The following is a 71,201-nucleotide window of genomic DNA, read 5'->3' as shown; positions in this document are numbered from 1 at the left end:
TAGGAGCAGAAAAATATAACTGCTCTCTTTTTCCCCTCAAAGTTTTTGGGGGTTTTTACTATTATTATTATTTTGCTTGTTCAAAGGGAAAATCTGAAACGGGGAAGTGTGTGAAATGACTTTCTTCAAGTGCTGGCAGGATGGCAGTAGCTGGCCAGAATCAATTTGGTATTGACAGAACCGGCATATCCAAACCCCCAGGAGAGCGGGAGGATGAATAAAACCCTGCGAACACCCGCGGGCAGCTGGAGTGAGCTCTGCTGCTGTGTAATGTGCTGCTTGGTAAAGGGCTTGCAAAAAAATTGGGAAAAAGCTCTTAGCATAAAACTTTTTTCCCTCCCTTCCTTGTAACATGTATACCATCATGAGACATACAATGTGAGAATTGGGTTTTTTTCTGCTAAAAGTCAGGCTGAGGTGGAGGAAGCCCCGTTGCCCCTCTATTAATGGTCTGTGCTGTGAATACGGCTTTACCGTGTGAAAGCCCCAGGAACGCCTTGGGGACGGCAGAAGGAGTTGACGCTGTACCTGGTGCACCGGGCAACGCAGGCGCGAGCAGCTGTTGCTGGGCTCGTGTCCGCTTTGGGTAGAGCCTATGGCAGTGACAGCCTGGGAGAGCTGAGACCCCAGAACCTCAATGGAAAGTCCGGATTTTGCTTGAGAGAAGGAAACAATAGGTGTTATACTTTTTTTCTGTTTTCACTCCATTGTCGCCATCTGTATCTGGCCCTAGGAGAGGCCTGTATGGCAAGGGGATGAAGGAGGCCTTGGGGACAGGGGCTGGCCTTACAGTATGGCTTGCATTTGCTCTCCGATGCCTCTAGCAACCTCTCGTGAGGAACATCAGGAGTGGAGAGCAAATGAGCTTCATGGGCATTTTCTGGGTGTACAGCGCTGATGTGGAAGAAAACGATGTAAGAAATTTCTTCCGTCACCTGAAGGAAGAGGCTGGAGAGCCGGGATGCTCAACAGGAGCAGACTTACACCAGCGCTGCGTGCTTTTGAAAATCCGAAATGGCTTCCGACAAGCAAGATGCTTATTCATTGGCCTATTTATTGGTACTGGCAAGGGGCTGGGCATCAGTAACAGGTCCGGTTTCGTTGTCCATCTCAACATAGCAACTGCTTTCCATTCCCCTGACGCTGTCAGAACTGTTTGGATATATTTTGCTGTAAGAGCAGTAACAGTTATGTGGGGGGGGAAAAGTTGCTGATTAACTCAGCGTAATGAATAAACATGCAAAACTAAAGAAAAATAGGTGCTTCTGCTAAAAATATCATTACTGTCATTTAAAAATAAGTCACTCAACAACTGCATTTGACACTGAAGAATATTATACAGGCATAAATATTTTTCTTCTGCTTATATTTCTATGTCAATCAACAAACAGTGGTATCAAGTAGTGTTAGTCAGCTCAAGAGCAGATGTACCTCCTGGGAAGGAACGTCTACACCGAAATAGATGTACACGTAAATCTCCAAATCATGAGTGAAAGATAGGGAGCAAAAGATGTAAGCATTTGTTAAAACAGCAAATGCATCTTTGCAACAGAGTTTGAAGGTATTACTGTATACCAGCGCTAAATGAAACCAGGTAATTCAGTTACTAATAAAAACTGTCCTGGAAATTGTGAAATACATTGCTCCTGCCTCTAGCCAGCCCTAGGGCTTAACGCCTCATCTTTTCATTTGCCTTAGCATCCATTCTCTCTTTATCGCTTCTTTAAATACCCCTGTTTCTAGGAACATATAGTAACTCTGTGTGTGATTTAAGAGCGTTGGAAGTATCTTCTGTCTGTTTATCATCATTTTAACCCCTGTGTTGCAGTCCCTGTGTCTGTACTCTCAGCTCCAGGCACATCATGTCACGTATGGACCTAACAGTTTAGAGGTGGGGCAGGGGTTTTCAGTAGCGCTTTCCTGAATAACTCGGGATGTGTAAGCATATGCCGAAATGGCCACCCCAAACAGGTCACTCCAGCCGCCCCCGGTGCTGGGCTTTGCCCGCTTCAGTGGTGGCACGAACTTGCTGACCAGGTGCGCTGAAGCTGCTGCCGGCCTCTCGGCTCGGTTACGGCCTCTTGCTGTTGGTGACTCGCAGCACGAAGCCTGCTGCCGCGCCGCTGAGCACGCGCCCGCATGGCACGTTTAACGCAGCCACCGGCGGGATGAGCCACCGACGGGTAACTGGGTCGTGTGAGTTTTACTGCCTGAGGCTCGCCTTGGTGCTGCGGCCATCCAGCGCTGCGTGGGCTGAGCACGTAACTAATTAATTAAAGAGTTAATTTTGAACAAAGCAACTGGATATTTAAAATTGTGGATCAGAACCCGCTTCTAGGCACCTAAACAAATGTAGAAGTATCCTCAAGGCATAATTCCCTGGGGTGTCTGGGAAGATTTTGCCCTTTGAGCTTCCTGTAAAAATAATCTTTAGTGCGTGGATAGTATGCTAAGGTGTTTAGTACTGGGGATGACCTGTATGTTTCAGATTGCTGGGATCGATTTATTAAGTAATGCCATACCAAACCCCAATTACTTTAATATATATTTTTATATATACGTATACACACACATATAGATATAGCTGAGTTTATATCTCTATAAGCTCTCTATAAAAAGTATAAACCCTTTAGGAAAAGGGAAGTCAAACTGCACAAAAGAGAAACGGATTTTTTTGCACAAAGATTTTTTTTTTTTTTTCCCCTCACTATGATCAACACTAAGGACCCAAATAACTACTGTTTTGCCCAAAGGGCCCAGACATACACATCAGTTACGTTCACTGACGTAAATGGAGGCATTTCCTCACATGGAAAGCAGGCAACAGACTCCTTTCCCCAGGTGAGCACTGCAGGTGCAATAGCTCATAGCGTGCAGAACCTTGGATGCTATCTTAAAAAAAGGCAACTTTTGTTTATCGGTGACTTTTCATAAAACTTAGCTTTGGTTCGCTAGCTCAAGGTTGTGATTATGAATATCATTTCATGCATGCTTATTTCCTATTAACATGACCGTCTATTTAAAGTAACCTAAGTGCAAGCTTAGGTCCCTCGGGTTTCCCTGGAGTTTTGGATTCCAAGCGCTAGCTTGACTCACTTTGAGTCAAAATTTTGAGACATTATTTCATGTTATTTACAGCCAAAATCAGTTTTATTACATCTAAATTTAGGCAATCAGTCATGCAGGTGCGATTAGTAGCAGTTATTTGTTACAAAAATATAGTTATCTCATTACTGTTGTGGTTTCATACGGGAGTTCAAACCGGTTTCTGGATTTGGATTGTGTCCTGCCTACCGCCTGTCTCTGAAGTCTGTATGAAACATCAGACATATGAAGGAGTGGAAACCTGCCTGGCCCCAACTTGCCCCGGGAGCCTGGAACATTGCTTCATTTCCTCTACAACTCGTAAGGGCTTTAGGTCATTGTTTTCCAAAAATGCCTTTGTGCAGTAAATCCTAAGCACTTGATGTTAGACTGCTTTTCAGAAACGTGTGACTATCTTAATTGCTGTCTCATTCATGAGAAGAGGACTAGAAAGGAGCTTATAGGGCCAAAGCTGTATGTAAAATATCACATTTGGCAGGCTTACAGTACCTCTTCATAAAGTTAAATTTGGATTGTGAAATATTTGTAATATTCTCTCTGGTATATAGGTTTTGGTTTTGTTTTGCTTTTAAGCATTGTACCACATCTAACTTGAAGTTGAAGCATGAAAATTTATTTTTAGCATTTGCTGCTAAGTCATCAGAGATGATAAAGGACAAAGAAGAACAAAATGTATAGGTCCCTTCTCTTTGGCAATAGCAGGGGAAAAACCCATCCTGCTTCCCGGGTGAGTTAGGAGCTTTCCTCTCCAACCCCTCTTGAACCGGTTTGCTGGAGCTGGCTGGGTTAGGGCAGGAAGAGATCCATTCCTCCTCCTGCCCGGGTTTTAGGCAACTGTTGGGTTTTTTGTGTTTCTTTCAGAAAGAAATAAAGCGCAAATTGCATGTAGGCTGTTCTGTGCTTTGTGGCTTTGCTCCTAACCTTGAGCTCCTCGTATGCGAGCTACTGCCGTGCAGGAGGAGATGGCATCGTTCGCGTGGCGGCGTGCCCGTGCCTCCGCTGCTCTGTGTCCGCTGCAGCACCGGGATCCAGCCGGTCTTGCAGACTTGCTGAGATGAGGTTGGATTTTTGCCTGGGTTCCTCTGAGATTTTGGTTTTCCACAGAGGGATAGCCTACACTAAGACAGGACAGTGAAAACTGTTGGCTTAGTTCATGCATTAGCCCAACTGAAACATCTCAGAAATGTTTTTCCTTATCGGGAAACTTTCTCCCTTTAAGCCCCTCCCAGACAGAATAAAAAACAATGACACAAATGCATTCTTCTTGGAAGAAAATGTTTTAAAATAGGGCTTTTAAACTCTTGTTTTTAATGAAATGTAAGCAATTCTAAAAATTCAAATGTCATTCTAAAACATTTTAGTTTCATTTTTGACATCATCATCACAATTTTTTTATCTTAACATTTTGACTAAAATGATTGAGAAATAAATCCATTATAAAAATTCTTCAGTCAGCAAAGTTCATCACAGCAGCGGTGTGCTTCAGATATTGCCTTTTGCCTACGGTCCTTTGAGACCTTACTGTAAATATAATTTACTGATCTGCAGCAGAGTTGCTGCCCTTCTGTTTAAAAAAAAAAATAAGAAGAGAGAATAGGAGAAGGGAGAGCCCAGGGCAGGGATGCAGCCGCAGTCAGCTCCCAGGCAGGCAGGAGGCAGACTGAAATAAAGCCAAGCACAGGGAGGGCAGGGCTGCCCGGGCAGCCCAGGCTCCATAGCAACTGCCGCTGCTCCCGCTGGGAGGGATGCCAGCGCTCTGCTGGGCTTCGGGCTTTTTAAAGCTGCTGCGTGGGTAAGTTGTTCCGGAGTATACGTTTTCAAAATCTTGTTGGCTACAAGCCCGTTTGCCAGCGAAGAAAGTAATCTTTTCTTTAAATCCGGTTAGCCAGAGCAGTGATATCGCTGCGATGGCTGAGCGAGCCTTGCCGGCCGGCCTGTGTCTTCCAAGCCGTTCCTCTGGGGAGCCACATGGCGCGCGGCAGCTCCTCGCCCAGCGGCGAAGGATGGGGCTGTTCGCATCTTGGGATCTGGAGCATGAGGTGGGGAAAGAAGGAACAGAAATTCCCAACTGGCAGTAAGGCACAAATACTTGTGCTTTCAAAGGCCTGTGATAAAACTTGATTTCTTTTTCCTTTCATATGGCTGTATGCTGAAAAGTTGTCCAAGTGTGGGTCAAACCAATTTTTTTTTTTGCCTTAACCTGTGCTATAAAGAGAAGCAGGAAGGGAAGAAGGGTGAGACAAGACAAACTTTGATCACAGAAAATGTCTATTTAGCTCAAAACCAGATATTTTATTTCCATTTTAAGGATATTGTAACAAAAACAAAGCAGCGGAAATCAGGAGCCAGACTGCATATGAAATCAATGAGGAAGAAACAGAGATGTTGAAGCCTTTCCTCCCGTCTTTCTCCTCCCCTTTCAGAGACATTACCGTAGTTAGTGCATAATCAGGGTGAATGTGGTGGGATTCTCTGCTGGTGGGAGGATTCGGACTGGTGCCTCCCACCGCTCTGAAGGAAGGCCAGTGTATCGACCGGGTGTGAGCAGAAACTTTTGCAGCGGGAGGACAGCCAAGCAGGGCAGAACAGGCTGCCCAGAGAGTGTGTGCGGTGTCCTCGGGGGCTTCAAGTCTTGCTATTTTAAATTGTGATTCTGTAGTGCTTCAGGCTAATATTGATCTTTTTAACTTTTTTTTTTTTTTAATTATTATTCAAGTATTCACCTTTATGGTCTTCTGCATGCCATGAAAATCTTATTCTTTTGTCTTCTTACTCATTCACCCATTTAATCCGTTCTAAAGCTCTCAACTATACCTTTTATTTCTCATTTTACAGTGGTGACTGCATCAGCTCTGGGCCAGTGTTCCTATCTGCACAGGTGTTTAGATTTTTTCCCAGGTAGAAGCAACAGGACAAGAGGGAACGGCCTCAAGCTGCGCCAGGGCAGGTTCGGGTTGGGTATTAGGAAAAATTTCTTCCCCCAAAGGGCTGTCAGGGCCTGGCCCAGGCTGCCCAGGGCAGGGGCTGAGTCCCCATCCCTGGAGTTATTTAAAAGCCGGGGAGATGTGGTGCTTGGGGACATGGTTTAGTGATGGACTTGGCAGTGCTGGGTTAACGGTTGGACTCCATGATCTTAAGGGTCTTTTCCAACCTTAACGATTCTATGGTTCTATGGTTTAGAGGTGGACCAGGCAGTTAGGTTAACAGTGGGACTCGGTGATCTCAGACGTCCTTTCCAACCTTAATGATTCTATGATCTATAGCTGTTGGTGACGGAAGCAGTAGGAGATTTGCTATGGCCATAGGCAGGTGTTCTATCCACTGAAGACAGCGGGTGACAGCGCCGGCGCTGCAGCCCGCCCCGTGCAGCACGGGGTGCGTGGCCCAGGCTCTGCCGCACGGCGCTCCCAGCCGGCGCTTCCCCTCCCGGTAAGGTCCTCTCGTCACCAACAGGCTCCTCTTGTTTTTCTCGTTGCAAAATGGCACTCATAAGGAGGAGACCTGTGGCGGTGCAGCTGCAGGTGGTTTTTGGCGTTCTCCATGGTAGTGCACTGGCGTGGACAGATGCCCCTCAAAGGCTTCCTGCTCCCCGCCTTGTCCGTCTTCGTGCCTGGTGGCACCGGTGTGCCATCTCCAACAGAGTGGTGGATGCGGGTCATGGGGGGAAAGTGCCAGCTTTGGAAATACTTGCTCCCGGTGGCGGGCAGGGCCCAGCCCAGGGCAGCAGCAGCAGGCTTTTGGAAATCCGTGGGTCTGGCGGGGGCTGTGAAGTTTTCCTTGTTGCTGCTTTTTACCCCACATCCCTCAAGCACGGGCTGTCCCATGGTGCGTACGCAGTCAAGGCCCTTTATTAGAAGAAATGTTTGAAGTTCTCACTGGTAAACACTTGCCAAACTATAGCTGATCTTTAATATTTTAATGATTTCAACAGATTTATGGCTGCAGATAGATGCAAAAATTGTATACTTATCTTTTCTGCACCAATTTTTGACTGCTGCTGGAGTACCCCGTATCTGAAAAGCCTGATGGTCAGAAGTTTGGTAACCCTGAGGACTTTATTTAATCCATGGAGATTTGCAGGGTATGATTGGGATTCGGTGGTAGTAACAGTGGAAGAAAACCAAGAAAATCCTTTTATGTAAATGACATCCACATTCTTGCTCCTAATTAAAAAATTGAAGGGAAAGACTTCATGTAATTAAGTACGTTTGCTAATTTGTCACAGGCTGAACTCTCAAGCACTTCTTGGTAAGATGCTTCTGGAAGTAAACTTTCAGCTTTCATTCTCCATAGTAACGGGCTAATCATTCATTACAATTACACTTAGTCATGGTTTTAAATTCCACGGCCCAGGTCTCGGGGAGCGGCCAGGGCCAGGGCTCCCCCGGTCGTGGTGGAAGCAGGGCTCGGGCTGCAGGCCCCAGTGCCCCTGTGCTGAGCATCGTCCGCGAAACCTGGCAGTGATCCCCTGCCTGCAGCACCCAGAGCTGCACGGGGCTGGACCCGAAGCCTTTGCTTTCTCTCTTGCGCTTGCTTTTGCGAGTTATTGGCAAATAGAGTTTATAGTGGCAGTGACAACATCTTTCTTATCTTTGTTTTAAAGTGAGATAATTAAAAAAAACATTGGAAAATAACCTTGGGGAAGAAAAAACGTCAGTCAGTTCTCTGTTATCTGGTGTAATGGGGAACTGGGACATCCTGGATAAGGAAAATAATCTTGTAGGATCAATACGGTGGTGCTGGGAGCACCCCAGATCCTGCCCAGGAGCTGCCGTGGGTTCATGGGGCTCAGGGGAGCCCTGTGCATCCCATACAGCAGCATCCTCTTGGCAGGGACCGTAGAGGGAGAGGAAAACAAACATGAGATGGGTGGTTTGTCTCTCAGGCCTGATGAACAGCTGGCACTGGAGCTGGTCGTGTTCAGCATTTCTGGAGAGTTCATCATACCTGAATACGTGTTGCCATGTGTTGCCTAGGCTGCTTAGGTTAGTGTAAGAGATGGGGTTTTACAGTGGAATAAGCTTGGGATTTTAAAATGTTGATTAGCTTTTTTGTTCCTGAGCTGTTGGAGTTCAGAGGTTCTTGGCCGTGAGAGCCGCAGGTTGCACAGCTGGGGCGGCGCAGCCTGTACCTGCAGCGCCGCCGAGGTACTGCCGCCTTACGTAGGCTCAGCCCAACCGAGAGCGGGCTCAGCCCAACCGAGAGCGATCTCAGCCTGCGTGCCTCACCTGAAACCCTACACAGAGATTTCCACGCACAGTTTCTCCGTGGTTTCGGCAGTGCGGAGCAGAGGGAGGCAGCGAGGTCTGGCCTGTGAGCAGGGACTGTGGTTAGCGTGAAGAGCTCTTTCCCCACGACCCCGCTGCCCTGCCGTGTGCCAGGGCTTGTGACCACCGACCCTCCAGCTGATCTGCGCCTGTGGAAGGGCCAGAGGGATGCTTTCAGTGGGCAGAGACGACAGGGCAGGAGCGGAGGCAGCTGCCTCGCTCCCGGGGCGCTTCCCTCCTCCGCCAGCCTGCCTGGGGGCTTCTCGGGCGGGAGGCTGCTCTTCTGCCGAGCTTCAGCGGCATCGCAGATGCTCGCAGATCTAAGGATGCCTGACTGGGAGCAGCATAACTCCTAGGCTAATAACAAGACGCCACCTTTTCTTTTAAATACAGTGTAGATAGAGGTTGGGAATTTTTTCTTTCTCACTCAGCCTGATTCCCATGCAGGCTTGCATTTGATTTTTCCCCAAAGAAACTGTTTCCTGTTACCATAACAAAACCAGATGGGGAGGGTTCAGTAGAAATATCTCAGGAGAGACCGGCAGAGACGTGGATCCAGGCAGCAGATCCTCCCCGTAATACTGGCACGGTTTGGTAAGTTCCATCTGAAAAATAAAAAGCTGCTCCCTTTGCTGAGTCACAGCCCCCTCGGAGCTGGAGCTGTGACAAGCCGGGAGACGCCGCGCTGCTGGAGTTGAAGCAAAGGTGAGGAAAGGCTGTCCAGAATCCTTCTCGAGTGCATTTCTTGTCTGAAATTATTTTTAAATCTCATATAAAGTATATTGTAAGTTTAATGCAGTCCGTAGAAGTGTACAGTTACATTCCTGTCTTGCAGGGCTTGGGGTTGCATGGCTCTTCTAAGGCAAATGCTGGGCAAATCACAGTGGTGGCCCCTTCCCTCTCTGAAGGCAGAGTGCAGCCCTGCGTCGGGAAGGGGGCTGTGGCTGTCCCTGCTCTCGCAGGGACTTGTTCTGGATGCAGCGCTGCACCTTCCCGTATCCCCTGGCGTGGGTGTCAGCACCGCAGGTCAGGGAAGCCCGGACCTGCCGGGGTGGGGGACAGGAGGGGCGGTGGCACGTGGAGTGGATCTGCTGGGAAGGCGGTGGCCGGCGTGACTAGAGAGCTTTCTTCGTGATGGAAGGGGAAATTGTTTGTTTTCCTCTCCCAGATTGAATGGCGAGGTGGTGGGAAGCCAGGCGCATTGCTTCCTCCACCGCTTATACATACCTTGCAGTAAAGCAGCCCATGATTTTCTGTTTGAGCGGCCTCTCTTAGTGTCCCGAGTCTGTTCTGCTTTCCTCACATTTATAAATCTCTCCGTAGCGAAGGCCTGGTACTTTTCCAGGCTTTGCACTGTTGCTTATTTGCTGGAGTTGTAACAGCTTTATTTATACTTGCTTCTATACCGTGTTTCAGTGGTTCAGATGCACAATCAAAGATTGCTTGCTTTCTGAAGCTTTTTTCATCTTCTTAAGCCTACAGAACTGGGTGTCAAATCCAGAGAACAAGTTTATATGGGGAGGAGGGAGTTACGGTTGTTCCTTACGACAGAGAAGCTGCAGGTAGTACAGGGACACGGGAGCATTCACTGATCACCATTAAAATGTAGCATTTGACATTTGAAAGTAATTCTGGTTTTGTCGAAGTGCTGCTAAGCTATATATTATCTGGACAGAAAAATAATCTTTGGCTATTATTTCAAATATATACACGGACATTTAACTTGTGGTCACTTTACTTGTAAATTGCAGATTTGTGTTTTAAGAATAAGAACATTTCAAAAGCAAATATTAAACTCAAGATGTTATGACTGAATATATGTTTTCCATGTACTTTTTAGTAGGTTTATAGAAAGTAAACAAAAAGCTCAGTGATGTCTTTAGGGGCTGTGACTTTGCTGCCAGACAGGTAATCGGCCCAGCTCCAGCTCCCTATCCGCTGCGCAGGACGCTGGAGCGTGAGCCGACGTCCCCCAGGGCAGGGGCAGAAGTCGCCGTCCTGCCCGTGTGTCAGCACAGGAGGAGGCAGAGATGCGCTGGGCTCCTGCGTTTTGCAGGCAGCAGAGCAGGGAGGCAGGGGGGCTGTAACCCGTCCAGGCCCAGAGTGAATGTTTGGAAAAGCAAACAAACTTCGCTGCGGCTGCTACACCCGGGAAACCCGCAGCTCTACTCGTTCTTCCATATAATCTGCAGTTTTGTCCCGCCAGCTCCACTTGTATTCCCCAGCCAGGTCTGCCTGGCCTCTGAAAGTGGTCTCGGTGGGATGCGGTGCATCTCCTGCGCTGGCCCATCAGCATCGCCCGGCTCCTCCGCCTGGCCTGTGCCTGCTCCCTTCTGCCGAGCTGGTGCTGCCCCGCTGCTGGTGCCGCTCCTCCCGGCCCCCTTCCCTCACCCCTCCGCCCCGGGCTGCTTTTCCGCTCCTCCTTGCCCAGGCGGGCCCGCTCCCAGGCTGTCTTACCAGGACGTCTGTCCCGTCCCGCTGGCTTTTACACAAAGCAAGATGAAAGAAGAAACTGTGATTTCAATACAGAAATTAAAAAAAAAAAAAGTAAACCAGAAGGGCAAATATTCTCATCAAATGGAAGGACCAAGACACCTTGCTGTTTCAGCCTTAACGCCTGGCCTCGCCCTGCCTGATGCACTTTGTGCAGGGACAGTCCGACCCTGCGCGGGGAACAGGGTGCTGCTGCGTGGGCCGAGGTCACGCGCTGCTTTGTGCTGGGAACCACGACCTTCTCTGAAAGGTCATTGAAGACACTTTTTTTTTTTTTATATATACTTCACTGCTAAAATTAATTTTTTAGCTTTTTTTTTTTTTTTTTTAAACAGCCAATCAACTTTAGCAAAAGCGAAGGCGGAGCGGTGCGTAGGGACTGTCCTGAAGCTGCCCACCGCCCGAGCGGCTGGGAGCGGTGTCTTGGGAAGGGCGCGTGGAGCTCGGGGCGGACGGGTCTGCACGCCTGGCAGCATCTGTGTGACGGGGCTGCGCTCTCCTTCCCCTTCTGTGGGGCTGGTACGCCCGTAATACGGCGTTATCTTATTGTGCCCACTGTCGCCGAGTGCTGTAGGAACAGGTTCATAATTTTAATTATACTGCAGTAGCGAACAGTTGTCAAGGAAAAAATACTGTCTTGAATGTAGTGTACATATTCTTTACGGCCATGTAAATATTTTAATTCTTTCCTAATTATAGTCTGATTCAGGGCAATGTTGAGGTAAACTTCTGAGCCTGATTCTGTGCACACGGTGCTCCTTTCTCTCAGCCTGTTGAAACAAAATGGGCTTAAAATACGTGTAAACTGTGTTCATATTCACATTGTCCCCTCCATCATGGACCTCCCATGTTCCCAAAGTGAAATGTGCATCCAGCCTCTACTTGGGTCCAACATTTGAGATTTTAGTACAAACATTTTGAAATGCTACGCTGAGTGCCGACCCTTGTTTGAATCTGGATGGGGAGCTCTGAGGTGATGCCGGGGCTAGTTGGAGGCCAGAAAGGCAACCAGTCTGACCTGACTGCAGCTGGGACACTCCTGCGCTGCTGGACAACACAAAGAAGATGTAACGTAATGTTTTTTCTGTCAGGTGATTTAGTTGAATACAAGTTTAAAAACAGATGTAGAGACATGTTAGCTCTGTAACGCACACCTGATGCGAGCTGGGATTAAGGTGAGGCATTACCAGAAATGAGGACAGTCTCGCTGTGCTCCTCATTGCGCCGTGGTTAGACTGTGAGGCTCCACAGTCCTATTTATAGGCTGTAATAAAGCAGAGTATTACCCTGCACAGGCTCCACAGACTGAGAGTCAGCTTGGGCAGAGGGGCCATCATCCATCCACGCACATCGGAGCGGAACAGGGGGTGGTGGTGCTTCACCCATGGTGGGGGAGAAGTAGAATGAAGAGCAAAATGATAATCCTGATTGATTGAAACGATGGGGGGGGCTGCAGGTGAAGCACCTTGATGAGCTGTGCGTACGGAGTTATTTTCAGGAGAACTCTTGGTTATGTAGGGAGAATGCTTTAAGAAGTGAAGCAATGTGGAAGTTTAATTACATGTCCAGAAGTGTGTAGAAAGGGTAGCTAACTATGAGAAACGAAGCTGGATTTCACTAATTTTATGTGGCTGAAAATAAAGTGAAACTGCAGTCATCTTTACTATAGGCCTCTTAAACAACAACAACCACCACCCCTGTGCACTACAAAGGCTGTATAATTTAATGGTATTTCTTTTCTTTCTTTTAGCATGCTTCCACAATCAGAGTACGTGAAAGCTGGAGCAGATTGGAGAAGCCAGGATCTGCTAACGCTTTACCTTCTAGGGCTGATGTAGGTGCCATACCTGCCAATTAAAACAGTTGTCTCTTCCATATTCTGCTTTACTCTTTCTAGCAGGTCACCGCAGAGAGTTTGTGTTGCGGGATGCTTTGGGGTCAGTGTAGCAGAGGCTCCATTGCTAACCATGTACCAGCCCAGGGAATGCTCTGATTCCTCGTTTGTAAAGGATTTATGCAATGTATATTCAAAGCAAGGGCTTCAGAGCCATGTGGTTCTGCTCTTGACAATACTTGGGAGGCATTTGCAGCAAAACCTGTTGTGCTGCTGCTTTAGTTACTGGAACCGAACCCAAGGAGGCTACTAGTGGAGTTGGCACCGTGCCTTTTATGAACGCTGTTACAGGTCGCCTTGGGGCTGGGTGCTGTCGCCCTGCACCTCGTGACTCAGAGCGGCAGCGTTTTCCTCCCGCGTTGTGTTTGGCTTGTGGAGGTTCGACCCCAGGAGCAGCAGAATGATGTAGAGCTGCTCCCAGGGTTTCTGGTGTGTGATCCGAAACACAAGGGTCCTCTTTCCACTGGGAAAACGGTGTAACCACCTCCTGCCAGTGCCCCGTAGGGTGGCTTCTTGTTCTTGCATTAGTGTGAAAAAGTAAATGAAACATCCTTTTCGCCTACATAATATCAATCATTTTATAACTGCCTCTTTAATGTCTCTTCAAAAAATTCACAGATCCTGATTCTTTTATTACCTGATTGTACCTGTTATGTTTCTTTTAGATTAATATGAGTGTAATAATGAGTAGCTACCACTTACCTTTCTGCTCCATTATAATGCTTTTCATCTTATTTCCCATCTCCTGCTATTACAATCAAGTATCTTATTTACCTAGCTACGTACACAACAGATGTCCTCAGTGATGACTTGATCTTTCCTTCATAAATCTCTGTGTGCAGGATATGTCAAATTGTATTTTTAAATATAGATTATCTTGTACTTTCCCATATTGAATTTCATGTTGCCTAGTTACCTAATTTTGTAGTTCGAGGTTATTGTTTTATTTTTTCTTCGTTTTTCTTGCTTTATATTCCTCTCTCATCTTGATTGACCTAAATAATCCTCTATTATCAGCAGATTTCGGTATCCTACCCTTTACTCTTTTTACAGGTCCCCAGCAGAATGTCAAACACTGCCAGCCCTAGCCCTGGTCCTTGGAGCTCGCAGCTGTGAATATCCCCATTTTAGCAGTAATTCCTCCTTTGTTTCTATCCCCATCCATGACTAGAGTTTCTTACACATCACGGTGCTCAATCTTCTTAAGCAGTTAATTACATAAGCGTCCAACCCCTAGGCGTACGCTGTGAAACGGAGATTCAGGTTTAACGTTCTCACACCTGTACACATTTACGTGCAGGATTTCAGGAGGCCACGTCTGCTAGCCCCAAGGCAGCTCACGTTTCAGGCTGGGAAACCCTTCTGCCTGCTGGCGAGCAGCTATCTATCTGTGCGGGTGCTCAGAAGGACATCAGCACCAAGTCCATGCTTGGGCATGGACTTCTCTTATGGCTTTAATGATCTATGTGTACTTGCACAGTTCTTACAATTTTTTTTTTTGTCAAAACTTTAGCAAACTCGGGTTACCCCGGAGCAGAGCAGCCACAGCTACTGCTGTACGAAGTGTTGCGCATCTCCAGTCTCCTGGAGCTTTGCAGATGCGTAGTTCCACCCTCCGCCGCTGCTGGCGAACTTGCCTGGCTGTGATGGCAGCCCCTGGTAGGGACGCAGACCCCAGCCGGCCGCATTTCTCGTGCCCTTGGGCATCCCGACTGGCTGCTTGCAGGCAGAAACCAGTGCCTCTGCTCCCAGTGCCGGCTGCTCCCCGCCGTTAAGAGCAATGATCAGCTAGAAATTCAGAAGCCAGATGGACCCATCCTCTTAGCTAAAGATCAGTGTAGGGCAGCCCATGCGAGAAGCAACTTTCTCTGAAGGAGTAAGTGCAGAAGGCTAAAAGATTGGAAAATCCTGAATGCAAATCCCAGATTACCCAGATGCCACACTAAACAAATAGCTAGGAAAGAGCCCCTCTGTCGTCGTTTCCCATCTGTAAATGGAGATGTTTGTGAGAATGTTTTCCCAGTTCTTCTGTATAGCACTTTTCACAACGAAAAGCAAGGCTAGCTGAACAAGTTTGAGAGAGAGATATCTGCACGGGAGGAAGTTCTCCTGAGATGAGACATCAGCAGGCACCGCTGCCAGAAGATGCCACTCGGGAATGGGTGACTTGGCCACAGAAGTGAGCTCCAGCAAGTAAATTGTAGTGACACAGTAGTGAGCATGAGCAGAAGCAGCTGCTGAGGTTCCCCTTTTTCCCTTTCTTTTCCCCCTTTCTTTCCCCCCCGCAATAGGGAAGAGACTTTTCCATACACTTACAAACCCTGAGGTCGCCCCAGTTTTGCCCCGTAGCAGAAGCAGCAAACTGACCGAACGCCAGCTCTGCAGGCGTTGGTGCCAGGGCGCTGCCCAGGAGGCCTGGTCCTTTATGGCCTCACAGCGGGGGAGCAGCAAAGATCAGGAGAGCTTCCAGAGTTGCTTTTTGGTTTTAGTCGCATGAACCTCTTATGACCGCAGTTACGCACTTGCTGTTATGGTAGGGGGTTTTGTGGTTTTTTTTTTTTAAATAATTTGTGTATTGGTCCCTGGATGTGTTTTGTAGGCAGGTAGAGGCTGCGTGAGCCTCATGGTGCTGTTGGAGATTTAATCCCCTGTGAACGTTTGTCATTCTTGGTCCTGGTAGCAGGAGGCTCAATAACACGGTATAACTTTTGTTCACTTTCTCATCGCATGCACATGCACGCTCACTTTGGATGGTCCACCTTCTGAGTTGCTCATTCCAATTATTTTTACATTTAAAAAAAAATCCAATTATATTTTATTCAGTGTAATGCTTATTACATTTAGTGCAGCATTAGAGGGATCAATTTATGTTATGCTTGTTACTAACTGAAATTGTATATTGAATATGGTAATGCATGCAAACTGTGGTTTTCTGTGAAAGTCAGCCTGTCTTCTGGTTGTTCGTCTTGGTTAAAAAAAATTATAGAGCTCTTGTGTTGAAAATGTTTTCCCAGATGAATGGATCCTTTGACTTCAAATGTTAAAGTTAGGTTGAAACAACCCTTACCCTTTTATCCCCCTTAAAAGCCTGAAATATTTGAGAATGGGTCTGGTTTTGCCATGCTGAAAGGAAGTCTGAAACCCCCTTACGGATCTGTTCTGTGAAGCTACAGAGAAATGAATATCTGCATGCCAAGCAAATTGACTGGAAAGGTTGATGCAGCATCTCAAATCAAATCAGCTTTAAAAAAATCAGATTATAGCTTAAAAATTCTCAGCCGTGTACATCAGCCACGTACATCTGGTCAATGCACAGGCACCTACTAACAGCAGTCACCTTGACAAGGTCAGCAGCAGGGAGCCGCCGCCGCGTGTGCGTGCCCTCGGCCCGGCCGTCACTCGGCTATCAGCCTCAAGACAAGAGGGGTTGTTTCACGTCACACCCAGCGTTTCTTGCTCTTCAGCGTGGGCTTTCCTACCTGCCTTCAGCATTTTCCTTCCGACTTGTTGCTTTGCCTCCCCTTTGAGAAACACGAGCTTTGTTACTGCAAGGTTTTTTAGTATTTCTGTTTCGTCATCTGGGAGGGCATTTTGTCCTCAGGATTTTATTCCGTCATCTTCCATGGGCTGGGTGGGTTGGTTGGTTGGTTTGGTTTGGTTTGGTTTTGAAATCTTTTTAAAAGTGGATCTTTTCTTTAGAGTTGGAAATACGTACTTAACCAGATAAAATTGGAGCACTTCTCCCTTTCTCTGTAAATTCTATGTATTGGCACAGGCTGCCCAGGGCAGTGGTGCAATCACAGCCTCTGGAAGCGTTCAAAAAGCGTGTGGATGTGGTGCTTAGGGACATGGTTCAGAGGTGGACCTGGCAGTTAGGTTAACAGCTGGACTCGGTGATCTCAGAGGTCCTTTCCAATCTTAACAATTCTGTGATTCTAAATACCAAGTACTTCAATACTTGTCATGGGTTGTAGGCTCTGTTGGTTCTCGCTTTAAGCGTCAATAGGGTCCTTCTCTATGCACCTCAGTGCCTGGGTCAGACTGGGATTTACAGGAGTGCGTCTGAGTTCTGCTCTCCAAGCTGACAGTTTATTTGCCAAAAAATGGTTAATCAGAACGGGCCCTGTCCGTACCAACAGCAAATACAAAAAGCATTGTCAAAGGGAGGTTCACTTGCATTTGGTGCAACCATGGCTAAATATGAATTTGCTTTCACATGTAAAATTCTTTCAAGGTGGCAATATTTTTCATGGTCATCTGGAAAAAAACTCATCTGATTCAGTGTTGTAAGGATTGAGTATTATGCTTAAAACTTTGCATAGTGCTTTTCTTCAAAGCGCTCGACAGCTCTGCTGTCCTCATTCTCCTTGTCTTCTCTTCTGTTTTTTCCCCATCACTTCAGCTGTGCTTGCCCTGGAGATGAGCGGGCAAGGGGAGGCCCCCTGACCTGTGTCCGTGCGCGGCTCAGGGGTGTCATCCCTCTGCCCCTAGAAACGGGAAGAGATTCTTAGCAAAAGAGCAGCGACCTCGGGACGGCCGGCTCCAGTGAATCATCCTATTTCCAGCTCTGAGGATAATAACGACTTGTTTGTTTTCTAGCATTTATACTGGCACAGCTGTCTCTCGTTCCTTTCCCTCTCCATGGCACGAGGAGGGTGCAGGTACGAAGGAGGACCAGCAAGCGTTCCCGGGAGCGGGACGGGCTGCCCGGCCTCCGGGCAAGAGCACTTCTCGCCTTGCCTGGCCAAGGCTCTGCTGCCACCCTTCCCGGCCCGGAGGATCGCTGCCCGGGACGGTCCCGCTCCTGCGCGGGGGTCAGCACGGCCGCGCATCGCCTCCCCCACTCCTCTGCCCCACTGGCACCTCCTCCGCTCCAGCGTTTTACACCATCGAGGGTTTGGTCCATCTCTGAAGAGAGAATCGTTTGCTTTTAAATTGAAGCTCTGGAGAAGTGGCTTTTAGGCACTTGGTTTTGACTTCCGAGTGTATTAATGACTGGATCGTTGCAGTGGATGGAAAGTTTCCTGCCGACTTAAGTGGAATTTGGCTCAAGTGCCTCATTCAGAAGCCGGTGGAAGAGATGGGCAGAGCCGGGTTTCAAGGGGCTGTGGGCGAGGCTGCAAGGGTACGGCTGCTCCCGACAGCATCGTTCTTCTCCCTTATTCCTTGCAGAGATGCATTCTTTCTAAGGATGTATTGGAGCTCTTGTACGAAGTTGGCTAACAATATTTTCTTTTTTTTTCAAATTCTTTTCTGCTTGCTAAATATTTCTCTATTTTCTTTTAGTGTGTATTTTATTCAGTGCATAACTTCAAAATGTGCAGTATCAATGAGCTGGGTATTTTGACTTCTTGTTTCTTCATGATGTTTATTAGCTGTGAAAAGACACTGCTCACATGCTGATTATTGGGTGAGTCGTGACATCTGTGAAAACTTAGCAAATAATGAGATATGCAGCAGTTCATATTAAACAATGATCTGGTGTCCCTGAGGGTACCAGCGGTAAATTCAATAGCTTTTCTGATGTTTTTAAAAAAAAAAATCTGTTGTTTTGTAGCCAAGTGTATAAGCTAAATACGGCAGTTCTGATCTCCTGAGCAAGGTTTACAAAAGCAAAGGTCTGGCTTGTTTCTTTTTCTTAGTGTCTCCACTAGTCATTCTTCACAGAGAACGTGCCCAGAAGCCTCGGGTGAGCCGCAGCGCTGCTGCGGAGGGAAGCCGCGTCGGCCCGGGCTGCTGACCCGTAGCTGGGGTGCTCAGGAGGTGTTTCTAGCTGCCTCCAAACCTCTGCCTGACTTCAGGTGTGACACCTGGCCCGGCCCGTGCCTAAGATTATTTTCAGTGGGACCCAAGCTCTTCGTATAACCTCACACTCAGTGGATTCTCCCACTGGAGCTGCCGCAGGGCAGTGGGGACCCCCAGTTCTACAGGAGATGACTTGCTGTTGCTGAAGTTAGTGCTACTCCAGCTTGGAACTGCTGCTCTGACCTGTGAGAACCTTGGCTTTTTAACGAAAACTGACAGTAGTAACACTCTTGTTTTGTCTTTTGTATCTGTGTATAACAGACCTCTTATGTGCATGTCTCTGCAGCTGTTTCCTTTAAGAAGACAAAATCTTACGCTGTTGTCTTGTCTCCCAATTTGTTATGAGAGATTGTACAAATGCATGGATGAACACCAATAATTAAAAAGCACTGCTCTCGCTGAATCCTGCAGAGCTCTGATATATTGAATTGCCAGCTTCCTTCAGGAAGGAATATAAGGCTGAGTTAATAACCCCCAGAACACATAATAATTTCCAGAACTGTTTGTTATTTCCCTTCCAAATGCTATGATGTTATCACGTGATAGAAATCCATGTACCTAAAATAATTCCAGCTAATTGTGTGACAATCCATAAAAATGGCTCTTACGTTCGTTATGGTTTTCCCACCCTAGTTCCAGTTCTCACACTGAGTATTCGTGAAGTGGGCAGCACTAAAAATGTTAAGAAGCCCCATTGTGTGATACTGAGCACCAAATCTTAAGTGATGGTAATGTGATAGTTGAACAGCTTCTCTTTCCTGAACTTGTTTGTTGTCTCTAAATTGGATATCTCTCTTGGCTTATCTTCTCTAGCAATGTTCTTGCCAGAAGCTTGCCCAGTCTGAAAAGCAGCACATTGTCTCTTGGGTTAGTATAATGCAAAAGATCTCCCTTTCACCAGAACTTACCTAAAGCTCTCTTGGTCTTTCCCAGGGACCACCTTCCCATCTGAGATCATGCTGGAGGGCTCACACGTGATTCCATGAGACTTTGGACCTCCAGCCCCCACCAGGACTGCCCTCATCAAGCAGATGTTTGTGGGAGAGGAACGGTGTTGATCCCCAGCGCTGCCGCCTTCGGTGGGTACTGCAGCCCGTCCCCCTAAAGCATCATCACAATAAATCTCCAACAAGTCTGCTTGATCATATTTTTGCTTTCTTTCTAAATCAGTTTGTGGGCCAAGGGACATGCTCACTATTAAATAAATGGGCAGAGATGGGTTGAAATTAGGGAGGGGAGTCTCAGCAACTGTCAAGAAAAGGTTATTTAAACTAGGATATTCAGTAATGAAAAGTCAGATTTGAAATAATCTGATCTTCAGTTTTTTCAGGCCGAAGGAGCAGCTTTTCAATAGAGCTTGATGGGCATCTAACAACGTGCAACTCTTTTCATTTGGGAGATTAATCGACTTCCCATTCAAATTCTTGTCTGTTGGTGTTAAATGTAAACTTTTATCTTAGTTTAGAACTGGGCACATATCTACTGAGAAATAAAACACTGTCAAATAGAAATATCTTTTTTGGATAACCATGGTCAGCCTAAAGGAAGGTTCGTCCTCCCGTCAGTGTCCTTCCACGCTGCCCAGTTCCTCAAAGCTGAGTTTGACGAGGATGAGTCATTCTGGAAATTAGTCTTAATTTTGAAATCTAAAGCGCAATGTTTTTGTTGCCACAGTGGAGCCTGTTATTTTCAAGCTCATTTATAAATTGAATAAATCCAAGAACTGAAAATCTTTTATACCAGTGTTGCAGTTAAATACTGCCTTTTCCACTCTCAAATCCAGCTGTGTTGTGTGTTCATGCAGAAGAGGGTTGGAGAGGTAGCATTAAATAGTTATTTAGGGATGTTAATAACATGCTTAAAATGTTTCCATAAAGTGCTTTTGGATCATACGATGCCATCTGTGTTACAGTTGATTGTAGTTAATTATACAGGCATGAATTCCTCGGGAAAATGGATGGCATTACTCAAACAGTTTGTTTGTGATCAAGATAATGGAATGACACAATATTAAACCGACGGAATTAAGTCTGAAATGCTTTCCTCACTAATAATCCTCCACAAATCAGTGGAATTATTCTGAGCTGCTCCACTCTAACTGAGAATTTGGAAAGGTGTACTGTTGTAGTATTATTGCAATGACTCCAGTGTATTTTTGTACCTTAAGTCTTGTGGAGTATCTGAGAAAAAAGAAAAATAGCAGCCGCTGTTTCTAATTAATTATTTAACTTTCTGCAATTTAGCCATAAAAGATGTAAAAGCTAAACAGGTGGCGTGCTTAGGTGACATTAAACTTGCGGTGTTAAAATATACATATTGAGATTTAGTAGGAGTCATGTCTTCCAGTACTAAAATTCTATATTAATCATCTCATCCGTTTTACTATAAACCATTAACTAGTCACATAACTGACCCCCAGCTACGTTTTGCACTTTAAAAAAACCAACAAACTGTATAAAACTTAGAATGAAATATCAGTGGATGTGACTGAGATGTGTATGTGTGCGATGCAAACAGGTACCCACAGACACACACACAAGTCCGCATACAGAAATCTGTGTAAAATACACAGCTATAGCTTACAAGGTGCAGGATTTTGCTCGGGTTTTGTAAACATGATCCGCCCATCAATGAGTTAAAGCTGACTATGGCTGAAGGATTAATCTTTGAGGAAAAATTCAGGTCAGTCAGGATTTGACATGTGTCTGTTAAAGCTGTTGTTGGAATTGATCTAATCCTAAGCAAAACTTTGGCTAGACTTCATCTGCGGAGACTCATTACTGTATGGTGGGGCTTGGGGGAGGGGGGTGTGTTATTTTTCATTTAAATCAGATACTACTCAATCAAAGATAAGTTTCAGAACTTATTTCACACTGGGAAACGATGGTTAGTTCGTTGTTGGTTTTTTTTCCCCTTATGGAAACTGAGACTTGCTCTAAACCAGCCAGCTATGGGTAAAGGAGTACATTAGCTTTGCCCACAAGGGATTTGCTAGCACGTGCTAGTGCGTGGCAGTTCTGTTCAGAGTGGAAGTCTTCAAGACAGGACACTGCTTCCCAGTGAGCACGGCACTGGATTAAAAGCAGGCCGCTGAACGCGAGTCTCTCCCATGCTGAATGAGGGTCCTGCGTACTCGGGCTGTGCTTACGCTGGCGTCTTCTGCTAGCGTCGATGAGAAGTTCTGTTCTGAACCTGAAACCTTCTCAGCAAAAGCATGGTCAAGACATATATGCTCCTTTGGAAGTTTGGGTTGAGTTACCCACGTTTGGTTGTATTTAAAAAAAAAAAGTGTTTTATCAAACTAGTCTCAATTTAATCATTATCTAAATATCACAGAGAAAAAAATCCTCATGGGAGGTATACAGGACATATGCAACATAGCCGTATGTACAGGCCAATACATGTCTTGGCAATTATTTCTTGATCTCAGCACTTTCAAGACTTGCTACCTGCTTACTCTATTTTTCCATGTAATTTCCAACAGATTTTCTTCCCCTCACATTGCAGCTGACTGAATAATGTACTATTTGTGACAAACATTTGTACAGAAAAAAAACAAACCACAAAGCCAGCATGTGATGTGATTACATTGGCAGAGCACTACGGCTTAGCATGAAATACCTTTTCAGAGGAAAACTCATTTTCTTGCATTCAGATCTATAGACTGCTGAAATCCTAAATGAAAAATTGAGATTACTCAAGAAGAGCCTCCCCATGAGGGAGTGGGAACTCAACCATAGACAATAGTACGTTTTCTTTCTGTTATCGTATTTTGAGATGCACCAGAGAATCAGAAAGGTTTGTCTACACTAATTAATTATAACAATTTGTCAAAAATAGAAAACAACAGTGTTCGCAAGACTGTATCATATATTTGAAATTTTCAGAATTTGTAAGAATAGTGTTTTGCTTAAAATATTGGGTAGGGATTTATTCTTTTTTTTTTTAAGTGCAGTGAAACATTGATTTCAGAAACTACTATCTAGAAAACACATTTGCCAATTAGCCTTGATGTCAGAATTGCAAGTCAGGAGGCAAAAAGAACGATGAGCCCTGCTAAAGGCAGCTTATGATGCATTATTAATGCTATTTTCAATATCAAACATGCCAGGCATCATATGCATAATATACTCTTCCAGAATCAGAAATATGAAGACCTTTCTGTTCTATTAAGATGATGTGTCTTATAGATGTCCCCTTCAACACAACTCATTAAAAAAAAAAAAAAAAGTATTAAAAAACAAAGGCAAGGTAACTGGTTTTATAGGAAATGGCTTCCCTGCCCAGCATCCAGTGATGGTGCCCCACTGAGCCGGTCTGTTAGCTGCAGGGCCCGGGCTGGGGAAGGGTTCATGGTCACTTTGGGCACCTCCGCGTCAGCCTCCAGGGCTTACCGCACCTTAGCCAGCCGTGGGAGCCGAGCAACCGGCACCGGCAGGTTGGCATTCCCTCGCCAGCATGCCAGACCAGCTCTCTGCTGCGTTCCGTGTCCGCACAACGATGTTGGCTTGGGAACGTTTTTTACAGAAAGTTTTTCTCCCAATATTTGGGAGGAATATTCTTTTAAGACTGGCATTTGTCCACCAGTCCCCAGATGGCTTTTCTGTGCGCAGGCATGCACCAGCAGACACTGCCGTCTCTGTATTACAAGACCGGCACTTTTATTAATACAAATAACTACTTTCATAGTTCCCCACAATGATGCTTGTCCCATTGCATACACAGAAGCTCACGGTTGTCACTAGAAAGCCGTCTCACTCTGTCCAGTCTGATTTCCCGTTATTATCCCTGGGAATAACAACCCAGCATACAGCAAATGGACCGATGACTCCAAACTGTAAATCCCTTTATGGTCTGCCGGACAATGAATATGGGAGGGGGCCTCTGTGTGTATCACCAGTTCTTGAAAATAAAACCATTGCTTTCAGGTTTTCTCCTTTCCCCTGAGAAATTTTGGTCGGGAGCCCTGGCCCAAAACCATTCTGCAGCTATTCCCCGACGTGGTCTGCTGCAGCCCACGTCGGTGTGAGGTATGCCTGCAGCCAGAGGCACTTCTGTGGGTGGGAGAAGGGAGCTGGGATTCCCTTCCCTCTGGTTTGTGTCCATTCTTGGCAGTATTTTCGTCCTCTGCGATGCCCGGCTCTGAGAGAGATGTGCCATTTAAGGACGAGGATGCCACAGCCCTCTGGGGAATGCCAGCGGAGAAAGGGCTCCTGTGCCCCACCATCCCCTTGCACCCGTCCCGCTGCTTCTGCACCAGTGCCTTACCCCAAACCAGAAACTCGTGCTGCCTGGTAGGAGCCGGGCAGGAGGGCGGGAGGCAAAGTCCTCGGTGCCGAGGGCTGAGACCTCCCGAGAGCAGCAGAGGAGTTATCTCGCCAGGAACGGTCTGCTCCCGGGGAGTAAGAGCGCAAGGGAGTGAGTACCTGTCTGCTACCTGCTTCTCTTTTGTTCATCCTTCCCGCAGCTTGCTTCAGCGTGGGAAAAACGGTGATAGGCGAATGGTGCACGTAACGCGTTTATTGAAGCGTTCATTCTCTGGCATGAAGTCTCTGTTGTAAATACCAATAATGGTTGCTTTTTGCTGGTTTAGCCTTCAAAATCAATGTCCTTGCAGGTGAACAGCAAGCCTGATTATATTTCTTGGTTTACCGGAGATAAATCAACCTGGTCAGTAATAATATATACTGCTCCCACTGCATTTTAATCTTTTCATGCTTAGAAGTTCAAGAGCCTGTAGGCTTCATTAGTTTAAGTTTTCTTAACGTCTTTGAAACCAATGGAGTTTCATGAATGTAGATTATCTAAAGATCTTTGTATTGTTACTAATCTTTCATTAATTTGCGTAGAATAAAATTACAGGTAAACCGTTGAAGTGAGCATTTGGTAACACGGAAGCTCCTCGGTCCCAGGCTGACTTTCCTTCCCCCTCATCCCCCAGGAGGGACGGAGCCGGGTCAGTAAGCACAGGGGTGTTTGGTCCCCGTTCTGCTGGGAGGGGAAGCGGGAGCCTCCTGGGCCGCAGCTGGGACCCCAGCGAGGGCGGGGGCACCTCCCTTTCTGTCGTTCTCCAGCGTGAGCCTTTTCCGCTTCAGGAGGGACACGCAGGGCACCTCTGCTAGCTGGGGCCGCTGCCGGCAGGGCCTGAGCCTTCACGTGCCCAGGAACAAACCCAGTTGTAGCATCGGTGATGGGTGCTGCCACTTCTCAACCGGCCCCACTGGTTTGTAAACGCACGTGGAAAGGCTACCACAGCCACCACCTCCATAGGCTCCTTCCCATTCCGTATGAGCAAATCGACAACTAACATAGCCCGTTTTTGCCTTGAGAAAGGGGAAATGTACTCCTTTCTTGCAGGTCCTCCTCCGAGAAACCCTCCCTGCCTCCCCACGGGTTTTTGGAAACGCGGCGTGCAGAGCAGTTTTCCGTTGTTCTGCAGATCTCGTTGCTGCTGGTGCCTTTGTGCAGACAGACCATTACCAAGGCTGATCAAATCCCTATTATCTGGATCTCTTAATCCTTAGATGTTATTCTTGGCTACATTCGAGTTTTATCATTATGTCCCTTTTCATCCTTAAAAATTTAATTGAAAAGAGTCCTCAGCTAATTTCTGTGTAGTTCTTTTTGCAGCAGTCTTATTACTTTAAGTACTGGCAAGGGAGCTGATTTTTCTCTGGGAAAATCTCATTAAGGCTTCAGTATTCCAGTCTGGAAGACATTTCTGATGTTGGCCCCTTCGTCCGCACCATGCCGATGGGAGCCTGTAGGATCTGAAAGTCGGTGCTGTCCCCTTGCCTTTGTCACCTCAAACTTACCGTGGGACAGACAGACATGCGCCACAGCGGAGCCCGCAGAGGGGGAGGGCTCCTGGCACTGGTGGCTGGGGGTGGGTGCCAGGGGCAGCAGTGACTTTGGCCACTGAAGCCTTAGCAAAGCTTGGCTGAGGGTGGGCAACTGCAGCCTCTGGCAGGCGTTCAGTTTACTGCACTTGGGCTGCCTTTTTGGGACAACAGGGCTTGCTGATGATATTTCAGATAATTTTTTAAGGTTTTGTAGACCTGTCCAGAGCAAACGTTGCAATACAAGCCTTTCTTTCTTGAAATAAGCTAGCCAATTTTAAATTTTATTTTTCAGTAGAGAAAAATCAGATTTAGGCAGTTGCTTGGCATGGAATGTGTCAACTCATGCAATTAAACCTTGGTAACACTTTAAACAAAATTTAAAAGCTTAAACGCTGGAAGTAGGAGGACACATAGTGCTACGAATCGACCTCAGACCGAATTCCCACCGCGTGCACTGTGCTTAGAAACCGTTGGGTCGCCGGCGCTGCAGGGGCGGTGGCAGGGCAGCGCGCTCCTCTGCGGGGTGCTCCTCAGGGCTCCCTGAGGCCGTAACCACAGGTGCGAGCGGAATGGTCGACCTTCGGCTTCTTGGATTCACAGGGACGCCTGGGAGCGTGCACGGGGGAGCTGGCTCCGCCGCGCTATTGCCATGCGCCGGCTCCCAGAAAATCAGGTGCTGGGCTTGCGCTCCTCCCGGCACGCCTCTAATGGCGTTTTTGCCTTTCGCTTTACTTGTTTCAATTCCTTAGTTTTAGCTTCTGTAAGCAAACAAACAGAAATTCTTGTAGCCCTTGTCTGTCAAAAATAATCATTCTGATTTAAATTATTTTCACAAATCCCTTTACCGTTCAAATTATTATTTGTCTGACATTCAAATGCAAGCAGTTAAAAGCTTGTATTATGCAGGAGCAGGGCAGGGATGGTGCCCCTGCGCTGGGCACCGGTGAGGCCGCCCCTCGAGTGCTGTGCTCAGCGCTGGGCCCCGCACCCCAAGGCGGCCATGGAGGGGCTGGAGCGTGGCCAGAGCAGGGCAGCGAGGCTGGGGCAGGGGCTGGAGCACAAGGCTGGGGAGGAGCGGCTGGGGGAGCTGGGGGGGCTCAGCCTGGAGAAGAGGAGGCTGAGGGGAGCCCTCATCGCTCTCTGCAACGGCCTGAAAGGAGGCTGGAGCCGGGGGGGTCGGTCTCTGCTCCCCAGGAACAAGCGATGGGACGAGAGGGAACGGCCTCAAGCTGCGCCAGGGCAGGGTTGGGTTGGATATTGGGAAAAACTTCTTCACTGAAAAGGCTGTCAGGGCCTGGCCCAGGCTGCCCAGGGCAGGGGCTGAGTCCCCGTCCCTGGAGTATTCAAAAGCCGGGGAGATGTGGTGCTTGGGGACATGGTTTAGTGGTGGGCTTGGCAGTGCTGGGTTAATGGTTGGACTTGACGATCTTAAAGGTCTTTTCCAACCTAAATGTTTCTATGATTCTATGATTCTCATCAGGTTGTTAAATAACCTGACTCCACCTACTGCATCTATCATACCATATCGTTTAAGAAAATAACTGTAATATGCACAAATGCTTCATTCATCACAGTAGGCAGAATTCAGTGCCTGTGGCTATAGAATGCCCCGGTTTTTTTATCTATAAAGAAAGAGGGGTTTTTTAAGACTCCATTGTAGAACAATCACTGATGTATTGCATCTTCTTACACAAAGAAGCAAGAATCTTAAATGCCAAGAACATCGACTCCTGTTTATAGGTTTTTCAGGCAATATCTGTAAAATTTTATTTATTTCTATTTGTTTGACCAATCAAATACATTTTTTTATAGAAACATCAAGGCAGACTGAGAAACAACAGAATTAAGACTGTTTGTACTACCTTGGTTTAGTCAACAAGTATCAGGAATTTTATTTTTTAGTGAGTGCTTGTCCTGCTCGGTTGCCTTGGCTCTCAGCAGCTTTGCCCACTTACTCCCAAACTCCAGCGACGTCTCCCAGCTGCTCTCAGCCCTCTCCCAGCTCCACATCCCATCTATACATCCCCGAGGCGGCTGCCTCCCTCTGCTCTTTTCTCCCTCATGGATGCAGGTTTTTGCTTTTAGAATTCAAATCAAGCTGCTCTGTTGGGTTTTTTTGTTGTTATTTTACAATTATTATTTATTGTTATTTTATTATTAAAGCTGCCCTGAACTGTTGAGCCTCTTTACTCATGCTTGGGCAGGGAATGGTGCTGATCTGTTGTGGTTTTGACTGGGAGTCCGGATGAATAAACCAATGCACTGAAGGTCGTTGTCCAGAAAGGTTGTTGTCCACATTAATAAGATTAGTATTAGCAAGGTCAGACATATTTTCCCAAAATTGAGCTTTTTTTTGTATTTTTGTAGTATAACTTAAACAGATCTTTAAAACAAAGATTTACTTCAAACTAGAAATGTAATGACAGCTAAAAATGAATCCAAATAAGTTTCTGAACTGAGAAATACATGTAATCTGTCGGGATATAGTTTTATCTAAGCAAGTCAAAGTTTTCCAGTGAAACATTTTTTCATTAGATTTTACATTCTTCTGTAAATTTACATGTTGTTGTAAAATTCCCGATCAGTTCTGCTGTTTGCTCTGAAAAACGGAACCGTGTTGTCCTCATTCGTGGGTCAGAAGCTGGCCCAAGTCTCGTCCGAGAACTTTGTTGAAAGAAGGAGCCTTGACAGCGCCGGATCGACACCGCCTCCCTCGCTGCGGTCTTTAGGGTCACCCCGTTCCCAGAACGTTATTTTGAGCCTTCTCTTTGCTGGGGGTGTTGCCCCACTTTGCGCTACCACGGGTGTGTGTCTTTGTCTGAGCTCCTTCGCTGGTCCTCCGGGCGCTTCATTCACGATTTCACTCCCAGTAGTTTTTCTCATAGACAATTATGAAAGAAACTTTGATAGTGAGTCAGCTTTGTCTGGCGAAGCAGAGGCAACTGCTTCTTTGTGTATGTTGCTGTGTATCTTTTAAATAGGAATGAACGGGGTTTTCACAGCCATAGTCTATGTCCACAGGTTGAAAAACTGCATGGGATAATTAGCAAGGAGCTTGTGTGGTGGCATGGGGATTCTGCCTCCATAGTGCTTTGACAAAGTAGTGTCGTTATGAAAGAAGAGCCTTCGGAAAGCACACAAAGCGTGAAAGAAACACTGGCGAAACATCCATGTTTTGAGATAGAGCAGGCAGGATCCAAGTTCCACTGCTCCGGGGCTAAACAAAGCCTCCAGGACAGCGTTTTTCCCAGAATTTCTTGCTGTTCTCAGGTTTCTACTAAATCAAATCTGTTCATGCTGTTGGTGAGCACTGAGGTAAGTCCTGCTCCGAGGAAGAATTGACAGCAACCTGAGCACCCTCCTGCTGACTTGTTCAGCACCGGGCGATCAAGTGCATGACATTAACGGCCTGTCTGTCTGCATCAGCAGCTCCGCGACATGCCTCCGATGGAGTAAGGACAAACTGTGACACCCTCAGCCAAGCCCACCTCCGCGCAGACAGCTCACAAATCACAGGGACTTCCTTTGATTTGGTGAATGGTTGAATTATTTATTTTTACATAGAACTCTTATCAGAGTTTTCTGAACCGTGGGATGGATGCAGCATAAAAATAGCATTAACAGATAAAAAGTACCATCTTTCTCCCTACTTTTATCTGTCTCGGATTGCAAATTCTCTGGAGTGAGTTTGTGTCTTGCTCTTAAGCTCCCTATGCCTGACAGTTACACTAAGCTAGAATATGGTTTTTGCAAGGATATGAGTTTTCAGTAACTCGTATATTCTTTCCTTAATAGTATTGATTCTAAAGGACCTTTGAGTTTCATTGATAGTATGATGTTCTAAATTTGGCACCGGCTCTACAGACTTTAATAATGCTGCCCCATTCCAGAATGCTGCTGCTTGTTCTTGGGCAAAGTCTCTGTTGGAGAATTTTGAAATAAAAATCAACAAATGCATGTAGATTTTAGCACTGTACTTAATATTATATGTTTTGTTGGCAGATCTGAAGTTATCACTATAAATTGTGTGTTGTATAGTTTATGAATGTGTTGGGATGAATGGGTGGGCATAGAGTGCAAGCTATATTAATGTACGAATTCTGTGAAGTTGGGTCCGCTTTTGCCCAGTTCTCCACTGCTTACTAGAATGAATTTGCTTGCCTCAGTTTTGTTTATTTAGATTTGACTCAAAACCTCTTACTGCAAATAAAACTCCTACATTGTTACCAGGCTTGGATAAACTTATATAGATCTTAATTGCTGTTTTGATGATCCACCGCACACTCCTGCATAGAAAGCTCTGTTGCCTTTGGGTAATCTCTGCTTGCTTCTGTGGCTTCTTACTTTTTTTTGCTTTTATTAGTTACATCATGAATGTCTGAAAAGTATTTGTAGGAAACCAAACATCATTGCTTTTCTTAAGACTTTTTTTTTTTAAGAACATAAACGTATTCTGCCTGTACAGAGAACGGTTTTCCCAGCTGTTGCTGTCCCAAGCCCTGCCGGTGCCGGCGGCTGGTGCCTGGGTGTCCCTCCCGAGCAGCCGCATCCTCTGCGCTCTCTGAAGTCCAGTGCAGATGAAGTGACAGAAAACGTTTATAGTGTGTGATTTAAACGTTTTGCTCTCTGCAGTGTAATAGAAAATATTATTACACCAGACAATGTGTCTAGCTCTTGCTTAATCCGGGAAGAGCCGCTTCAGCCGGCTGGCGCGTACCTCATGCTTTCTGGAAATGTCTTGTGTCTCACCGTGCGTTTGGTGGGTGTCACATCGCCTGCCCACCGCCCGCGTTCTGACAGCGGTTGTGTGATTTCCCTCCTTCCAGGCAAGTAAGAAAATGTAGTGGGACGGAGGGAAGGCCGAGAAGCCCCGAGCGAGCGCTGGGACGAGGGCCTCCGGGCGGGACTCCCCTCCCTGCCGCGCGGCCTCACCATGTCCAAGAAGGGCGGCAGCAGCCGGGCTAGGGGGGAGAAGCCGGACGCCTTGGCCGCCTTGCAGGCTGCCAATGAAGAGCTCAGGGCCAAGCTCACCGACATCCAGATAGAGCTCCAGCAAGAAAAGAGTAAGGTGTGCATCTTTTCCTTTCCTTTCCCCGTTAATTAAAATAAAGATAGCCTGTTGTTTCTGACTGCTAACCACTCTTTGCCCCGCTTGTAGCTGACTTGTGCGTGACTTCGGCAACAGATCATCAGAGCGCGTGCCCCAGGAACCAGCCTTCTGTGGGAAACAAGAGGCAGCCCCTTTATTGCAGATTTTTAAATTGTTCTCCTTGTACTTGTAACGTGCATATGGGACAAAAGATCTCTGAAAGCGAGGGTGCTTCAGCAGCACAGCTCTCGGTGGAAAAGCCAAGCAGTGAGGATGGCCGATTCCTGGGCGGGCGGGACTCAGCGGCGGGCAGCGCGCTTGCTCCCGCCATCCAGGAAGAAAGGAAGTTGAAAAATCGCGTAGCTAAATGCCAGAAAAAGAACTGGAAAAACAAACATCTGCTCAAAACAGATGGCATACTCGTAGTGGTGGGCTGAAAGCGGTCCGTGTCCTTTGTTTCTCCCGCTAGAACTTTTTCTAGTAAATATTTACCTATTTACGAGGATGTCTGAGGGTTTTGAATGCAATTTTGTGTTATTCGGAAATTCTCTTTGCTTCTTATTCGCTTTCACATTTACACTGATTTAATTTGGATTTTATGCTCAAAGTCCTTCAAAGCGGCTGCATGCAGCTTTCAGCTGTGCTCTGCCTCCCCTCCACCCGCCGAAGTGGAAGGAGCTGCAGTTTCCCCGCGAGCCTCGGAGAGGGCGGCAGCCAGTGCAGCTGGAGCCTCAACTTGAAGAGCTTTTAGCCGTAGCCTTCAGACCACTTCTCAGTGAGGGCATGAAAAATTTATTTGCTTTTCCATAATCCCCCAAATTAGTTTCCACTGATAAACTTTGGGGGTTTTTGGTTCCAGAATGCCGGTAGAGACAGGCATTCTCATGCCGGGGCAGAATGATAATTCTGCATTTTTCCATTAATTTGCATCATTATCAGGCATTGTAGACTATGAATCTAATTTTTAAGGAAGCTTCTAAGGGGGGGGGGGTGTGCGGTGTATATGTGTATGTATATATATATATTTTTAAATAGAACACCTATTAATCCTTTTGTTGTGAAGCAGCGTTTGCATTTTTAAGACTGAGGACCCTGTTTTCCTTCCCCCTGTCCTCCCCAGTCCTTTTGATCCAACACTTCTCATAATGGCTCCTCTTGAGTTCCTGGTATGGTTTTAAATTGAAATATCATTTGACCCTTCTGTGGTCAGATGCAGTGAGTTATCTGTTATGCATAATTCATCGCTGAAAAAGCATCTCATAAAATGCAGTTGTTTGGGGCTTCACAGTCGCTTGCACAGAGCTTTTTCTGTCTTGCATATGCCTGTGCGCACAGCGCAGTTTGGATCTGCGTGCCAAAATACTGGCTTGGCATCTGGTTTCTCACGTAGTCTTTCGGGGATGCAGTGTGACAGCTTCTGCAGCTATCCGGCTGAAAAACGAAGTAGGGACCGAGACTTACGCCCCGAGATACTGGCCAGTTCCTAAATGTGTATTATTTTAGACATTAGTCTGTTCCTAGCAGCTATGACACAGAGATCAGGGTACTTCTGAGCACGCGCTGCCTGTAGCGGGTGGGCAGTGACGGCTGGTTCAGCTGGGCTTTGTGCTTCTGCCATAACTTTATGATCCTTATTTATCTTGTGTTAACTCATGCTTTTAGGGCACTGACTTGGGCAAATGAAAGAATCAGTAAGTTTGCAAGGCATTATTATTTAATTATAAAAATAGAATATGATGCTAAAGTCAGCATTAGTGCCTAGACTTTCATCCTCAATATTAATAATTTGTGCAATGACAACGATACAGTTTTGTTTCTCTTTTTCTAAATATGCAGATATTTCTGCTTATGCTGATCCCCGGTGAAAGAAAAGTCTTTTCTACAAATTTGTCAGGGTTCTTTTTCTTATTTTCACAAATTACTTTGTCCTTAGGAGACTTCTCGAAGTTCTCTGCAATGTCACAGTTTTTTCTTTACACCTGCATGCTTTGGTTCTGCAGTGTGCTCATTTGTGAGGCGGACTTAGGCATGCTCTTAGCAAGGAAACCTTATTGTGTCAACTGGGGAGGAAAAATGCGCCTTTACTAAAGAGAATTGACCTGAACATTTTTTCCCAATGAACACTACAATGTAGTGCATATCCACTTCTTAATTTTAGCATTTAAGTATGTGCACAGGCTGTTGTGATAAACATTACAGGACAGAAAAGACAGAACGAACAGACGTGCACTCCCTGCCTGGGAATAAACCTGCCCAAAGGAGAGGGTCAGCCGTGCAAACGCTGCAAATGCTACTGCAGATACGTGCGGGGAGTAGCTTCTCGTGCAGTACCTGCCGTTACGCAGCAACCACTTCGATAAAAAGCTGAGGTGGGTCCCGTTTTCCCCTAAGACACAGGATTCTCATTTGTACCCCAGAAAATCACTGATGACCCACCTCCGTCGGCTCTTCTGGTGCGTAGGCACAAACGTAACCTCCCAAGCGGGGTTTGAAGTCACCAGCGCGACGGACGCAGCCCGGTCGGTCCGCTGCGGGTCGCAGCCATAGCACCCGGAGGACGGCTCGCGTCTGAAGGGTGTTCCTCATCGTCGCTGTTGGTCCGGGTTATGTGGAGCGGCAGTGGCTGCAGCAGTGACAAGGTGAACACGCACTGGTGCTTCTGGAGAGAGGATGGCTCTGTCAGGGCTAAGACAGAGTTGTGTCCGGAGTATTTGTGGTAGATTTAGAATCACTTTTACAACCCCCAGTCCTGGCGGTGTTGCTAGGTTAGCTGCGTTACGAAAAGATCCCCACAGGTACCTGCCAAACCTCGAGTCCAGTGGCGGCTGTGACAGTGCATTGAAAGCATTTGCCATAAATTGTAAAATACCTTTTCCCTGTGAAAATGTTTTACAGGGGTTTGTAATGTGTATTTTCTTCACACAAAATGCATCCAGAGAGGAAATTGCTCTTTCGTAAGTCTACAGCGTGAAGACTGTGCAGCAGAGCTCAGTGACCTTAGTTTTACCTGGAACCCAGTTAAAAAAGGGATGCTCAATATATCATAAAGTATTATATCATAAAGAATGAACAAAATGCCAAATGTGTGGGTCTGCGCGTGGTAATACTAACTCACCGGGTTGGGCTTTTGCTCTGAGGCACAGAAATTAAGGTCTAACATTGTAAAGTGATCCATACCATTTTTAGATAATATCATGATTTCCATTAATCATTGTTGATTAAAAATACTTTTTTGATTTTCCTTGTAGGTCAGCAAGTTGGAAAGAGAGAAAAATCAGGAAGTTAAGCAGATCAAAGAGCACGAACAGCATAAAAGTACGGTGGTGGTAACAGAGCTCAAAGTCAAACTTCATGAAGAGAAAATGAAGGAGCTCCAAGCTGTTCGAGAAGCACTTTTGAGACAGCACGAAGCTGAACTACTTAGAGTAATAAAAATTAAAGATAATGAAATCCAGAGACTACAGACCCTTCTCAATGCTGTACGTGATGGGGCTCCTGACAAGGTGAAAACAGTGCTGCTCACGGAGGCGAAGGAGGAGGCCAAGAAGGGGTTTGAAGTGGAGAAAATAAAAATGCAGCAAGAAATTTCAGAGCTGAAAGGGGCTAAGAAACAAGTGGAAGAGGCTTTAACTATGGTCATCCAAGCTGACAAAATTAAAGCAGCGGAGATAAGGAGTGTGTATCACCTGCATCAAGAGGAAATCAGCAGAATTAAGAGGGAGTGTGAGAGAGAAATTCGTAGACTGGTACGTGTTGCTGTCTCCATCTATGTTTTTACTAACACTTATTGATAGTAAGTAAATGAAAGTTCAGTGCTGGACTCAGGTGAATGGATAAGGATGATAAGGATTGGCATTCAAACTTCTGGGGGCTGCTTCAAATCTGTTTTACATTTACTAGTAGAGATGTCAAAATGTTTTTTAAAAACGATGAGGATGTTTTGTAAGGAACTTTTTTATCCATGACAGTGCCTATTAATATTGTTCACATTTCAGATACCAGGAAGAGGCCTTGGGTTACTAGCTGGTTAGGGGAATTCTACAAAACACTTCTGTTTCTTGGCCCGTGCCTCTATTTCCCCACCATTTGTTCCTCACTGATCCACCTTGGTCCCTCCCTTTCCCGCCTTTGCTGGTTCCCATAAACATCACGTAATGAGCTTTACCCAGTCCCAAAATGCTCACTCTTCTGCATCCCATAGTGAGTCCTATACCCTGTAGGCAATGACCCCCTTCGCTCTGCAAGGCGTTCAGGAAGGGGTTCCTTTCTGAGACCCCCCTTGGTGGCTTTCCCCCAAGACAGACGCTGGTGCTCCTCCTTTGGTGGCCCCGTGAGCAGCGATTCAGCAGGCTCCCGACCTCAGTAGGTTACTGGGGTTCCTCACCCGTCATTGCTCGTCTGGTCCCCCCTGGGTCTTTGTGTATGCTCACCAGCCCTCAGTCACCTAATGGAACCACTTGAGTCTGGGGTGCAACAGTGTGCGTCTCAAAGGCAATAGCTACATGCTTGTGGCTTCGGAGTATTCCTCCAGTGTGTTTGGAGACTTGTTGGAGAGATTAAATTGGACCATGTTGCTTGGAAAAGGGGAGGACTCCCTGCAGGAGGGAGCTCCCTCCAAGAGGGAAGTCTTTGCCTGAGAGCCTGGCGGGCCACCAACGCTTGCTGTGTTTTAGGATGATTTCCTCTCCACTGCCGTCTCAGACGCTTGCCTTAGGAGTCACAGCCTTGTGAGCGCCCGGCTGATTTGCAGGACTGTATCCCTTAACTGCTGCTGCCATTCCCAAGGACGTGGGAACAAATGTGACACCCATACTCTCATGATGCATATTTTGGGTCTTGTCTCAATATTTATTTGAAGTTACCATCTTTTTGTGTTTGCCATGCTTTTTTACAGCATTCAGTGTCTCAGTATAAACTCATCCATGTCTCTTCTAAGTCATTATCCTTTGACTATTGCCCAAATCCTAAAAAAAACGTTCAAATGCACAATCAGCTTGCAGACTGGCCCGAAGTCAAAGCATGGCAGCGTAGCCACGCTTCAGCGAATGCTCTGCAGAACCTGCCCGCCACAGAGCTGGTGCAGCATCGTCTGCGCCCTAACGAACCAGGGGACTGTCGGCGCCGTGCCTTGCCCCGTGAGCCGGTGGAGCATTACCTACCCTCTAGTTAGCCACCCCTTCTCTCAGGCTTTAGGCTGTTAGGGTTTTTTTCCCTTCATAGATTATTTTATTTTTATGAAGAGGATATTAAAATAATTTATAACCAGCTGATCTATTGATACCGCTCAAATATCCTGCAGTGTAAGTACTTTCTTCTCTAAACATACATTACTAGATGCATTGATTTAATACATCAGAATGAAAGGATGGCTAATGTACATCCTAAATAAACTTGCTGCATTACATGAAAAGTCCACGCTAATGGCCTCTAATGTAGAAGCTATAAAATAAATATGTTCTTAGTTATAAGGAATAGAGTGGTTTGAGGTTATGTTTTCTAAATTGCCTTTGAAAATCAAACTTTTTTTTAATTCCTGCTTGAAAGAATCAGATTATCTACCTGTACTAATTAAATTACACGATGCCATCATTTTACCAAGCCCTGAGTGCTTCCTGAATGACTTTAAGTACTCTCAGCTCCATTGACTCGGCTGTAATTGATTTTGGTGGGATCTGTTGGCTGCCGGCACCTTGGAGGGGAGGGCCCTGCCATTTCAGGGGGGAAAGGCTGGTGCCACGTTATACGATAAAAGCTCTCCTCTCTAGGAAAATGAGGCAATTCTCAAAACACTTCAGCTATTACTGAAAACCAGTGCTTTTTTCCCTTTTTAAGATAGGGGCCATCAATAAAGTACACTCATTGAGCCTCACTGGGGTTGCAAGGAGGTAGACGCAGAATAGCCCGACGTGAGCGGGTCCGTCCACCCAGCAGAGCGATGGGATTGCACCTTCGTGTCGCGGCTGTGGCAGCCATCCAGCCCTCAGCTGTTAATGGATTCGCATCAGGATTTTAAAAGCCCGGGGATTCATGTACAATGCATTATTTAGCCATTTTAACCAAGGGGGAAGTAACCTTCGAGCAAATTATTATTTCACGCCTAGAAAAATACTGCTTTTTTTGTTTAGTCAGAATAGAGAAAGACAAGTTGTACTCATTCATGTTTAGCTTTGTAATGATGTGAAGTCCTTTAACATAAAGACATGTTTTGAAGTTATTTATCTCTGATAGGAACAGCTTTTCATTTCCAAGTCAAGTACCTCTACCCAGGCTTAGCTTGTGGAAAATACTTCCATACATAGTCAGACAAAGATTGTTTTAAAAAGGTGAGTTAGTGCTAATCCAATATTCTTTTTTCAAATTAAAACTAGGTTTTTTTTCTTTATTGGACAGACAGGAATACATTTGTTGATGTCTCACTTTAGACTTTTGGAAAAATGTTAGATGGCCTTTAAAGTACCAGATGCGGTAGGAAGACACAGCAGTATGCGAAAAAGAACTGTACAGCCACCAAATTTACTTCAAGGAAATTGAAGTTTATTTTGGTCTTCAGCATCATCCTTTTGCCAAGGGAGGTGCAGGATATATATGCTCAGGCTTTCCAAATAACCAGCTCTAATATGAACCTTTCCATTTTGTTGACTTACTCCTACTTCGAATGCAGTTAAATTGTCGCATCAAGCCAAAGCCACTGCCAGTGAATGAACCTTGTCCTCGCCAGGTTTCTCAGGGGAATCCCTGCATTTCTGCCGTCTTCCAGAAGCGATCTCGGAGAAGGCGCAGCGGCACTGCAGCCTGTCAAACCCGCTGTGCCTGCCTCGGCGCTGTGCCCACCTCCAGCAGCAAAACGAAATCAAAAATATCCTTGTGGTCAAAAGGAGACTTCCAAATGCAACTGCAAGCTGGCTGCGCCCCGGCTTGCACTCTCGTGCCAGGACGTGTTTTCAGCAGACCCTACATACACAGCAAGCAGGCTGTTACAGTAGAGGGGCAATATTTGCAGGCGGTAGTTTTGGTAGTTTTGCACTACAGGCGTGCAGAGGCCTGCAGATTGTAAGAGCTACCAAGGTGTAATCTCTCTTTAGAAACAGTTCCCGCTTAGTATTTACCAAATAAAAATTCTAGCTATTTATTCTAGTTATTTTTCAGGTGCCAGGGTACCTGTTACTCGTTGATGCTGATGGCTTTGGACTAATCCCGCACAGCAGAGCTGAGGGTCTTTCTGTGAACAGCACAGGAAAGGCAATAACGTGATTTGCAAAAGTGTGTATTCTGGCCTTGTGGTTTCTGCTTGCACATATGGCTTGTGCTGGTTGTGTCTGTAAAGTCTGAGTGTGACGCTCTCCAGAGAAGCACAACTAACCCAGTTAAGCTATCCCTGGCTCAGAAGCTTAAGAAATGTTAATGTAACAGATGAAAGTCCCTTGCAGATGGTAACAAGTAAGTATGGGAACGACCTTCTTTCTAAAGCATTTCTAATTTTAGTAAACTTTCTTTAAATTTTAATTTGTGCATTTTAAAACAGCTTAAAATACTACATGAAAGTATTTAATTACATTAGTATGGTCTCCCACTAATAACAGCACACGCTGTGTTGGTGTGTGCATGTCCAGGGAAAACAGCCCTTCGGTCAGGAGAATTCCCTCAGATTAACTGGCCTCGAATTTTGCTTAATGGGGACTAAAATGCAATGTGGGAGAGTGCATTTAAATTTTGCTTAAATGTAGATATTGGTCAGAGAGAAGTACTGAACAGCAATGGCCACTGCAGCCTCCCTTCCTCCTGTCTCATTTATAAGGGGATTAGAACAGAAATCAGAAAAACTGAAGAAATGAGATTTGTTAGGGACTAGAAAGTGTTTATTTTCAATTTAAGAATTGATGCTGACTACGAAAAGGTTTAATAACCTGCTCTGCTACCTCATGTAAGACCCGTGTACGTTGAGACCTTCATGGCTTCCGTGTGGTAACCCAGCCCCACGGGCGCCGAGATCGATCCGTCAGCATCGCGCTGAAGCTGTGCTCACAGGCGCTTCCCTGAGATCCCTCTGGTAGGCAGGGGTAAATTAGTGAAGGTGTGTGATTTAAAGGACGATATCAGATGAAAAGTGTAGGAAGCTGACTGTTTAAATATTAATTTCATTGGTGATTGATTTAGTCTTTATCTTCTCCTTTTTATTGCCTTGTATGCTGAAAAATTACCATATTTGGTATTATGAAGGTCTCTCAGCAGTCATCCTGTACTGAAAGGTAGACAAATTATTCAAGGTGAATAATTTCTTCTTGCAAACGTGGATTTTTTTTCACTATTTGTGGTTCGAACCTCATTTACAACAGTATTTATTCCAACTAAACCTGGACTGCTGAAGGATTTTCTTGTATGTTAAAAACTACACAACATTACTCCTACATTTTGGAGGGTCAATAAACCTCCTAGTTCCGAGTTGTTCCTTTTGCATCTTACAGTCCAGTTTTTAAAAACATTTTTCTCTGCGGTCCTAAACAAGAAGCCTGCTCTCTTCTGCGCTGTCACGGCGTTGCTGTTGTGCTACAGCACACCTCACCCGGGGCTTGGGCTTCTGGGCGCCTGGAAGCGCTTTGAAACTCTTGGCAGTGGGTGTGAGGTTCCTGCTCTCAGCAGCGGAGGTCTGAGACACCGCACACTTCATTTTATGGCATTTACCAGGGACACTGAATAGTTACGCTGTCCTGAGCATCTCCTGAGCGTGAGGACGGTATGACGTACGTTTGAAGGCAGAGCACAAGAGGGGAGTGCACACCAGGACAAGGATGGGAAAAATCTTTGAATCTTTCTTTATGCACGGTTATTTCTCCCATCCAATGTACTTTACTCTTCAAAGATAGTATTACATTTAATTCTGTCAGAATTTTTGTTACAAACTGTGCAGGTTATTATTCATTCAAAAATCTACTCTGATTAGTAATTTTTCCAATATATCTTAATGTAAATCCAGAAGTATCTAGCAATTTGATGTGAGTAGCTTTACATATAGCACTACCAATTCTGTGCACTGCAATTCACACCTCACACTCCAAAAGGAACCAGTTTTCAGAAACAAAAGCCTTTAGTCACCTAGCAAAGGACATTTTTTGGTTATTTATAGCAAATTACGATTTTACCTGCCCCACTTAACCTTTCTATGCTTAACAGCTTAGCACTGCATCTCTCTCAACATCGTTCCAGTGATTTCAGTGGAATTGTGGTGATTTGCAGGGTGGTAACAAGGGTCCAAATCCTGCCCATCAGTGTCGGTCGTTGCAGCGGGTGAAGCTGCCGGCGAGGCGGCTGCGGCGCTCGGGTTCGAGAGCCTGTTCCCGGGGAAGCGCCGGGAGCCGGTGCGATCCCAGGGGAGCCGCGCCGTCGGCCCCGTGCCGTGGGCCACTCTGCTAGAGAGCAGTTTGCCATGTCGCCAGGTCCCGGGTAGTACGTGACTGTGCGTAACAGTTGCTGTAGCATGTTAACTGCCTGGAAATGGGCATATTACATTTGCTGGACGTGCTATAAAGATTTTCTGTTTGGTTAAGTATAACTGGGGTTTAATCAGTCTGAAATAGAATCGTTCTTTGGCCAAAGCTGTAGCAGAATCTCACTGCAGAATGAAGTTTTTGGTAATGCATATCACACCGTGTCCTTGTTCAACTAAAACAGACGACATATCGTCTCCTCTCATGTCTGAGGATTCGGCGAGGTTACAGGAACGATGGTCATGCACCGCTGGCGGCGGTCACCTTTTTCTGAGGATGAATTCTGGAAGAAGATGTGAGAGAGGTTTCCTGGGTGATCCCGGAGGTACCGCTGCACGCTGATGAACCGCGGCTCCGGCTGTCCTGCAGGACAGTGGTGCGAGGCCTGTGCCCGACGGCTCCCAGGTGCGGGTGATGGCTGCCAGCCTGTAAGGGCTGCTTCATCGCTTCAGAAGCAGCGATGGGATAGCCACAGGTTTTTTCTAATGTCGTCTAATGATGACTCTTAAAAACCCATGCAACCTGCGAGATTCAGGAGATTCCGAGACTGGAGAGTGTATTTTCATCTTACAGCTGAGCCAAGCTGAGCGCACGAGGCTCCCAAAGCCCCCAGCCACGCTCCCCGCAGCGTTGTGCCCACCCCACCTCTCCTGCAGTGGGCCGCGGACGCACAGAGTGAGCCAGTCCCGTGAGCTGCCTTGGCAGAAAATTAGCCATGAAAGTGAAAAAGAACAGTTTTCCTGTGGATCGATACGATGAGCCAGTCTTCTCCTATCGTATGACCTAGCGCTGGCGTAGGATTTGGGAGATGCAGGGTGTGGGACCCCCTCTTCTGGAGGGGGTTTGCTCTTGCGTCATAGCTTAACTGCAACGAGCAATGATCCTCTTGAGGAGCTGCCGCTCGTTGCAATGCCTCTAGCAACAACGTCAGCGAGAAACGCTCTCAGCTTTCCTCTCCCGCCTCAGCGATAAGGGAGATGGCGTCAGTTTGGGCCCCGCTCTGCCAAGAGGATCCGTAACGGGCTGGGGTGTTCCTGGGAGCCACGGCGTGGGGTGGGATGACACAAGTAGCTGCAAGCAGCTTTTGCTCTTCTAAAAATACATCATGTACTTTGCAGTGTGCAGCTTATTATTGCAATATATGTTGTCATGTATATTGTAAGAAGATGTTACAATAGCGTGAGAGGTGATTACACTTTGCATTTTGTTTTTCATCTGTACAGAAATAGGGAGAGTTTTCCTTGGTCAAAAAAAGAGAAAACTGAGCTTGCTCCTGTATTGTATCAGCTGCGTTCCCATCATTTGCAGTGCTGGGAATCAATGCCAGGGGAGGTTTAGATTAGATATTAGGAAAAATTTCTTCATGAAGAGAGTGGTCAGGCACTGGCCCAGGCTGCCCAGGGCAGTGGTGCGATCACAGCCCCTGGAAGCGTTCAAAAAACGCGTGGATGTGGCACTTGGGGACATGGTCTAGAGGTGGACCAGGCAGTTCGGTTAACGGTGGGACTCGGTGATCTCAGAGGTCCTTTCCAACCTTAACGATCCTGTGATTCTGTGATTCCATGAATGCGGATTTGGTGCTGCAGCGCTGTGTGACAGCCTGACTTAGATACGTAAGCATGTTAGTGGAGTTCAAACGCCTTGAGTTAGGAACGTGAACCAGGCAGCAGTATCACTCTGCAGCTGTGCTACCGCCAGCCCCCAAGCTATCTGTAAAACATAAATCACAGTCGTTGACACAAATGTGTGGTATCAGTTATTCTTGTAGAGTATTTGGCAAAAAACAGTTAACTTAGTCTAGCTGGCTGTTGTCCTGGTGAGGTATGTCGCTCGCCAGCAAGGGGCAATTGCATTTATTTCTTTGAGAGGCTTAAGGAAAGTGACAGGAAAATGGAGAGGGAAGGCGAATGTGAGCACCGTGGCACGCGGGGCAGGCGTCCCCTGCCGCCAGCCTGTGCGGTGAACCCCGTCTCTCGGGGGGTGATCGGGCCGGAGGGGCGACCCCGGCTCCTTTCGCCTGGGCCTTCTGCTGGCAGCCTGGGCCGCGGGGGCCTGGCAGCCCCGGCCCCTCCGCTCCTGGGGGCCGAGGCCTGGGGCAGGTCTCCTCGCGTGTCCTAACCACTGGCTTTTCCCACCGTGCCCGTGGGGAAATGCGTTTGTCACGGAGCAGCTCCGGCTGGGAAGGGGCTTCTCGTTTGCATTTAAAGCCGCTGCCTGCGAATGACTGGCTTCTATCCGCCAGGCGCCGTAGCGTCAAGGGCAGATTGCTGGGGCGTGCGGCCGTCCTCCCGATGGCGTCTGTGCATTTGCAGAGCGGCAAAGGCCCCAGGAACGTCGCAAGGAGAAATTTCCCGACCAGGGAACCTACATGTTTATTTTACAATCCTGATGGAAACAATACATTTAAAATGAATCACACAGCTTAAAACCAGCTGCGTGTCAGGCCGTGATAGGCATTGCACTGGGTAGCACAAGGCGGGAATAACAAATTCAACTTTGCATGGGATTATATTTGCATAATTGGCGTCAGCTGCGCTCACGGGCTGGTTATTAATTAGTGCTCCCACATAAATATTCATCCCAAGTCAAGGCAGCCTGCAAGAACTGAAGTGGGAATATCGGCGGCGCGGCGCAGGGCACCCTCGCAGGTGGTCGGATGCCGCGCTCCTCCGCGCGCTGACGCCCTTTCGCGAGCGCTGCGGGCGCCTGAAGCCCCCAGGCAGACGGGCGGGGAGGAGGAGTCCCGCCGCTCCCGCGCCCGCCGCTCCCGCGCCCGCCGCAGAATGAGGCCGGGGCGTGCGACAGCCCGGCGGGGTGCGCGCCTGGCGGCCGGCGCCTCTTCCAGTGAGTTGCAAGTTGTTTCTTGTCTTTACGTTTCCTTAATGTTACGAATGCTAGGAAGAAATGTGCTAAATAATGTTTTTCAGTGAAATGCTTCCTTCGGTTTGTACTATTTCTACAACGTTGCTATTTAATAATGGGCTGCAAACATCAAACTGTTATGCATATTTCATGAACGTGAATTTAATCATATGGGGGGAAATGTGAATACTGATGTTTCCTTTGTTGTTTATGAAGATTATGTTTTGGGTTTTTTTCTGGAAAACAAGCCATTAGTGAAATACTGTGAAATCTCTTGTATTTTCTCCAGTTTCTTTGTTCCTCCTAATTTAAAGTGTTGCCTATGTTGTAACATGTCTTTGTTTTCACGTAAATTGGGATCAGCTACCCAATATTCTACTTGTTTAAAATAAGTAATCATTTGATGACGTGTTACCTTTTCATCCGTACGTCCATTTAGATTTCTGCCTGACTAGGTATTTAGCAGAAGGACCTCAGGGGGCATCTCTTTGTTTCATTCGAAGTTAGTAGACCTTTGCCTTAATGGAAATTGTTGAAAGCACCTTTGATGAAATGGCACCCGAAGTACATTTGATTTGCTCCGTTTTACTGAAAGAATCTAAATTTTGCATAACCTTGAACCACAGTTTCCACGCAGGTATTTATGAGCTGGCCTGTGTTGTCTTTTGGCAAAAGCTGGCTTTTCCCCCGGGGACGATGCGGGATCTCTCCGGGTTTGTAGCTCGGTTCTTCCTTCCTGCAGCCGCCCCGGGCAGTGCCACCCCTCGGGGAGCGCCTGGGCGCTCGCCTGCTGCTGGAGCCGGAACCGCGGAGCCTCCCCGGTGCGTGAGGGCGCTGGGGTGACGGCGTGAGGGCGCTGGGGTGACGGTGCACGGGCACTGGGGTGACGGTGCACCTCGCCTGGCCTGGGTCCGGACGCAGCCTCCACGCTGTGCAACGCGGCGACATCGTGCCCCACCCCGCTGTGTCCTCTCCTGCGTAATTTATTTCACAGCTGTAACCAGTAATCGACCCCTCCACCCAAAAGCACCTCATGGAAGTAATTTCCTGGTACCATTGCTGGGCATCTGGGTGTAAACTGCCATCACTTGCTTCTTCCCTGGGTGGGCCATTTTTGCAGTTATTGGAAACAAAGTACTTTGAGTGATCTGTTAATTCACAGTGTCATTTTTTTCCAGGTTTACAGACAAAGCTGTCAAAGATAAAAGTATCTAACGCAGCTTTCACAAGGCAAAATGTTCTTATTTCAAGCAGGCCACATTTTAAAACTGATCATTTAGATTAAATGTGTAAAGTCTCAAAATGTTATGGCAAAAATGTTATGCATGTATTGTGTCTGAAAGCAGATCAACAGACATTTTCGGGGATGTATATGATTTCTTTCTTTCCATAGGATCATTATCTGTAAGCACATTTGGCAACCCTGTGGTGTGTGAGTGTAATTAATGCTTTATATTCATGTATAATGTATATGTATGCAATTCAGCTGGGAAGAGCCTGAGATTCTGTTGCAGTGTTGTACATCATTGCAGACACAGAAGATTTGGGGCTGTGCTCAGTAATTTCTCGTTATCAGGCAGGGCACGGGCCATCCACGTCTGAACGCTCTGAACAGACGCGGAGGGTCTGATCCTGGCGTAAGCCGTGGCACGCGCGGCCGGCCTGCGGTGCCGCTGGCCCCGGCCCTCCTCCGAGCGCGGCTCAGCTCCCTAGAGAGGGAGGCTTTCATTCCACATTAGCATTCGGAAAAAATATCCAGAAAATATTCCTGGAGCACCTGCAAATTCATCCAATCCAACGGCGATGAGCATGGCTCTCTGAACTCAGCGAGAACGGGGCAGGCAAATAGGAAGGGAGAGAATTAGAGATAGCTGGACATTTGTCATTTAAGCACTTAATGATTTTGCGTAACGGTTATTATGCATAAGCAAAACCTTTCATGGAAAGAGGATAATTAAACAAATTGCTCACATGGGAGAATTTTGGAAAAAGAATTTTTAAAATTCAAATTCCTTCTATATTTTGAAAAATAGAAGGATATTCAGGTTTTAATATTTTTCTGTTAAAATTATGAATCCGAATTTTCAAAAGGTGATGTCCAAGAAAATGCTGCAAAATCATTGAAATGTTTGAGTGAACCAATCCAAATTTTGATATAAATATTAGTTGGCTTTTTTCTTTTAAGATCTTCTGAAACGGCACTAAGAACATGGGTTACTTCCCAATCATTTTAATGGAAAACTTCCTGCTGAAAAGGGAGATGTTATTCTGGGTGGCCTCCAAAAGAAGAGTAATATTCATGGGTTGGTTAAGCGGTTCAGTTCATGTGTTCACTGTCAAATATTCCTTGCTGTTCTGTTTCCAAGAGAGCGTTGTTGTATTTTCCACGCTGAGGGGTGTCAGCTCTGTGCAACTGTTGGGGTCGTAAGATGCTCTGTTGTTGTCAAGCCGCTGCCTGCCTGTGTGATTGTGTTCTGTTCTCCTTGTAGATGGAGGAGATTAAATTTAAAGACAGAGCAGTCTACGTGCTGGAGAGAGAGTTAGGGGTTCAAGCCGGGCATGCTCAGAGACTGCAGCTCCAAAAGGAGGCTTTAGATGAACAACTTTCCCAGATCAAAGAGTCTGATCGGCATCTGAGCAGCCCCAAGCGGGAACTTCCTTATGCAAGTGGTGCAGGAGACGCTTCAGATCATTCGGGAAGCCCCGTAAGCACTTTCACGTGGTTTCACCTACACAAGCGAGCAGACAGAGTGACAAAATGGCACAAAGTGACAGAATCTTGATGAGTGCGCCCTTGAGCAACAGCTTTCCCATAGCCGTGCAGGGGAAAACCCCGAGGCACCGATTTCTTGCTCTCGTTCGTTAGATGTAAAGTCAAACCTCGTTATGGGAGAGCTTTTGCTTTTTTGTTGTTTTGTTTTCTGGTTTGTTTGGTTTGGTTTTGTTAGCAGGGTGAAATTTTTCTGTTCTTTCTCTCTTCCTTTTCCTCACTGTACCATACTTCTGCCACCTGCCTTAATTTGACAGTTTGACACAATTTTGCCAACAAATGATGCAAATGCATTTCTAACCAAGTAATGTATGTGTGCTAGCTTTCCGAGCTGCTAACCGTGGACTTTGTGAGCAGATGTACCAGGCCAGTTTACAAGGGGAAACGGGGGAAGGGAATTGGTGCATGAAGGCGTGGGAAGTCCCGCAGTCCTGCAACGCCGCTGCGAGCTCGGGTTGTCGTGCTGCTAAGTGCTCTCGCTTTCAGTCGACCAGAAAGTGAATTAAACACCTGTTAACCTATTCTCTCCTATTTCTCTTCTACAATGCAATATCCAGAGCATTAAATTGTAGTCACTCTTTCACAATGGCTTTTTTAGTATAACTATGGCACCTTTCTGCTTTTGCCTTAATTTGCTAATATCAGAAACCCCTCGGTTAACTGACCTCATATATCTGGCGTGTGCAAATTTTCTTCATTGCTGATTCTCATCAAGATTTCTTTTGCAACAGCCTTAATTTTCTCAGTAGAAGTGTAAATACTTGTACATGAGCAAACCGATCTATTTTATTCTTTGTCCCAAGCCTCTCCTGCACCTGTTGAATGAGGAACCCTAGACCTCCCAAAAGTGCCACCAGCACTACGGACACCAATTTGCTTGTTTTGATTCGTACTCAACTTCTGCCAAACATCAGAACAAGGCCTAGAGAAGGGGGAAAAGTCTGTCACGTTTGTAAATAGATGTCACTTCTCTCTGATTCTGAACGAGAACGTGTCCACCTATATTTCTATTCATTTATAATTTGATTTAAGCATTTTCACTCAGATAAAGTGCTACCCCTTTGGCTTTATGAGTGACCCTTTAGACCAAATAAGGGGCACAGCTTTATGGAAGAAGAGCTTATGCAATGGCATAATTGCATGGATTTTCCCCATTTGTACTTCAGTATTTTTAATAACATTTTCTTATAACAAAGTCCTCAGAGTGGGTGATGTGTCTGAAGCACTCAGTTCAACAGTGGCATACATTGGAAACATTGCAATAATTTTTGGTATTTTCTTTTCCCTTTCCGAGTTTACCATTTGTGACTTCGTATTTGCATATACATACTTCTGCATTTGCATACTTTGTTACGTTTTCACTCCTAACTTTCCGTTGGTCTCATCCTGCAGCTTTCAGTGGTCAGTTAGGTCACATAGGTTACACTCTGCCGTATAAAGCTTTGAAATGTTTGGATTTGGGATAAGAAAAAGTATGAGCTTTGAAAAATATTGATATTGCCTGTACGCTTACGAACAGTTATTTGCAGTTGATCTTTGTTTTAGGAACAGCAGTTGGATGAAAAGGATGCCCGGCGTTTCCAACTTAAAATCGCTGAGCTGAGTGCCATCATCAGGAAGCTGGAGGACCGGAACGCGCTGCTGTCGGAGGAGAGAAACGAGCTGGTGAGCGCAGTGGCCAAGCGCGGCGATGACTGCTCGCGAATGCGCTGCCGTGGCCGTGCCGTACCCCCAGAATACCGAGATATTGTCCCCTGTGCCATTTTGAAATCATCGCAGGAGTAGCTGGCTCCTCCTTACACTCTGTGTTTGGTGGTGTGCCACGTTACACTCATCTTTGCTTATATAACAACGAATTTTTAAGATGGCATTAGCTGGAATTATTTATTTTTTTAAATAAATACATTCCCCACATGATATGGTTGTCGCACAGACTGAATACCTCATGAAGGAGGAACAATCTGCTTCCCAGTGGAAAATAGCAAGAAGTTTTGATCAATTCTGCTTTGCGTTAGGAGAAAATGCTGCTAGTGGGATAGTTAAAGAAAACGATTAATATATTTGATGAAAAAGAACAGCTCCGGAGGTGTTAATTCTCTCTTTATCTTTCAGTTAAAACGTCTCAGAGAAGCTGAAAGTCAGTATAAGCCCATTTTGGACAAAAATAAACGCCTTAGTAGGAAGAATGAAGAATTGTCACATGCCTTACGTCGAATGGAAAATAAATTAAAATTTGTAACACAAGAAAATATAGCAATGGTAAGTCTCTGTGTGCTCCAGGAACAACATGTAATTCAGCAGTCACGGGGCTGATGAAGTCAGGCATCATCCAAACTTGCAGGTTCGATAGGAAACTTTCCCCTTTCCGGTGCTCGCCGAGATGTTCTGCGGTGCACTACTGAGCGGTTTGTGCCCCGAACATGTTTTGGTTTACATAAAATGTTTTATTTTAGCTTTAAAAACAAATAGTTCTGAAGAAAAGAAATTGCGCGAGCTTTGCACGTTTTGATCAGGCTGCTCAGCTTCCAGGTGAACACAAATCACCGCGCTTCACCTTTGACTTTTGTACCAGAATCACCTCGTAGCCCCTAGGAAATCTGCCCTTGTGACTCTCTCCCCTTTTTTTCAGTTGAATATTGTTAGTGGGCGATAGCAAGCAGCTGTGGCATTGCATGGATGTAGGAGGAGCGGGGTCATCCCCGTGGCTGCTGCAGCTCCGGATCTGCTGCAGATCAAAACTAATGAGAGGAACCTGGAGAGAAGTGAGACTGGTCTCTGCCCTCTGAATCCCTTCCCACCCAGAGCAAGCCACGCAGCTCTCGGCAGAACTAAAGAGCGGGTGCAGCGGCGCTGCTGCCAGCCCCGCTCGGTGGTGTGCTGGCCCCCCAAGCACGCTGTCCTCCCGGCGACCGTCAGCTTCACGCAGCGGTCTGAGGAGCAGGAACAGCCGGGGTGTTTGCAGCTAGCTGTATCGCCCAGCGAAAGGGGAGCAGGATAGCTGCCAGAACAGCCATTAGAGTAGCTGCATCGCTGGCTGTAAGGGAAGGGTTGCATACTGTCCTTTGGCAAAGCCGCCTGATCTTTTCCTCTTCTGCCCTGTGGGTTTCTTTTAGAGGCAAAGAGCTGGAACGATAAGGAGACCGAGCTCTTTAAATGACCTTGACCACAGCCAGGAAGAAAGAGAAGTTGATTTCCTGAGACTACAAGTTATTGAACAGCAAAATATCATTGATGAACTCTCCAAGGTAAGATGTCCTGCTGCCGCTGCCATGCGAGGTCGACCAAGGCCTTAGCAGAAGAACGGGAAGCCTTAGCAAGGGGTGCTTGGGGTTCTGTGAGCTAACGGGCACGGCTCGCATCAGTGCAACGCAGTAGGCATTTCTATGATCACTAGTAATTGAACTGAATGTGAGTGCTCTCTGGCATAGTATTTGGGAAAATCCTTTCGCTCTACGTTGCACGTGCATGGCAGAACCATTGCAGCACGTCCAGTGGATATGCTGACGGCTGGGCCCTGCGCCTGCGAGAGAAAATGTCAGAGCTCCTTTGGCTGGAGACAGCATCAGGGCTAAAGATTGCTGTGTACAAGGCGGGTGTTCCGCAATGTTGTGTTTGGGTTTTGCCTTCCTTGTTAACATGTTCTCAGTCTTTGGAAAGAGAAAATACTGAAATTGTAATACTTCTCAAGAAAATACCTTTTTTTTTTTTTTTAAGTCTGTACATTTACTGACATTACTTCATTCTTTTTCATTAGACACTGGAAACTGCCGGCTATGTGAAGAGTGTCATGGTAAGAATGATGTTAACTTCATCTTCATCTTTGTATGCTTTAAATTGCTGTTCATGAAAAGCATGCAGGGTATAATATTTATTATCGCTTACATCTCCATTCAGGCAGCAAGCTAGCACAGTGTTTTTCTCAGCATAGATGTTGTCAAAGGCCGTACCAGCAGAAGTTGCTCACCAGACAAAAATGCAGTGCTAGTGGAGAGGAAAGCTCTGGTGAGAGAGGAGAGCTTTTTACCACGACTAGGATGGCCTCAGAGGCAAAGGTCAGCGTGGTCACCCTGTCCTGCCGGCTGACAGCGTCCCCATCTCCGGGACAGCTCTGCCACGTTGGAATTGCGTGGGTTTGAGTCCGATTGCCGCTAGCTTTGCCTCACCCATACTGGCACGTTCCCAGCCACTGCCCTTGCCCGACTCACCGCTTTGTTATGATTGGTAAAAATTTTGTGAAGCCGCTAATATGTACTGATAAAATGTGTACTGTTTTGTCTTCATTGCCAAGTGTGCAGCAAAGCTGGTGTTGTCAAGCAAAACAAGTTTTCGATTTTCTTCTGTCGCTGCTGCTGGTGTTAGGATTTGCCATTGGGCTGATGGTAGTGGCACATTATCAATGTCCCACGGCATCATCTCATCCTTTTACCAAATGGTTAAAATGAAAGATTATAGGGGTTTTCCCTTTAGAAATTTACTGTCTGCGGTCCTGGGGTTTGTCTGTATTTGCAATCCAGAATAAAGAATTTTTTTCAGTACTATAAAAAATTGACATGACTCTATGAAGAGTTCCATCATTTCCACTGAACAGAAAAATTTGCTGGAGCAGTAAATGCTCAGAAGCCCTGGGAACCTGCGGATCCTTGGAGAAGTGAGCTGAGACTGAAAGTGCCGAGTTCAGACAGTCTCTGAATTTTGTGTAGCTGGGCTGTTACAGGTGTGCACCTTCCAGAGGGCCCTAGGGCCGCGGCACCGAGAGCCCAGGGCAGGAGCCGGTCTGTGCTGCTCACCCGGGGCAGAGCTCGTCTGCCGGAGCAGAGCCGTAGCCCGGCCTTGAACGCGCCTGCGTGCTCGCGGAGCAGCTCTGCCCTGAGGCCCGACCCGTCAGCGTGCTGGGTTGGTTACGACCAGCTCGCTTCCGCTATTTTGATTTTCATGGACATAAAGAACAATTGCTACTTGTATACGGCAAACTTGGAAGATGTTGGAGTAAAACTAACGTTTGACTGATGAAAACATGGCTATTTCATTTTGAGGCAGTGGCCAGCACTGATGTCACTATTTCTTGGTTGCCTAATGACCACTGGTACTGACACGGTTAATTTACGTAACAGCTCTCTGAAAACAGCTAACGTATGTATCTGGTTCTTTCAGGAACGTGATAAGCTGTTAAGGTATAGGAAGCAAAGGAAAAAAATGACAAGAATTCCTAAGGTAAAAAAAAAAGCTTGTATCATGACATGCATATGGGCATGCGGGCTTCCCGGGGTGCTCCGAGCGCCTCGGAGCCATGCGGGGGGACGTTCTCCTAGAGGGTCTAGAAACGGGTCCTAATCTTACATTTGGGTTCAAGGGCATTCATAGCCGGTATTGGGATAGTTCAGACAAGATCTGGTAGGGGTAGGGGAACCGTTTGCATTGTGCATTACAAGCATTTGCATGCTCTGCGGTTACCCCAAGCAGTTTCGGTGTCCCGTGGGACCTCCGTGGTATGTGATTGTCTTAAGATGAGACAAATTTTGTGAATTAACACATCTCAAAATGGTCTTTTAATGGCACTGCCTGAAAACACATGTAGGTTGTAAATAATTCATTATGGAGTTTAGTAACATGCAAAAATTGCTGGTTACAAGGCGCAACGGTTAGAGCTGGGGGAAAAAGAAAATGGTAGTTAATGAAGACTTGGCAGACTGTTAATATAAATATTAACACTGTAACGACATCGTAAGGTATAATGTCAGTGACCTGAGAGTAAGCTGTGCTCTACGTATGAGCAATTAAGGTGGTGATGGAGCTAATGCATCTGTAAACAACGAATTGTGGTCGATGTGAGATAACCCCTTAACTCCTGTCGTCCTGCAAATGGCAACCAGCCCTTTGAAGGAGAGTTATGTTTTGTCTCCTTCAAACGTTATCCATTGCAAATAAAAAAAAAAAAAAAAAGCCAAAATCTAGAAACGTTTTTTGTAAATCAGCAATTACAAACATCTTTAAAACGGCATTTGAAATGTCGTCGTTGACTTTCAAGCATTTAACAGTAAATCTTTTTTTACCAGCACTACTCTCATTCTGTTAAACAGAAAGCTGATTTGAGTGGAAAAGGGGATTTCTTCAAACTGTAAAAACATTGCTGTGATGATTAACTTCAAATTTTCAAGTAGAATATTTCTTGAAAATCTAACTTTTCATGTGACAGTTGTGGTAATGACAGGAGGGACACCCTGGTGATGGCCAAAGACATCTCAATGCGCAGCTCCCACCTCACACTGAGATGGACACACAAAGAAGTAAAAAGGGTGATCTGCCTTAACTAGAGAAATTGGGAGGAAAATACATTCAAAGAAGGCAAGGGGTTTGAGATTGTACACCATCATACTTAATAACAAATACGACAGTTCCGTGATTTGAATAGTTTTAGCTGTCGTTACAGCACTACCATTGGGGTGAAAAAGCTTTGCAGAATGCATATAAAGAGCTGGGTGGCTTTTCAGACACCAAGAGAGTGAAAATTACCAATAATCTGGAATCCACGTTCCTCCAAATGTGTACGTGTTCAAATCCTACAAAGGCGCAGGGTTTAGCCATGTGCCCGAAGTTGTTGCTCTCCCGCCGATGCCGTCAGGCTGGCACAGCCGATGGCACCGCTGCCGCGCGGCGCGGCTGCGCTCGCTGATACCTTATCTCTGTCAGAAGCCGGTTGTGGAGACGTTTTTCGGCTACGATGAAGAAGCTTCCTTGGAATCTGATGGTTCCTCTATCTCGTATCAAACTGACCGGACAGATCAAACCCCTTGCACTCCTGAAGATGACTTGGAAGAGGTATTCATCAAAAATATGTGTTATTCTCTTTTGAAACCTCGCTACTGATTTTTAATGAAATTCCTGGTCTGTTATATCATTAATTTGTCACCTCTGACCAGCAAATTAAAAATTTATGTTAAGTTTAATACTGTGCATGTTGGCCAATGTCTCTGGATCTCAAGTCTTCGCTAATTTCACAACTTTTAGCCAAGCTGGAAATACTCTGTCCTAAAAATATTGGATTTATAATGGGTTTGTAGGTTAGAAGTCTAAAAAGACTGAGAAGTTGGACAACCCTAGGAAGATCTGTTCACACTGAGGTTTGCTGGAGGTTTGTGCACGTGTAGTTTGGTTCAGGTCCTTCTATTTGTCGTTTTGACCTCGGTGCAGAGTGCAGCCTGCAGCGATAAGGTTTGTGTTTCTGGAAGGAGCAGTCGGCAGCCACACAAAGCACCGGTCTCCAGAGGAAAGGCTGTCTCCTCGCCAGTATGTTGAGGTCATGACTCTTCTGGAGGCCCTGAACGCAGAGTACACAAAGTTAGCTGGTAATACAAATACAAGTGATTATTCCTGGTGTTTTGCAGGGCTTCCCTACAGATGCGTTCCCAAGCATGTGTCGGATCGCTGTACCGTTACATGTTTCTGGGTTTAACGAGAATCTTGTAATAAGCAAAAAATTGCTAATAATGACTTGCAGCTTTTTTATGGTATGCTGGCTGCAATTTTTCATCTGCCTTTTCACCCGTTTCATGGGTTGTAATTACATCTGTTAAAAGGGAACCTAAAGAATTCCTATCTCCATCATGAAAGATACACAACTGGTTACCAGGTGTGAGCCGCACTGCAGGGAATCTGAATGCATTTATATATGTATGAGCCTATTTATTTTTCATTCCTGTATTGACATTTTTTTTCCCTGGTCAGATAGTACGAAGTTTATGCATGCAAGCAGCAGTATAATTTCATTTTGTGTCGAATGAAATATTCCGGTCACCCTGACATGAAAGCATTCAATGCTGGATATTGTAAGGAGAGTGAAAAAGATGAAGGGCTCTTTTCATGTTGATGTCACCATTTCTACAAGTATTAACTCTAGATTAGTGTTTTAATAATTGAGTGAGACTGTCAGGCTTGGCTTATTCTCCAGATTGGAAACCTTTTGTTGTTTCAAGAAACTTGTATTTTCACCCTTAAATGTGATGACTTTGCCTGTTAGAGTCATAAAGGGTGATTCAGTTGTTAGTATGTTATACGGATGGCAAGTTTTTCTCTTTCCAAGGTGGGGAGAATTTTTTTTTTTTTTTTCTATCTTGCATTTTCTTGAAGTAAGTGTATGCAAGAGATGTTTAAAAGACAAAAGAGAAATAGTCTGAGGGCACATAAACAAGATCCTTAGTACTGTGCTTCCCAAATTGCATTTTGAAAGTAATAATTTTGGCACTTTTTAGAGAAAGCAAACATAATCCACTCTTATAATATTTTTTACTTTCATTGCAGAACAAAAGCAACTGGTGCAATGCATATTTGTTTTTAATTCCAGGGCATGGCCAAGGAAGAGACAGAACTGCGGTTTCGGCAGCTGACGATGGAGTACCAGGCTCTGCAACGAGCATACGCCTTATTGCAAGAACAGGTCGGAGGAACATTGGATGCAGAACGAGAAGTTAAGGTCTAAATGGCTTATATTACATGAAAATAAAGGATTGTAATTGTATGGGGGTTTCCAGTTGTACTTGCTCTGGTTGTTTTCACGCTAAACTGGGGTCAGCCAGCCCCTCCAGCGTGCTGCTGGCTGGGAGTGCAGGGCAGGGCACTCGGCTGGGCTGGTGCCAAGGTGGGCTCCGGGGTCTCTAACTCCAGCCAGCTTGTCCGGCATCCCCCATGAAGTGCTGGTTGGCCGGAGGAACCACCTTTACTACGGTTTAGTCTTTTCACCTCTGATCAGTTTAAGAGAAATTCAGAGAGAATTTTAATGGGAAATCCTTAAAATTAAGCTCTTTTTCTATAAAAATCTAGGACAGATAGCCTTAAATATATAATGCTTGGTATTTAATTCTTTCTGGATTCTGCAAGAATACATGATTCCTCATAAAATGTTTAGAAGGCTTATAGCTGAGATTCTTTTTCTTAATTAAATTACAGTGTCCTGTGCTATTCTGCCTGCCTATCTGCCTCACGCAGCCCATGTGGCTTCAAACATCTGGCACGAAGCGTTACATTTATTATGGTTATGTTGTATGTTACAAGGAGTTGGCAGGGCTTATTGCGCACAGAACGCAAGGGTGACCGCAGCAAATAAAGGGACAAACTGTTCTGAGCCAATGCTTTGGAGTTTAATAGGAGAAATGTAACTGCAAAGCCTTAATTTGGCTCTGTACCGTTGTGTGAACGTGTTATCCAGGAACACTCACGGTAGTTCAAGGTAAGGATGGTGATGCTGGGAGACACCCGTACCATCCAGCCTGGGGCCTCCGGAGGGGACACCTCCGGCAGCACCGGCGCTGCGACTGTCCCAACCGCGGGCAGTTCCCAGGCCCCGATTAGACATAAAGCAAACGGCCAAATTCCTCTAGCTGAAGTCCATCATTACAGTAATATTTTGGCTTTCCTAGCTATGTAACTAGTCTGGTTTTCGTCCACTGAATAATTCAAAAAATTAACTTCTGCTTTCACCACTGTCTCCACTGGTGAGTACCTCTCAGCCACCCAGACTCAGCAGCACCCCTTGTCTCCCAGCGAGCTCCCTGTTTGGCAATCACAGATCGTCTCACTGAATGCTCAAGCTGTGTTAAAACTAACGTTCCCAAAAGGATGCGCTCTGCTCTGAAGTGTTAGGGATTGCACATGTAAAGAAAATCGTAATGAAACAAGACATACCCAACTTGAAAAGTTACTTGATTTTACGTTTTTCATAGTGAGACAAAAAGAGAGGACAATGCAGGTAATGCAAGCAAATAAGATCATTTTCTTCGTAAATAACAAGATAAATAGCAGATAAATGGTTTGAGGAAAGAAAATGTTCTATAAAACAATATTTAACAAATAAAACAGCTAATAATCGTTACATTTATTCTCCAGAAAACATGTGTAGGAAAGTGGTGTATATTTAAATAAGCATGAAGCCACAAGTATAGTAAAAAATTACAGGCAATGGAGTAATACCATAAGAGAAGGTACTAAGGGGACGAGGAGGAACGCAGTTTGTAACGTTACATATGCAGGGTCTGCTCTGAGCTTTTTAACTTATCAAAAATTTGAAGGAATGAGGTGTGCCCAGAGTTGTAGCATAATAATTTGCATTTCTCTTCATGGAGAAATGAATCTTTGCGTTACACTGGCTTTTTTAAACACCTTGCTCTAGAATAGGGAAGGCTGCTCCCTGCAGACTGTCATAACCATTTATATTTTGCTGTCCTACTGTCTGCCTAATGGGATGCTGTTTATGTTAATCTTGGCTTAAATCTCAAAATTATTATCCTATCTTACAGACTTCTTTTTACGATTAATGACTAATATTATGTGCTTAGCTGCAAATTTATTCTGCCAAAGAACTGTAAAAATTATTTGTTAAAAGTATTTGATGTTTTAAGTATTTTCTGTACCTGTGTTAGCTTTCGTCTTTTAGAGAAAGTTGGATTTATTTTTTTTTTTTCTTTTTCCCTCGTATCCTACAGACACGTGAGCAGCTCCAAGCAGAAATACACCGATCGCAGGCTCGGATAGAGGACCTGGAGAAGGCGCTTGCGGAGCAGGGGCAGGTAATGCACGGGGCCCAACGCCGGCCCTTTCTCCAGCCTTCGCGCTGGGAGCAGGCTCTAGAAGTGTGCCTGTTCATGTTACCGTATCATACTGCAGATGCCAGTGAGTGTTTATGTATGATGTGTAGAATAATCCTGATGCGACTTTTCAACAGCTGTTTCATTTCATACAAAGCAAACATAGGGAAGCAACTGCCATCCCTGTCAATGTGTGCTGTAGTGACCTACCCTGCACAGCCCCCATCACCACTGCACCCCTGATTTAGGGGACGGTAGTGTAACCTGCCGAGTACTATTTCAATAAACAGGTCAATTAATTGAAAAGAAAGCACTTCATACATGTGGTCTAGGTGGTTTCAAGGAGCGTCAGGCATGCTAGGGCTTTTGAGAACCCCACTCTCCACATCTGCATGCATTAGTATCTCAAACAGCAGTCCCCGCAGCCGAGTCCCCATCAGTGCTCGCATGCCAACTCCTGAAATCAGCAGCTGTTAAAGCCCGCCTCTCTTTGCTGGTCTCAGCCTCAGTGCCTCACTTGCTCCAGCGTAACGGAGAGAGCAGTGGACGATGCCTGCGCGAAAGCATCTGTGATGCGCAGGTGTTACGGTAAGGGAAAGCAAAAGTCGGCTGGTAACGGAGTGCCGGAATTCGGTACGTGTAAGCTGGGACCTCAAAGCGGGGGCGATGTATCGATAGGACACTGGGAATTTCTCTGCACAGCCAGAGAGGGAGTGAACTCCCGTGGTCATTGTCACTGCCTGAGGTCCCAAAGCACAGGGCCTGCGTGGCGTCCAGCTGACAGCCGTGCCGTTAGCCCTCCGCTGTCCCTTTACTGCCCCGAGCTTAAAATTGCTCGCTGTTGTTGTATTATGCAGCTCCTGAAAATTAAATCAGTGAATAACAGGTCAGTTCCCTTGTCAATTTGAAGATGTGTATAAACACTAAGAAAGTGTTATGCTAAGGAGAGGGAACAATTGTGTTTGGCAAGAAGTTGGTCTACTTTAAAATCTCACAGACTACCAGTATTTTTGATACCTAGGAAAAACTGGGAAGGTAAAATAAAGGAATAATATTTATTGTCCAATTAGAAGTTTATTTACCGAGTGTAAAAATAAGCTTTCCTTGCCAGCAGCTTTCCTTGTATCTCCAGAAGATTTTACTTTCTTTACTCCTCTTAAAAGGAGAAGAGCAGGTGTTAAATTAGAAAGTCGTTTAACATTTCAAGGGAAGGAGAAAGTGCACAGCACAGGCTGTGTATTTTCAGCAAAACCAAAGTGGTTCTCATCATGGGAAAAACTTTGCTGTGAATGCTTTCTTTAAATTCAGAGTAAATTTGTGTATTAGGGCTATTTGAGGTGTCCGGTTCAGCTGCTTATGCAGTTCACTGTGCAGCCTGTTCATGCAATATCTTGTCAAATCACCTCAGTCGTTCTTTCAAAAAGGATTGATTAGAAATACAATTGAATAATGTACAAAACTGCGCTCTAGGAAATTCAGTCTAAATGATTAACATGAAGCACATCGCATTCAACCAAACGTCTATTGAGCTCTGCCTTTTTCATCCCATCAGGCATTATTAAGATGTCTTATTTTTGCTTTGATGTGTTAAGGCTTACACTTGGTAATTTTAATTTCTGAATTCACTGCAAGGTGTCTGCTTTTGCATGACTGGCTTATTCAAGGCTGGCTCCGTAGTCTGTCGCCTTGGTCTGACCTTGAGATTTCACTCTGCAAAGCCAGCCCCACTCGAGGTCTTGGCAGGTTTGGGTGCCGGTGCAGCTTTCGGTGGGTGACATTCGGCCCCTGGCACAGGCTGCGTTACGCTCCTGGCTGTTGCATGCCATTTGGATCCCTTTGGACTGCAGCGCTGAGGCCCAAATACTCGCCTTGCCTAGCTAGAGTTAGAAAGTTCTCGCTCGTAATGTTCCCCGAACAGAAAAGGCGTTACGGTGTTGGGATGCTCTGCTTCCCTGCCGGCCGAGCTGGGTGGCTCTGAACGCCCGCAGTGCGGTCCTGCGGTCCCTCGGATGCAGGAGGATCCTGCGCCCACGTCCACGGCACCGAAATCGGGGAGCATCCTGGCAGCGGGTGGCTCCTCAAGCCAAGCACCTCTGCTCCACCACGCGACACCCTCCTGCTCAGGGCTCGGGCGAACTAGTCGCTCCTGGCACTGAGGTTACACAGCCCGGAGGTGTGCATAAAGTAGCACAACACAGGAAAGCGTTAACGGGAAAATGCACCTTAGATTGGAAGAGTGCAGAGTTTAAAACCGCCTTGCACGCTGGCATCCAAAGGTGATAAAGAAACAGGCGCATCTCTAGCCTTGGGGTAGCCTTGGGAATGCAATATTGCAGACTGCAAATATCCAACCCCCAGCTGGAAATACAAGAAAAGTTCCCAGGCTGCTTCTAGCTTGTGTCTTACTTTTCCAGAAAAACAAAAACAAAAACAAAAAACCAACCAAAAAAACCCAACACCCCAAAACCCCAAGCCCAGAAACATAAAATGTTTACTGAGAACTTTAAAATAATACTAAGTCATTTGATCATTACCTTTCCAGCTTAACCTCTTATTATTGTTAACCTTACTGATAAATAATGTTCTGGGTTTTGTGGCTTTTATATATCCATCCAACTAAGAAATTAGTTTCAAAATAAGGTTTATTTTTCCTAGTGTTCAGAAATAGGTAATTTGTATTCAGTATAATCGAAATTTAATAGTAACTGCGTAGCTAGAAATATTCCTTTTCATGCAGACCAATCTTTTATCTGAAAGCGGTTTTTTAATCACTGGAGTGTTTCTGTTCCGTTTGTATACTACAGACTGTTAAAATAAGACAGAAGAGGTGAGCTTTTGTATCATAGGAAATAATGGAATTACAATTTCATATGCAGTATTATTCTGTCCCTCTTCTCTAGATGCATGACTTTATGAAATAGTTGCTACTGTGTTTGTGCTAAACATTGCCAGCTTCACCTACAATATCGGTCATTTCTTTTTCAAGGACATGAAGTGGATTGAGGAGAAGCAAGCATTGTATAGAAGAAATCAAGAACTGGTAGAAAAGGTGTTCAATGTTTCTATTTGTATTATTCAAATAATATTTGTAGCTTAAGGAATGCAGAGTGTACAATATTTTAATCTGTATCGCACAGCTCTACTGGAAATAATTCACATATAATAACAAGATCCTTCTAAACCTTCCAGAAAAAGTGGGTTTCTGGCATTCCCTATTGGCCCATAAAATGTCCCGGCGCGAGGTCACGCGAGGACGCGGTTGTGGGGAGAAGCCCCGCGCTCCCCCGGCGCTGGTGCTGCGGTCCCCACTCCCGCTGACCGCGGAGGGTGGGCTCCGGCCTCGGCGCTTGCGCTGACCCCGGCGTTTCCCCGGCACAGCCAAGGCGCGGCACATCTCCAGCCGCACTGCCAGCAGTGCTAACACGTGTTGCTTTGTTTTGCAGATAAAACAAATGGAAGCCGAGGAAGCTCGCTTAAAACATGATGTCCAGGACGTTAAGGATCAAAATGAGCTCCTGGAGTTCAGGATCTTGGAGCTTGAAGTGAGCACGTGTAGCAGCCACGGTCCTGCCCGCCTGCCCTGGGCTGCGCGAGCCACGGCCGGGGGCACCGTGGCTTGGGGAACTCACCCATGTTTGCTCTGAAGAGCAGCGTTGCACTGAATGAGACCAAAGGGTTTGGTACAAAGTGCTAATAAAAGAGAAAAAAAACCAGCAAACACCCAGGGATCAATACTGGTATTCTTGATAGCTTGTTCTGGCAGTCTGACTACTTAAGTCATTTTAAGATCCAGACGATTGGCTCATGATGTAGATATACATTTTACTTTACTCCATCAGTTCTGAAAATGCAAAGAGAGAAAACCAGAACAGATCATACGTGGGAAAGAAAAAGAGAAAGGAACTTTTTTTTCATTGCCAAAGGTCGTCGTCGTGTTTCACTTTTTGCTAAACCTGCAGAGAAGGTATCCCACGGCCTAGACCGCTCGGTTTACTCCACTGAGCCTTCTGTTGTCCCTGTCATTACCCGTATAAACAGAATCTCTAAGCTCTCGGAAGCTGTCTTCCAAATTCTCCAGAGAGAGATTAACAAAGCAGCTACTTACAAGAAAAATTTAAATGCTGTGTATACTATACTAGGTATGTGTATAGTTTTGTTCAAATATATTATGTAGTCAAAATAATAGGTAAGTGGTCACAATCAGTGCCCACTGAAGAAGCATAGTGGAAAAATATTAGCGCCGTTAATGTGTACGTCTGCCCTGCTTTGCAGCGAGGTGGAGGGCTTCCCCGGCAGCCCTGCGTGCCCTCACAACAGCACAGGGTCTGGCCGGAGAAACGGCTCTCGCTCCTGGCTGCCGGTGTCAAGGGCTGCGGGGTGCAGGAGGAAGGGTTCCTGTGCTCTGCGTACCCAGAACAAAGCCGCTCTGCGGTAGCGTTGCTTTGCAACGTGTTCAGTTAGAGTGAACCTTTTTCAAACCATATTTATCGAGTTCGTGGTGAAGCTGCCATTTGTGACATACCCTTGTAGGTAACCAAGCGATTATTGTCATTTCAGGAGAGAGAAAGACGGTCGCCTGCCATCAACTTCCATCACGGTCCTTTTACAGAGGGAAAAAGCCCTCTCCAAGTCTACTGCGAGGCAGAAGGTGTAACAGTAAGGGATTCTCGTTTCGTACTTTCCTTTCCCTAAACAAAATCAGACGCTCTGTTCTGACTCCTGGTTTTCCATTTCTCTCTTGTTAGGACATAGTAGTAGCAGAGCTGATGAAAAAATTGGACATTTTAGGGGATAACGCCGTAAGTGTATGTTCCTTTAATAAATTGTGCATGCTTTGGAAATATTTGTCGCCGTGTTAAGTTAGCAAAGCCTTCTTGGTTTGCTACTGCACAACCTGTCCTCCCTGTGGTCACAGTACCTGGCTACGAGCTAAGCGTTTTCTGGCTTTTTAAGATTTTGTTAATAGCTTTCTGACCAGTGCCATGTGGGATCTCGGTGCCACAATATTGCTTTTATATTTTCAATGACTTGGAAAATATTTTGAAACTTTGTGGGTTTTTTTTTTTTCTGGTCACTGTTCACACACGGTTTGTTTATTTGCTTACTCTGCATTTGCTTTGCTTTTGCATTTTAGCAGCTGTGTATTTTAGTTTTGTCTGGTAACCTATAAACGTTTGATAGTAACCAGGATATTAAACAAAAAGTTACAACAGCAGCATGAAAAGAAGAGACAAATAAGATACTTGAAAGTGTTTCTCCTTTAGCAAATGGAAGTGATTAATTATACCTATAGTTATGTGTGCAGAAGGTATATATGCCCTTGTACGGTTTTTCCCGTCCTCTCCTCCATCAGCAGAGCCGCAGAGCCCCCGTGGCGGAGGGGCAGCGGGAGCAGCAGGCCTCGCGGAGCCCTCGGCCGCGGCGGGGCTCCTCCCGGGGAGAACCCGGCTGCCGGCATCGGGTCTGCAGCAGGGTCCCCACCGTTCTCACAGCTCACCTGAGCACCCCCGCCCTCCCCCGTGCCTCTGTACAGTTTGGGTACCCGCAAAAACGCCGTCCCCAGGGCCGTGGGGGCAGCCTGGAAGTACCTCTTGTCCACCTCCCTGCTTAGACCCGTTGGGTCATCGTATCTCATCGTCCCCAGTCTCTGATGTCTGGGCGCTCTGCCCCACCAAATCAAGCCAGGAGCTAGTGGAGGAGCTGGGACAGATTGAAGCAGTTACTGCTGCAGTTAACGATATTCACACTGGCAGAAGTAGGAAGAATCCTAAAATCTTCTGTGTGCAAAGAATAAAAAAAAGATGCATAGCTTAATCACCAATGAGCTAAGACTGACCCTACTAATGTGTAGAAAGTTAATACCCATTAATCTGTTAATGCCTGCACTAACGTTGTCTTCAATGGCATTATTAATGTCAGGTTAGTCCCACGCAGAGTGTTTTGGGACAGTGTCCCAAACAGGCAACTTGGAGACAAGCAGGAACAGAAAAAGTGATAGCTTTTCTCGTGTTTTCTATTCCCTTTCTTTTCCTCTTGGCTTCTTTACTTATATTAACAATCTCTAGTCTAGAATGTTATTTCCTCCTAATTTTTTTTCCTATTACATACAATAAGTTAATTCCAGATGTGACACAAGGAGGAGTTCGCAGTTCTCACCTCAGATAGCTTTAAGATAACTGTAGGCTGTTGTTATCGCTTGTTTTTTTCTTGTTCTCACATGTTTAACATCACAGACTCAGCCACCGATGGCAGGCTCTGCCCCGTGGGTGCATGTTCTCATGTCTGGCTGTTGGGGGGTCTGGGAAAGCGAACCCATGTCCCGCCTGCGTGCAAGTGATTCCATCCTCTTCTGCACATTTTCTCACTCGCATTCATGTAAAGCCCCTGGCAGCTTCTAGCTGCTTCCCACTGAACTGTCTTGAGTTAAATATCGCCCTGAGTAAGGCAAACCCTTGAGAGAGCACCTCGAGGAGGAGAGCAGAAGCAGAGGTCCGAGGGGTGCAGCCTCCAGGGCCACTGGGGACGGGGGCTGAGGAACACCGGTGCCCTCCTCTCCCCCACGGACAGGGGAGTCCGGTCAGGGGATAACGTGGGAAAGAGTTACAGGAAAGAACACCTTTCATGTTCTGTGTGGATGGTTTCATTTTTAAAGTAACATAACTTGTTTTTTAAAAAAATTACTTAGATTTATGGAAGAGACAATTTTCAGGGGTCCTCGGGACGGGTGTCCTCCCATCCCTGCCGGAGAGCACCTTCACTGGCCCCAGGCTTGTGCCTTAAATTGGAGGTCACCATAGTCACCCTTCTTACCAACCTCCTCATTACCCTGTGGGAGTGATAACGGCCGGGGACTGGCCCATCCTCTCTCCCTGACAGCAGCGGGTCAGGCTGGGCGCCCTGGATCTGAGCCGATACGGGGCCCGAACGAGAAGGGTCCACTTTGCTAGTGTAGATGTGGCCAGAGTAAGACCGAGGTTTGGGAAGAAATGCAAAACACAGTTTCAGTATTTTCATTAAAAGAAAAACATGAGTTGAAAAACTAACGTCTTAACAAGTGTTTTGCAAAATGATGACTTTGGGCTGTGCAGAATAAGGATTGTGTATTATCCTACTGTGCCTATAAGGGAACCCAGAGGACTTAAGATTGCATCTCTTTTCTTAATGGCACGTTGTGCTAAGCTTGATTTTGTCTCGTGTAACTGTGTGTTTGTTCCCTGTTGGGGAAAAATAGATCCAGTGTCAACAGCAGTTTTTTTTTGTAAATGTGGGAATTTGAGAAGAATTGACTCTATGTATGGTAGCAATTCATCATGAATAGTTACAATCGTTTTTACAACAATGTTGCGTTACAATACTTATTTTCTTTGCCTTAGTTTATTGTTCCTCGAACATATTTAATTTCATATTTATTTAACACAGCAGTAGCCCAAGTAGTGGATTAATAACAAGACACTGGGATTTGTTGTAATTATATTCTGCTTTTGGTGCAGAATCTGACCAACGAAGAGCAAGTAGTTGTCATACAAGCAAGGACAGTTCTCACGTTAGCAGAAAAGGTAATAACAACTGCATCACTCATCAGCAAACGCGTGTCATGACCCTCTCAGAATAGCTCACTTGAAGACGCTGGTGATGTAAATGATAGTTTTGTCACAAAATGCCCTGATTCTTTATGTGGAATTACACTTACGCTAGTTTTTGTGAAAATAAAGGTAACATTCAGGCAATACAGGCAGACATTGCTTGTTTTAAAATGTTACTTAATTAGCAAAATGCTGTTAGAAGGTAAATGGCTAGGCTTTGAAATAATGCTTTTTTCCATCGCCAATATATATAAAAGAAAAAATGTAATAATAAAGTTAATTTTGCCTCTTTTATTTAGTGAATTTAAATAAGTACGTGCAGCGCGTGCTGACACACCCTGAAGTCGCAGCGAAAGCTGAACGCGCGGCCGTGCTGCCTCTGCTCTTAGGCTTACGCACCCGGTCTCTGTTTTTGTGCACAGTGGCTACAGCAGATAGAAGTGACGGAGTCTGCGCTGCAGCAGAAGATGCTGGACCTTGAGAATGAAAAGGTGCGGAGAGAGGAGGGGAAGGAGCCGGCGGGAGAGGCAGCGGGAAGAGCCGTGCCGCTGGGGCCGCGGCCGTTGCCCTGACTGCCTCTTCCTTGTGTCCCCAGGAGCTGTTCAGCAAGCAGAAGGGCTACCTGGATGATGAGCTCGACTTCAGGAAACAGTCCTTGGACCAAGCTCACAAGGTGAGGACAACCAGTCTTGACTGAATTACGCCATCTTGATTACCTTACCTAGTGTAATACGTGTAGCCTGTTTTCTATAGAAAAACTCCCTCCTCACGGAGCAACCCGAGGACTAAATAGGCTGAGTTTTAAACAAACCGTCTATGCCCTGAGCTAACAGTGAGTTCCTTATGAACCAAGTTCCTTGTGTTTGCATGGTCCTTGCAGGATTAGGACCTAAATACTGATTTATTAAACACAAATTGTAATTTAGCAGAGGTTTTGGTAAATGACTGTTAAGAAAATGATGTTTTCAGTAATTTCTCTTTTCCTTCCAAAATAGAGATTTTGACCTAGACATTTCCTTAGATCTTAGATTACAGCCTCTGTAATCAAAACAGCTGGCGGTATTATGTGATTCTGTGCATTTGAAATGAAACTGCTTTTAGGTCAGGTTCATCATTAGCTGAGCCTAACCCGTTTCAGCCATCTCTTCAGTCATCAGCTGTCTTGTTTCCTTCAGTTAGAGAAAAGTCCTATATGTACTCATGGAAGACATATATGCATAGATTTTCATATCGATTTATCTCATTCTTTCAGTTCCATTTACATCTTGAGCACAGTTGCACTTTCTGAGAAGCAATGAGTGTTTATGCCTCTCTTTCTGGATACCTATTATCTATTTATGTCTCAAACCATTTGGGGGAGCTTTTACTCAGTACACCTTCTGTTCCTGTAAGGATGATTTTTAAGACTATTTTGCTGAACGCTGAGCTATATCTGGAACCAATGTCTAGGCACAGTGGAAACCCTGGAAGGCACACAAGCCCCTCTTACCTGCGGTCTCAGCCCTAACGCCAGATTGCCTCCTGCAGCCTTGAGCTGTTCGGAGAAGCAGTTTGGTGCAGCCAAAGGCTGAGCCTGTAGGATTCATCTTCAAAGATCAGCCCTGAGAGAGGTGATCATCTCAGTCTTGGGCGAGTGCTGAAACAGATCCATAAACCTGAGCGTGTGGAAACCTGCAACAGCAGCAGAGTGGGAAAAATCGTGTGGCATCGCTTGAAACTCCTGGTAACGTCATGGAGTCTGCAGGAGAGCTCAGACGCGGAGCCACGGCTGTCGATGAGGACGTGACTTGGCACCCCTGTGGCTCACGGTCACCTGCTCACTCTCCATCCATGAGATGAATCTCCAGTTCCAGGATCCCAAATTTACCGAAGGGTCCAACAACAACTACCTGCTCCTTGTCTCTGCTGCTTGGGGAGAAGGAATGAGCATAACGAATGTGTTGCAGCCCACGCAGAAGTCGCTGAGGGTTATTTGCATTTTCCTGTATTCTTTGCATGCATCACACGAGTGTCACCAGGCGAAGCGATGGGCTTTACTCCTGGGCACAAATGCAGGCTGAAAGCAGCAAGAAAGCTTTGTTCTGCCCCAAAATTCGAATGGCAAAAGCTCTTCTGATTTCTGTAATTTGTTTCACTTTCATGTTTCCTTTGTGCCCCTTGAGATGAGGAGCCGCTAATCTTCCCCCGCTAACTACAGCCAACAAGATTACCAGCTGTAACCGCTAAGCTTTTTGCACGGTTTTCACTCCCTTTGGTTGCTGGCGGGGGATTTTGCTCCGAGAAGCACTTGGCTCACGCAGAGACTCCGGACACTGCTGCTGGTCTGGAGACCGTGAATTTCCCCACGCTCTTCTTTCTTCACAAGTCAGTGTAATCAGAGAGGGATAACGGCTGTGTAATCGAGGTTTGGGGCCCAACAGAAATCCATGTTTCAAATAAGAGCATTTTGTTGAGACAGTTACAGTTAGCAGGAATGTTGGCATTATTTTTAAAAGTAAAAGCAGAATGTTATGAGATCTGATCTGATCTTCCCCACAGAGATACCATGGTTGCTGTCTTTCAGTTATCATTAGTATCCATAACTCCTGCCATGATGTTGTTATTCTTGTAAATGCTTGTATTCTTCTGTCCTGACTCTGCTAAGACATAATAAGAAAACACCACCAGCAGCCTCAGGTGGAAAAACTTGTTGATTTTGAATTGAGCTGAATTATCACAACAGACATCTATGGCATTTTCAAACAGCCTGGCTCGGGGTTCAAGCCGCACTATGCAGCAGTCCCGTTCTCCTAGAGCCACGGAGAGCTCTGCAAGACGCCACCAGCTTTGGAGAGGGTGTGCAAAGGTGCCATCATTTGCTGCTTTGTCTCTTGCTCTGTATCAAACTTGCTGAAAAAGATTTTGTCTCGGTTTCGGCTTACGTGAAGTCCATTCACCTTGGACTTTGAAGCAGAAGACATTGTCTGGCAAGGTCACCTGCCCTAGGAGGGTACCAGGCTCGGTGCCCTTGGGGAAACGTTACCAGTCCGTTTCCTACACACTTCTATATCTCGATAAATCTGGAAGGTACATCCGTCTTTGTGCAAGAGACATTTTCTGATGTGAAGTAAGGGCTCTGCAGCCTGAGACTGCAGGAACAGAGCCCAGCTACCAGATATGTTTTTCTTGAGCATTTTCTTGAGCTCTTGGAGCTGACGGCTCTGCCAGAGGAGGTGCTGGGAACACCTTCACATGGGGCATTTTAAGCTATGGTACAGAATGCTGCAAGCACACAACAGGGAGTCATTCCTTTCTGGCAGTGTGAACTGGTGCTGCCGTGTCCTCTGCTGCTGGGAACAGAATAGCTGGGAAAGGTGAACTGAGAGACTGAACATTGCATTTAAAAAATATCTGTAGCTCACAAAATGAGTCTTTTATGAACCTCTTTCCTTTCTCCCTTCTCCCTTTTCCCTTTCCTTTTTTTTTTTTCTTTTTGCCTTTTCTCCCCATGGCCCTCTCCCCATCTCCAGAAAGGAGAAGTTGACACCCGTATATTTTTTGAGAGGCAGACTAGGCTGGGCCCAGGGGCCGTCCCGGTTCCAGTGCTGCTCAAAGCCCCACAGGATGAAAGCAGCCTGAAGTATTTTCCCCCTGGACTGAGTTTTCGGCACTGTCCTGTGCGGGAGGCTCAGCACACAACCCCTCTACCCGTTGCCTTACCGGGGTAGGATTTTCAGTTCCTCACAAAATCCTCATCTGACCAGAGACAACGTCAAGCTGACAGCCTTATATTGTTTTTGATTAGCAAATTCTGGAATTAGAAGCCATGCTCTATGATGCCCTGCAGCAAGAAGCTGGAGCCAAAATTTCCGAACTTCTTTCAGAAGAGGAGAAAGAGAAACTGAAGAGCGCCGTAGAGCAATGGAAGCGGCAGGTGATGAGCGAGCTCCGGGAGAGGGATGCCCAAATCCTGCGAGAAAGGATGGAGCTCATTCAGCACGCACAGCAGGTGGGCGCCGGTGCAGGGGCACGGCAAGGTGCGGGTGGGACGGTCCCTCAGACGGAAACGTAATGAACTTGTGAGCACCAGCCTCTCCTCATAGAGCTGTACCAGAGGTGGCTGGTCCCGGGGCCAGATTTTGATTTGCCTTGGATAATCCCTGCAAACAGGGCATTTTGATCTTCATGAATTTGTCACACATAGTGACATTCACGGAGGACTCATCTACAGCTTAAAACCCAATTTATTTTTTTTAGAAGCACAGCACATACAATTTATAGCTCCAAAAATAATGCATCTTCTGGGTACATCTGTATTTGGTTGGTTAATAAATATTTTTTTATTTGAAATCTGACAGAGAATTAAAGAGCTAGAAGAAAGAATTGAAGGCCAAAAAAGACAAATAAAAGAGTTAGAGGAAAAGGTAAGGTAATGCAGATGAAACAGTTATTGTATGTGCACATGACCATATATTCATTTCACCTTGGCTAAGAAAACAATCTTGTAAAAAGTTTGTGTTTGTTAGTGCAGTGAGCTAATGTCAGAGCGCTCCAGGAAACCATCTTGCATTTGCATTAGTCCCTCTGAGAAGGAAAGGTTACCAGCTTAAATTGAATCTTTCCTTCTGTTATCCTTCAGTAAAGTCCAAAACACAGGACTTGGCAAGGACGGAGGGGCCCGTCTGCCCTGGGAAGGGAGTGATGGAGAGCTGCTTGACGGCAGAGGGATGAGGTCTCGCAGGTGCTCCGGGGAAGGAGCCAGGGATCTTTTCGCCCTCCCGTCTCCAGCGTTTGCACGTGCAACTGCACTGACCTGCCTTTCCCAGAGGGAATGAGGAGGGTCCCTCTCCTCTCCTCACCTGCAGCCACAGCAGTCACTGTCACCATGGTTAATGTCATCGAGCTTTCTCCGGTCAAGCTATAACTGTTGAATTTTACCCTAAGGTTACCCTCATCTGAAACCATCTATTTCTAGTGAAATTGCATTGGGAGAACTTGTTCAGGTGCAACAGGCACTGAGCTGGACTTCCACCTGAAACTAAACCCCAACCTTAGCAGTGTGGGTTTGGGGGGGTTTGTTGAGGTATCGGAAGAATTCAGCTAATTGTTTTCCTCCCCGTTTTTCCTGAGCCCTTGGCTGCGACTGGGCTGGGCTGCGCTGGGGCAGGAGACGACTCTCATCAGTCCGAGGGTTGCTGGGCTCTGGCTGAGCTGAGCTGAGCCTCGAGCCCTTGCAGCGTACTTCACACTTTATATTTCTTTTCAACTGAGAGTTTTGTTACACTCTGTCTGTAACCACAGCTTATTTCTCAGCTAAACACACTGTAAACTCTTATTCTCTTTCTTCTCTTCCATTTTTTCCTCTCCTCCCTCCCCTTTTCAGTTTTTATTTTTGTTTTTATTTTTCTCTTTAGCTTTCATTCTCTGGTCATAGTCCTTCAGGCCACACACAAAAGGTAAGCCCTCAGATCACCTCTGGTCTCCCCTCTTCTTCCTGTAAAGCATCAGAGCCCTCCCCTTGCTGCTTTGGCTTCAGCAGTGTTGGGGGGTCTCCTGGGTGCCCCAGATAACCCAAAAACGGAAATCTCTAAAGCCACCGCTCCTCCGCCACACACAGCTGGGCGGTCTGACATGCTCACAGCTGGATTAAACCCCTTGCATTAGCTTGTGCTGTCTTCAGGCTCAAAAACCAGAACGGCTCGGGGGGGACGTGTCATTTATAAACGTGTGTTTCTCCCAGCATCGTGCCTTAGGGCCCTAGATGTTGCCCAGCCCCACCTCGTTTCCCACGTAAATAAGAGATAAAATGCCAATCTGTTTGTGCTTCCAGAAATGACCTTGTCATGGATGGCATTGAGGGGAACGTTCCCTGTTAGTCATCAAAGTCAACAACATGCAACACAATGCAACACAAATACAACAGAATGCAACACAAATCCTTTTTTGTCAGTTGTACAATTCAAACAGATAGTTATAAATATAAACCTTACAGAAATTTCATGTATGTTATTTTTGCCCAGATATACTTTTTTTTGATCCACGTTCTTCTATCTTTTTCTTGTTTCAGCCTACTGAGGAAGCTAGAATTGCTTCTACTGTTACTAACAGGAAGACAGCACTGATTACCACGATGGAAGAAGAGACATTGCCATTTCAAAAACCCCAAACATCTCTCATATTTTGCTACTGGTGATGGAAGATGCAATCTTTCGGACCCTTTCAGACTGAAGCTGAACTAGAGTATGTGGAAATTGCTGCACAGGTGGCGTCTGCACCGCCGAAACCTCTGACTTAGCATTTTGAAAAGCTAGAACCAAGCCGACAAAGAAGAAAGCCAAAAACCCCCTCCCTCTCCTCCAGCCCGAGGGTCCTTCCCGGAGCCCTGGCTCTGCTGCTTGAGCTAACTTTCAGTGGAAGTCCTGGCTCTGCTGCTTGAAACAGCTCTCAGCTTTACGTAAGGAGCAGTATACTAATTCAGATAAACTGAATATATTCTGGTTCCCTGCTAAGCAGGTAGTAAATTGCTTCTCTGTAGAAGTGACCATGTCCTGTTTTATATGTCACACATTTATATTTGTTATTCATAGTTATTTAAAAATCTGTCTTGAAAGAAGATTTTAGGAAGAGTTCCAGAGGAGTAACTCACACAAAGATAAATGTGAATGAAAATGAAGTGTTTTGTTCCAAGGTATTTCTTCATAACGCAGGGTATGTCCGATGGTTGGTTGAATATCCCACTAGCCCAGCTTTAGGGAAAAACGTGAAGCTATGTTTGAACCCTTCGAGAAATCAAGTTGTAATTTTGGGGGGAGTTTTCAGTAGACCCATGGCCCACAGCACGATGAGAAAAACGGCACAATCATCATTTATAATTTGCTGTCCCTAAATGATGACAAAAGACTTAACGTTCTCCCAACAAAAAGTACAACCTGGAAAAGAGTGAATGGAAAACACGTTATCCCTGATCCGCACGCTCTGGCCTGGGGGAGGCGGCAAAAGGGAACAGAAGATCTTATCACCTTGAGGCAAGGGAGCACAAGTACCGCAGAGGCCCAGCCCAGGAGGCTGCGCAGGGGCCGGGAAGGAAAAATGGATCCTCTAGAAAAACAAGTGAAGTAGGGAAAATGCGGAAGAAATCCCACCCGTGTGAGTCGCCAGATGGGAACTGGAGCTGGGCGCGCAGCCCCGGCGCTGCGGAGGAAGGGCAAGAACAAGAAGGAGCTGCCGTCGGCAGCTCTCCACGGCTGCGGTGCCAGCGGTCCCCGAGGCGCAGGATGCAGGTGGGAGCTGCCGTCCCCTGGAAGCACGACCAGAGCTCCTGACAGGTAAGACTGGTTAATGGAAAAACCAATTTATTATATAGTTATATATACTATGTAGCTTCCTTTACGTCGCTGTTAGTCCCTCTTGCTCAAGTTAAAATGTTTCTGATGATAATGCAGAGAAAATTTTGAAA

The 71,201-nt window shown here is 46.0% G+C and overlaps 1 protein-coding gene across 18 annotated transcripts; it reads left to right on the top strand.

Annotated features, from left to right (window-relative positions):
- Positions 1–30,339: 30,339 nt before the first annotated feature.
- On the top strand, positions 30,340–69,179 carry JAKMIP3 (Janus kinase and microtubule interacting protein 3; the record flags this gene model as incomplete). Of its 18 annotated transcripts, none has more annotated exons than XM_082311142.1 (21): positions 30,340–30,474; positions 33,744–34,241; positions 45,329–45,544; positions 47,164–47,274; positions 47,722–47,868; positions 48,723–48,854; positions 49,364–49,399; positions 50,761–50,820; positions 52,297–52,425; positions 53,948–54,076; positions 56,082–56,165; positions 59,170–59,232; positions 59,627–59,725; positions 60,741–60,839; positions 60,929–60,982; positions 63,674–63,739; positions 64,189–64,257; positions 64,362–64,439; positions 67,551–67,754; positions 68,104–68,169; positions 69,129–69,179. In XM_082311142.1, the coding sequence occupies 21 exons, from the start codon at positions 30,340–30,342 to the stop codon at positions 69,177–69,179; spliced, it is 2,526 nt and encodes an 841-aa protein (XP_082167268.1). The 18 variants fall into 18 exon arrangements, with proteins under 18 accessions (XP_082167268.1, XP_082167267.1, XP_082167252.1 ...); XM_082311141.1 differs by having other exon boundaries at positions 47,161–47,274; positions 53,948–54,070; positions 60,929–60,988; XM_082311126.1 differs by having other exon boundaries at positions 47,161–47,274; positions 63,674–63,772; positions 64,156–64,257.
- Between the last annotated feature and the right edge of the window lie 2,022 nt (positions 69,180–71,201).

This window comes from Platalea leucorodia (genome assembly GCF_965183815.1).
Source record: "Platalea leucorodia genome assembly, chromosome: 4".
Classification (NCBI taxonomy): Eukaryota; Metazoa; Chordata; class Aves; order Pelecaniformes; family Threskiornithidae; genus Platalea; species Platalea leucorodia.
This window is presented reverse-complemented; position numbering and strand designations above follow the sequence as displayed.